Here is a 61926-nt window from a genome sequence, read left to right as displayed (position 1 = left end):
CTGATTCTTCTTGAGCTGTAGCCAGCGTCTTGGCTCTTCAGCCCTAGTCCTGCAGGATCTAGGAATGGGGACCTCTTCACCACCTCCTTGTCCTACTCCAAGAAATTTAAGAAGGGTCAAGAATTGCTTTCTTAGTCCTGCTATCACAAAAGTCACCCTGTAGCAACTTAGCATAGCACCGAAAGGTCTTTTGATATCAGAGGAGGTAATTTTTTATGTTTCTATGTTTATTTTTGACTTATAGTTGAGGTAGAGAAATGAAGCTGTAAGCTCTCTCAGTATTGGAGAGTATAATTGAGAAAAGCCTTTTGTGATTTGAAATATTTTCCTACCTCTGGAGGGTGAATGAATTAGATTATAGAGTCTAAATTATTATACAGTCAAAATTATTCTAATAATAATAATAATATTATTATTATTATTATATAATTATAATAATTATATTATATAATTAATTTATATAATTAATATATATATATTAATATATATATATTAATATATATAATTATATAATTATACATTATAAGGCTTTATATATTAATTATTAATTATAAGGCTTATTAAATTATAAGGCTTATATAATTATATTATATAATTATATTATTATATAACTAATATAATAATAATTATATAATAATATAATTATATTATAATATAATTATAATAATTATTATTATAATTATAATTATTATAATTATAATATAGTTATAATATACAATAATTATATAATATTAATATTATTATTATAATAATCTATTATAATAGATTATACAGTCTAAATTATTATACAGTCAAAATTAATGGAGCTTTATGTTAATGGATTTATAGAGATTTATAAATGCTTCTCTATATCTAGCAGTTCCAAAGATTTACAGAAAAAAAAAGAAACTGAAACTTCAGATGTGCTAGCCTTTGAAGAGAAAAAAATCTTTTCCTACAGAAATTTTCAGCATCTTTATATAGAAACCCAAGTTCATATATTCAAAGTGAATCTTTTTACAAATTAGACTGGTTTCAGAACAGCTATATGCCTTTTCTCTAATTTTTATGTGTTAAATATAATACAATCAATGAATTTTGTTTTTTACTATATTTAGGTTTGGTTTTTCAGGAAGAGACTAGTAATTCTGAGCTTCATAAACTTTTTATATTGGCTTATTGATCAGATAAGCAAATTTAGTTCTGTACACTGATTAGGATTGTGAAAAATTTAAAACTATGTGTTCATAATTCTGACAAAGCTTTTATGTGAACTGTAAGGTAATTATGTACAAAGTAGTATAGAGGTCTAAATGTGATTTCAAAGATTCTTATGTAGACACATGAGCTTTGCTCATCTGCTACTTGTTTTGCCATGACAGATGTTTTCTTTGTGAAAAAGAAGTTAGTTAAGTTGGTTAAAGGATATAGTTTCTGTGGGTAACTTAGACTCTACTAAATTAACAACAGCAGAAAAGCACAACTGTGTGTACAAGGTAATGGGATGTGTTTTTATTAAAAAATGAGAGTAGTCTGTAAAATAAGGTATTTGTTTCAAAATGTGAAAGAGGTTAATAAAAGACATAACCTGAATAGACATAGAAAGTTACAGAATTTTTGCAGGAAAGAAATTTAGTCTTGGCTTATAATAACTGCAAATAATGGAGCTGAAAAGAAACATTGAAATGTATTAACATTTTGACAAATTTTGCTCAATGTTGATGGGCTTACTCGCAAGATGATTTATAAAGAAGGAGCTCATGAATCTTATTTGGTTTTCTCTTTGTTAAAATGAAAATTGATCTTGAAGTTTTTAGTCTTAACAAGGAGTATTAAAAAGGTTACTCTTTGTGTAATCCGCTCAGAAAGCAGAGATTCAGTATCTCAACCAGAAAAATTTCAGTGCTCTGTGTTGAATTTATTGAGCTCTATAACAGGAGTAAGCAATTTTTTTTTCTGTAAAGGGCCAGATGATAAAGATTTTAATCTTCTCAGATTATAAGGACTGTAAGATCTGTCACAACTACTCTGTCACTGTAGTGGGAAAGTAGCCATAAATATGTTTATAAATTATTAAGTGTGGACATGTCTAATAAAGCTTTATTTATGAGCATTGAAATTTCATATAACTTTCACATGTCACAAAAATGTTATTACTATTTTAATTTTTTTCAACATTTAAAAATGTAAAAACTATTCTTAGCTTATAAACTCTACCCATGAACCATGACTAGACCTATGGATCATGGTTTGCTAATTCTGTGATAGATTTTTAAAAAAAATAACAGAACATTTTTGAAAGAGCTAAAATTTCTTAGAACCATGTAACCTTTTTCTATATTTATTTTAAAATATAATATTGTCACTTTGATTAAATAGATAAGCAAATATTGTTTCTCAGGTGCCTGTCATTTCATCTTAATCAAGTATTTAAATCTCCTTTGATAACTATTTTGATTTTATCTTCTCAAGATCAGACCCTTAATTCAAAAAAATTAAGAATATCTTTATACCTGAAAATATCTTTGAGATTTCCCAGTGTGCCCTAGAAAATCACAAAGATTTCTTCTTTCTCCTTATTAAGAAAAAAAGATACTATAAATACTTAGGTTTATTTGGTCTGCTCCATATTTATTAATTAGCTCAATATTATTATAAGAGATGAATGAGAATAATAATTAAAAAGATAAGAGGAGCTCATCCTTACCTAGGTTAATTTATACATGTAAAATGCTTTTAATATTAAAATTTAAGGGTATTTGTCAATGTGCTCATTATTCATAATATCTGGTTCTTACCCTCAAGGGAAAAGGGATGAAAATCTTATGAAATAGTTATGTGTTGTACACTCCAATGGCTCTTTTCCATTTTTGATATTATTGATTACTGTAATAAATTAACAACAGCCATTTACTCTCATATACAGGTGAACTTTGCTTTTCTCTGATTCTTACTTAAAACATGAGTTAGAACTCATGCTTTCAACAAAGAAGGTCAGTCTCTGTGTCTCAAAGAAAAGGACTCTACCAGATATCTTACTAGTACATTCAAAGAAGACATCAAAGAATAGACTTTTGGCTGAAGATTGTTAATCTGGTATCACTTAGAAACCTTTCCAACTATACAAGAGGACCGAGTCAAGCTTTCCAGGACTATTTTATTTCATAACAAGATGACTTCAGGAAAGCAGACTGCTGATTTGAGATCCAGGGGAACAAGAATTATTTACATTGGACTAAATAAACTGATGGGAAAATTTTAATAGCAGTTATTTGTTTGGAATATTTTTTATGTCGTTTTAATGCTCTATTGACTGATGAATATATAAGAACTCACTCTTTCTTCCTTCCAGATCTCTTACCCTCAATTTAGAATATTATGCTTTTATAAATGGAAATGAAGCATTTAAAAATGGAATCTAATTTCCAATGAAGTCTTATAGTTCGCAAACAAATATTCTTAACGAGTTTTCTTATTTTTTTTTTCTGGTAATAGTTATACAAAAAAAATTAATAAAGAGAAACCTTAATTAAATAGAATTGGGAGACCAGAACGGGGAGCTCTCATGCCCAGCAAGGATAGCCCAGCCCAACAGGAAGAAGAGAGTCCTCTTCTTTCCTGGCAAGGACTCAGCCAATGAAAAAGCCCTGAACTCTTTGTTTACTATAGCCCTCCCAACTTCCTTTTCCTCTCTGTAAAAGTGTTTTTCTTCCTTTACCCTGCAGGGGATGTCTGGGGCTCACCATGGTTGTAGACTCCGAATTGCAATTCTCTGCTGATCCTGAATAGTTTCTATATTTGCTGGAGAAATATGTGGCAATCTATTGATTTCAGGTCAACATTTTTGGTGGCCCATGTGGGGACCATTGAAGAACTCCCATTGGTTCCAGGCCTGGTGAGCACAAGGTGCAGTACCCACAACTGGAGCCCATTGTCACTCACTGCTTTTCTTGCCAACCCTGGAGTTTGAAGGTATGTCTTCTCCCTGGATCAGAGCTCATGTTCTCTTTGTGTTTGATGCTCTCCAGGCTTTATTTGGGATCTATTTAAAGGTTTCTGGTTAAGGCCTTGTTCTTTATGCAGTACTTAAGTTTGATACTTCCCTCTTATCTTGAGATCAGACTGTTTCCATCAAAGCTGGCTGAAAATACCTTTGACCTAGTTCCTTTGGGAAGGGGCTGCTTTGAATAAAACTATGCCAGTTTTTCAGACTTTGGCCTATTCCTTTGGAAGGGCTGTCCTCTGGGGACTGGCTAAAAAAGGCCAGATCCTCCAGGACAGGGCTGTTTCCTTAAAACTGGCTGGGATTGGCTTGAAAGCTGTGTGAATTGAGCCGTTTGAGCTGTTTGAAGATTGATCTTTACTCTAGAGGAAAAACCTCTGAAAAGGCGCTCCTAATTATCTAAATATCTTGAAACCCTCCCCCCAAACTCTAGCTGATTTCATGTTTAAAAACCATGGCCCTTCCTCATGTGCATTTCTAACTAAATGGACTCACCTGACCAAAGGCAATTAAAGTATCAATGTCCATAATTGGGTGTGGTTTGTCCTGGAACCCCAAGCAATAAACACTGTTATCACTCCACATTATATTGTTTCTAACCCTGTTGTTACTAACTCTGTTGTTACTATCATCCATTACCACCAGAAGTAAATTCTTTACTGTAATGGACTTATGCAATGCATTCTTTTAGTATCCCAGTAGATGAAGCTAGCCAATACATTTTTGCCTTCACCTTAGAAGAAAAACAATTCACCTGGAGAGTAATGCCTCAGGGTTTTACTGAGAGTCCTTTTTTCCAGCAAATCCTGAAGGCTGATCTGGATGACATTAACTTCCCTAGAGGCTCTACTTTGTTGCAATATATGGATGATTTGCTTCCTTGCTCTCCTTCTTAAGCCTCTTCACAGGAAGACAGCATCCGCTTGCTAAGGCTTTTAGCCTTAAAGGGGACATAAGGTCATCAAAGAAAAAATGCAGTTTGCCCAAACTCTGCTTTGATATTTAGGGCATCTAATATCAAAACAAGGGTTACACCAAGATCCAAATAGACTTCATGATGTCCTAAGTTTCCCAAAACCTGAAACTAAGTGCCAACTGTAAGGTTTATTCAGACTAGTTGGTTATTGCCAAAACTGGATTCCAAATTTCTCTCTTATGGCCAAACCCCTATATGCTTTACTCAACAGTAACAACTCAAACCCAATTTTATGGGACGAACCAGATGACATAGCCTTTAAAGCCTTAAAGGAGAGTTTGATGAACCTGCCCTTGGGCATCTCAATTATCAGATTCCCTTTTCCTTGGGGTTCTCACCAAAAAGCACAGGGACCCATAGGGTATTATAGCCAGCCACTGGATCCTGTGGATATGCCCCTTCCTTAGAGCCATTACTGCCACTTTCCTTTTTATTAAGGCAACTGAGAAAATTGTTGTGGGATCTCCTTTAACCCATTTTTGTATCTCATGCTGTAGAAATTCTCCTGAATTCTCATCACATTCAACATTTCTCGGGCAGCCACTTCACCTCCTATGAAGTCCTTTTGTTAACTGCCCCTCCATAACTCTTTTACATTGCAATAACCTTACATCACCAATGAAATCCCTCACGACTGCTTAATGCTGACTGACCACCTCCTGATTCCTTGTAATGACCTACAGAAAATTCACAGGGTAACATTTACTTCTCATGGTTCACTGATGGTCTTATTTAAAAGGTAACAATGGCAAATACTGTGCTGGGGGTAGGCTATTGCAATTCCTTTTGAGGTTGTTGAGGCAGCATCTTTACCTATGGCCACTTTGGCCCAACAGGCTGAATTATATGCTCTTACAGGGTCTTGTACTTTAGCTAAGGATGAAACTGACAATAGTTATACTCATAGTAGATATGCTTTCAGAGTAGTTCATGATTTTGGAATATTGTGGAAATAACATGGCTTCCATACTTACAGTGGAAATAAAATTAAAAATGACCCCTATGTTCAGGACTGGACTGAAGCCTTCCCTTGCAGATAGGCTACTGCCTTTTCTATGGCTAAAGTCCTTTTGGGAAGGATTAACCCTACCTGGAAGAACTCTTCTTGAAATTCAAAGTAATCGAGGAACCCATTTTACTGGCCAGATGCTTCAACAAGTCTGTGCTGTTTGGCCAGTTTTACAAAACTTTCACTGTGCTTACCACCCTCAATCCTCTGGTGTAATAGAACACACTAATAGCATTATTAAGACTCACTTGGCAAAATTTGTAGAGGCCCTCCAAATACCTTGGCCAAAAGCATTGCCATTAGTCTTTCTAAATCTCAGATCCACCCCTTTTGGAAATCATAAACTCTTTGAGAGAGTCACAGGATACCCAATGCACTTGGCTCCTGCTTTTTTTTTTTTTTTTTTTTTCCTGCACTGCGCGGGCATGCGGGATCTTAGTTCCCCAACCAGGGATCAAACCCATGCCCCCTGCAGTGGAAGTGCAGATTCTTAACCACTGGACTGCCAGGGAAGTCCCACTTGGCTCCTGCTTTTGACCCACAACGGATAAGAGGAGAGATACTACAATATTTCAATGACTTAATTGCTTCTACTAAAAATAACCATGTTTTGGTAGAGTAATCTTTTCACAGTGAGCCCTCAGGAGATGAACACCTTAAGTACTGTACTGTGAAACCTGGAGGTTTTGTCTATTGGAAAAGATACTTCCAAAAGAACTCCCTTTAACCTCAATGGATAGGCCCCTATCAGGTACTGCTGACCAACCCTTGTGCCGCAAAACTCCAAGGAACAGACTCTTGGATTCGTGTGGCACACTTAAAGAAAGTTCCGGACCCTGACTGGACCTGCATATCATCTGGTGACCTGAAAGTAAAGATTTCCCAGAATTGGAGCAGATGACATCTGATGAAACAGCTTTCTCAAGATATCCAGGCCAGGCCTGTCGGAAGTTTGTTACCAAACCTTTGATGATGACATAACACTCAGATGATCTCCAGTGTTTATGATCTTGGTAACATATGGACTTTACATAAAAAGTGCCTGAGAGTTCTCCCTCCCACTCCTCATTACTCAAACGTGACCTTAATAGGTTTCCAATCCGTACACTTTCCCTACAATGTGAGACACTACAGCCAGGAAAGATTTTTCCTGGAATTGCGGGGCAAAAAGCCACTGAAACTAGAAAACCTGACTCTTGATCAGGAATGCTTTCAGAGAAAGATCTTGATCAAAACGGGGGAAATGTAAAAAATTTAAAAACAGAAACCTCAATTAATAGAGTTGGGAGACCAGAAGGAGGAGTTCTCACACCCTGCAAGGATAGCAGAGCCCAACAGGAGGAAGAAAGTCCTGTTCTTCCCTGGCAAGTACTCAGCCACTGAAAAGCCTTGGACTCTTTGTTTACTATAGTCCTCCCAACTTCCTTTTCCACTCTATAAAAGCATTCTGCTTCCCTTGCCATGCAGGGGAACTTGGTTGTAGATCCCAAAATGCAATTCCCTGCTGGTCCTGAATAAACCCATCTTTACTGGAGAAGTATTTGGCTATCTATTGATTTCAGGCCAATAGTTATTTTCATTATTTCAATAAGAATCAGCCTCCATTTTACCTCAAGTTAGAAAAAAGTTGATCGTTCAACCAAAAACATACTACAGTGTTATATTTGGGAATGAATCACTTTTAGTTGGATATAGCAAGCCCACTGTTAAAGAACAAAGATACCAGTGCCTACAAAACCATCACAGGAAACTGGTCGGGTACTTGGCTTATTGGGCTCCAGCCTCACAAGTGACAAATAAAGTCACTTTCTGGCAGGCCAGGAACCTTAGCATATTTGGGGGACCTTGAAAAGAGAAGAATTTACTAATTCTATGGGTACTACAATAAAATCTAGGGGAGAGATTTTTTTAGCCTTAACTTCCTAGCCTAGACTTTATAGAGTCTTTTAAATGGTCCAATCATGGATTCTTTAATAAAATTTACAAACAAAAGCTAATAGTTTTAAGCAGACTCACAGCTATAGAGAACAAGCTAGTGGTTACCAGTGGGGAGGGGGTGGGGGAGGGGCAATATAGAGGTAGGGGATTAAGAGGTACAAACTACAAGGTATAAAATAAGCTATAAGGATATATTGTATTGTATATCATGGAGAATATAGCCAACATTTTATAGTAACTATAAATGGAGTATAACCTTTAAAAACGGAATCACTCTATTGTACACCTGTAACTTACATAATATTGTACAGCAACTATACTTCAATTTTAAAAAAAGCTAATAGTTTTGCCTCAGTATATGTTAAATACTATATGATCTAAGAAGCTTATATAGTTATTTAACACCACTTATTGCATCTGTGAAAATAATCAGTCTAAACTATAATGAGGCCAACCTTTTTTTCTGATCAGTATTTGGAAATTATTTATGACCAAAACAGGGAATGCTATGGACTAAAAGTTTGTGTCCCTCCAAAATTCAAAAGTTGAAATCCCCATCACCAATGTGATGGTATTTGGGGATGGGGCCTTTGGTCATAATTAGGTCATGAAGGTAGAACCCTCATGAATGGGATTAGTGCCCACTCCCCACTCAGTCCCCCTACATCCTACCGGTTCACTCTGGGGTTTCTCCCGTCTCCTTGGGCATCAGAGTTCCCCACCATAGGCCAGCAGGCACCCTAGTTGTGGAGAGATGCTAATTCTGCATCTTCCCACACCACCATCTTGACTCTGCCTCCACTGATTGATTTAAGGTAAGAGAGAGAGAGAGAGAGAGTGTGTGTGGGGGTGTGTGTGTGTGTGTGTGTGTGTGTTTTGTGTGTATAGGAGGGATATTTTCAGACACATTTTTGAAAGCTCATACTAGTCAAAGGATTGAATAGATTAAAAGGGGATAATTTGGGCAATTTGGTTAGAGGGAAACTATCTATAGCACTATTTTATTTGTGGACCTCCAGAGATAGTGAATAAGAATGGTGGTAATGGAGATGGGAAAAGTGGACATCTTAAATATGTAACAGCCTGAAAACTAGGTCTTTTATGTGTGCAATTTAGTGGACATTAATGCTTTTCATTAAGATAAAATATGTTAAAAGAGGTGGGTCAGCGTTGGGGAGGTTACATGTACAGTATGGGGAATTTTTAAATGTGAGTATCCTTTGAAATATAAATAAAAATCTGAAATTTCAAGAAAGCAGTTAGGTCTGGATCTCTGAGGAGAGTTCTCAGAGATAAAAGTCTGTGAGTCATTGCATGTGTGATTTATTAAAAACTTTTGAACTAGCTAAGACAGAGAAAAGAGCTCACAAATATATAAGCCTGGAAAAGAGGAACTGGTACTAAGCCCCAAAAGAAGTTAAAATTAAATTAAGAATAAATATTTTGTATACATATTTTTAAAAAAGGATTCCTTATGAGAATATAAATAATAAATGGCTTTAATACGATAGAGGTTTCTTTCTTTCTCACCTAAAATAAATTACATGTTTATGCAATACAGGGCTAGTTTGGTAGTTCCTTAGCAAGTGATTTTGATGATCAGGTTCTCTGGTTTCAAGATTGCTGCTGTAGCCCTAACCTCATGTCCTTATTCCAGGAAGGATGGAGAATATCCAGAAGACTTACCTAATTTATGCTTCATCTTGTTGTTCACTCTTGGGCACGAGGGCACTGGGAAATTTAGTTTCGGGATGGGCACATTGCAATCTAGAATGAAATGTGCTCTCTGTTAGCAAAGAAGGAGGGAATAGAAATTGGGGAGACAACCAGTTGTCTTGGCTGTAGACATACATGGGAAAATCATTCTCATACACTACTTTTTATGGTGTATATTAGTACAGACTTTCTGAGTGAAATTTTGGCAAGTTATATTCAAATATTTAAAATTTTTATACACTTTTGATGGAGCTTTTTTACTTTTAGGAAGTTGTTCTAATAAAACAGAGTAATTCTGTCTCACCAAGTAGACTTGGGAAGTTCACAGCTATGGTCATCTTGGTATTTAGGTTGGAAACAATCCAAATGTCAAGAAGACCAGTCAAAGTTGTAGGTTCTGGATATCAACTAATTATTTCTTGAATGGGGTATGGGATATAGATGTGCCCTTTAACGTAATTCAAATTGTAGGTCCTGATCCCTTTATTTTAATAATAAGGCTTAAGTAATACTAAACTTAAGACTTTGCTCTTAAGTTTTGGTATCCTGTATGGGGTCAGCTTTCCCAGAATAATCTGTTCTTTCACTCTCACTTTTCCAATGCTCTATAGCTTGCTATCTATTAAATATTGTATATTGATCTGGTCTGTTATCATTACTGGAGATAAGTAAGCCTTATCATCATCTAGATATATTTAGTGTCCTCATTCAGAGATTTCATGTCTTGGTCAATGAAGAATATGATATTTGGTTCGTTCTTCATCTTGCAAAAACCAGTTGAAATTTCTTTCTTCCTGTGTATGGTGGGAGACTACCAATAATAATCAATTTGTTTCTGTAGGGTCTTAATTTTCCTAAACATAACAAATATTGAGAAAGGTACAACTTTACTCTTCCTAAAAAGTTAACAGAAAAAAGAATATTATATACATTACTCTCCCTTATCATTAAAATTAACCAATAAATTAAATAAAAATTACAATATCACCTTTCACTTACATTATAACTTTGTTTTTAAACTTCATACTAAACATTCCTTTTATGATTATAACTAAAGACTTATGCTTTTATTCACTTACTCAACTTGTTCCAAATAATTACAGTAGTATTTTCTCTGTTACACATATATTGTCAAAATTTAGACAATGAGAATCCTTTTTTAACTGAGCTCATTTGTCCTTGTACTATCCAAGCCATCTTTGAAATCCTCCTCACTTTTGGGCAGCCATATGTTCCAGGTCACAGATCAGCTATTACCCAGGAAGTGCTAGTTCATTTTACAAAGGAAAAGAAAAGGCATTAAAAAAATAAATTCTGGCCGTTGGGGGCTGCATGTCAGATTTTTCCACATGAGTAAGTCTGGTAGATAGGATGAGATTAATGCTGGGTCAAATTCTAGCTAAAACTAGAAAAGAAACTACTTTTAAAAGGGCCATGAGTTCACATTTCCAGTTTGTTATTAATTCTTTATTTTGTGGTGTGAAGTTTATTTTACCAACGACATACATGCTTAGACTATTAATCCTTCCCCAAAGTTTTAAATATGTTTCCCCCTTTTAAAAATAATTCTTATGTCTCATTGACTTCCAGTTTAGTGTCACTTCATTATCTTTCACTATTGGTTACAGTAAGAGAAAGAAATGTTCTCTAATGTGTCTATGGTTTTCAGTCATCTTATTGATAGGTAGTGAAATAAAATATGTAGAAAGAAAAGTTCACTTAATTTTCACGTTCTACAAACCAAGTTCTAGTTAATCCAAGATTGAAGCAATTATTTTTAAAGTAAAATGTCAAAATGTGCACTGTCATAATTATGTTTATGACATATATTAAATTTATGCTTTAAGTTAAAGAAAAACTCTTTCTATGGAGTTATTTTTAGCAAATATAATAATAAACACCAGTTAGTGTGCTGTTATGAAGCACACCATTTGTTATTTTGGAGGTCTTACTAATCCTTGTGCAAATATGAAATGCAAATACATAATTAGCTAATTTATTAATCATTCATTTGAAATATTTATTGATTATGTACTCTGTGTCAAACATTCTTCAAGGTCTAGGGATACGATAATAAATAAAATACTTACAATTCTCTCCTCCTCAAAGTTACAAAACAGTTGAGAAAACATCCAGTTAAATAAATGGTTATAATATAGCTTGATGAATGATAACATTCATCCATAGGGTAGGAGAAACAAGAATTTTATGGGAACCTATGGCAATGGAACAAAACCTGTCTTAGTGATGGTCTTCCTGAGAATGCTGCATTTAGGTTAAGAACTAGAGAATGAATAGGACTTAGCCAGACAGAAGGTGGAGGTTGCATAGTGGAAGTCATAGCCTTGTGGAGTGAACGTCACCGATTTCTAGGAGTCAGACATTATCCAAAAGGCAAAAGTAAGTCATTGAAGGGACTTAGGTAGTGAATAATCAGATTTGCATTTTTCGAAATATTACTTAGACTGGAAATTGGAACTGTAGAAGGACAGGCCTTGAGGCAACAGAGCAATTAGGAGGCTGTTTCAGAACTGTAGTAAGGGAGGATAATGGCCTAGAACAGTGTGGGGCAAGTGATGATAGAAAGATGGAAAATAAGCCATATCCAAACCATCAAAAAAGTCTATTGAATTTAACATTAACATGTTTCCAGAATCTGATCACTGCTCACCATCTGCCTTGCCACCATCCTGGTACAAGCCAACAACACATCTCATTTCAATTATTGCAATAACCTCTTAGCTAGAGTTGCCAGATTTAGCTGATAAAAATTTCATCTGGCAACACTGCTCCTAACTGTTCTCCCACCTTCTGCCTCTTCTCCACATCAGTCTTTTCTCAATATGCCAGGTAAGAGTACTGTTAGGAAAACACAACTCAATCTTGAAAAGTTCTAAATAGCCCAACTGGTCATGATGTAGTATGTTTTTTATACACTGCTGGGTTAAATTTGCTAATATTTTGTCTAGGATCTTTGCATTTATGTTAATAAGTGCTTTTGTCTCCAATTTCTTTTTCTGTCTGCCATGGTCAGGTTTTGCTATTGAGGTTATATTTTCATCATTAAACGAATTGTGGAGTAATCTATTTCCCCCCTCTCTTCTCTGGAAATGTGTTTTTAAGATTATATTGATCTTCTCTTTGCAATTGGTAGAATTTTCCTGAAAACCTTAGGCCTGGTGTTTGTTATTGTTTTACATTTTAAAATACTGATTCAATTTATTTGTTATAAGACAATGTTTTTGAGTCAATTTTTATAACTTAGTTTCTAGGAAACTATTTTGTCTAAATATTCAATCTTATTGTCATAAGATTTTTCATTGTTCTCTCTTTGTAATCTGAGTTTTACCTCTGCTTATGTCCTTTTCCCCTTTTTCTTCCCTCATATTGTTTACATGTACTGCTGTTCTTCCTGATTAATTTTGCCAGTATCTGTGCGTTATCTTTTAAAAATAATCAATTTCTGTCTTGTTGATTCTCTTTATTTTGTATTTGTTCTGAATCTCATAAATTTCCAATCTTACGTTTATTATCTCCTTACTTCTATATTTGGTTTATTCTATTGTTCATATACTATTCTGTCTATACTGTGTTTTTGAAATTCTCATGTTTTTTATTTCCTATTTGTCAAAATTTCATGTAACTGTTAGATCTAGATGTCCAATTGATTTAGTTTATTTTCTTATATTATTGTGGCAAGAATATTTTATAAGTAGGGCTGTGCAATTCCTATTGATTATTTTACCTTATGTATGAATTTCCTGAATAATGAGCTGGTTGCCTAAGTAAGATCTCAATGATGAAGAATGAGTGATTAAGTATAATTAGGATATTAAGTGTAATTATCAGTTTTAATAGATTTTATATCAGTATTCGTTCTTCTTTTTGAAGCTCAAATGGTCCCATCTTTGGCTAATGGGAGTCCCTTCAAGTTGCCTCCTGTGTCCTTTTATAGTCTGTGATAGAGTCTAGGCACAGGATTTCAGAAATGACAAGATGATCAGGCTCACCTTGGATATTGCTGGTCACAGATATATTTTTAAGGAGCCCTGGTAATTCTTGTAAGTGGAAAGTAATATTTGGAGATTATATCTGGGTGGGAGGTTTGCAATTTCTACTGGGTTATCACAGCTTCTTGGGCATTTCAGTAGAGAGCTAAAACACATGTATTTTATTTATTTTACAAGGAGAAAAATAAATTTTACCTTTCCACACTACCTGGAGAGGAGTCCGTACGGTATAGTCTTCGGTTCCTGTCAGAAAGGCAAACTTTCAGAATGTTCGAAGCCCTTGACGTACTGCAAATGAAGGAGGAGGCTGTACTTAAATTCCTTGCTGCAGGAACCTACTTAGGTGGCACCAACCTTGACTTCCAAATGGAACAGTATATCTACAAAAGGAAAAGTGATGGCGTCTACATCATAAGTATGAAAAGAACCTGGGAGAAGTTTCTGCTGTCAGCTCATGCCATTGTTGCCAGTGAAAATCCGGCTGATATTGGCGTCATATCCTTCAGGAGTATTGGCCAGCGGGCTACACTGAAAGTTGTAGCTTTCTGTCACTAGGGCCAGTTCTATTGATGGCCGCTTCACTCCTGGAAGCTTCACTAATCAGATCCAGGCGGCGTTCCGGGAGCCTCGACTTTTGCTGGTTACTGATCCCAGGGCTGACAGCCAGCCTCTCACAGAGGCGTCTTAAGTTAACTTGTCTACTCTCATTCTGTGTAACACAGATTCTCCTCTGTGCTACGTGGACATTGCCACCCCACGCAGCAACAAGGGAGCCCCCTCAGTGGGCCTGATGTGGTGGCTGCTAGGCCCGGAGGTTCTGTGCATGCGTGACACACCTCCCGCGAGAACTCACGGGAGGTCGCGCCTAATCTCTACTTCCACAGAGATCCTGAAGAGATTGAAAAGGAAGAGCAGGGTACTGCTGGAAAGGCTGTGACTGAGGAGGAATTTCAGGGTGAATGGACCTCTCCAGTTCCTGAGTTTACTGCTACTAAACCCAAGGTCGCAGACTAGTCTGAGGGCACGCAGGTGCCCTCTGTGCCTATTCAGCATTTCTCTGGTGAAGATGATAACTGAGTGATGTTAAGCTGTTCCTCCACAGGTTTTTGAACAGAAAACGGCAATACAAAGCTGACGGAAAAAGAATGTTTCTAAAAAAGTAAGTAAATCAGTAAATTCTAATTTCATAATACTGATTTCCCAAATTTAAATGGAGATTATAGGATTCTGTTTCACATGTTTGATTTGTATCTTGATCTTGTCTTTTATACTGAAAATCTTGGTTCCTAGTGATATAAGTATAATTACGTATATGGTTTAATCTACTCTGTGTGATGTGGAGTATGTGTGTATTTTTATAAGGGTTTTAGAATTATCCCCAAATCAAACTTAATAATAGGACCACTAGCTGCGACTTAAGATTTTGTGATCTTTATTTTTGGTCCCACTTAGGTATATAAAGTCAACATTCTATTTTAAAATTCATTGAGATAAGTATCTTTGCCATTATGCCACAAATTTGATATAAAGTAGTATTAGTGAGTTTCAATTTGTTTTTTATTTTAGGGATTGCTTCACTTTTTAAAATTTCATTTAATGTTATCTTTCATATATATAAAAAATGAAGAAGGTGCTAAGGTCAAAACTATAAAACAAGGCACATTAGAAAATATCTAGTTTTTATCTTTGTTCTTCCCACTACCTCTCTTTTGTCTTCTTCCCTAAGTTTACTATTTCTTTTAATTAATTTTTGGTTTACCCTTCCATTGTTTTTGGAAAATATTAGCAAATATGTATGTACATGTGTATGAGTGTGTGTATGAATTCCCACACCTTTGTTACCGAAAAGGTACCCCAAAAGGTGTAACGTATTTCATTCTTTTTCTTTTTTACAGCTGTTTTGCTTTGCAATTAGTAGGAAAATAAGTAGCTTTTTGCATAAGTCATTGCATATTCCTGTGAGTGTATCTTAGGAATAGATTCCTAGAAGTGGGATTTCTGGGTCAGAGAGTAAATGCATGTGTAATTTTGCTAATTAATAATTTGCTAATATCAAATTCTTAGAGCTGGTATGGTTTTGCATTTCCATTAGCAATGTATGAAAGTGATTGTTTCTCATGACCTTAACAACAGAGTATGTTGTCAAAGTGTTCTGTTTTTGCCAAGGTTAGAAATGATACCTCAGTGTAGTTCCAATTTTGTATTTCTCTTATTATACATGTATTATATATCTGATCACTTCGTATGATTAAGGGCCATTGCTGGTTCTTTTTCCGTGAACTGTTTTCCATATCGTTTGCCTATTTTTTTCTTTAAAGTATTGGGACTTTTTCTTTTTCTTTTTTAGAAGTTCTTTATATAATAGCAATATTTGCCCTCTATATGTGATATAAGATGCAAATATTTTATCCAACTTTGTCATTTGTCCTTATCCCTCCTTCCCTTCCTTCCTTCCTTCCTTCTTTCCTTCCTTCCTTCTTCATTTTAATTTAGTTTTATTTTTTGGCCACGCCACGTGGCTTGCGGGATCTTAGTTCCCCCACCAGGGATTGAACCCATACCCTTGGCAGTGGAAGCAGGGAGTCCTAACCACTGGACCACCAGGGAATTCCCCTTTCTTCTTTATTTATACCATGCACATGTTTTTTTTTTTTTGGATTCCAATAAAACTTCATTTACAGAAACAGACCGCAGGACACATGAGTCCGTAGGCCATGCTTCGACAACCCCCACCCTAGACTCTTATTTTTCAAGGCATGATCCTAGGATCATCAACTTCACCTTGGACCCTGCTAGAAAATGGTGATTCTCAGGCCCAGGCCCAGAATTACTGAATCAGAATCTGCAGTTCAACAAGCTGATCAGGTGATTTCTACTATGTTTGAGTTTGAGAGGCAATGCCAAATAGTGTCCATTGGAGCAAGGTGGTAGATCTATATTGCCATGAGCTAGTTAAACTTCTCTCTGTTCCGTGATTATAGAGGAAAGATTGGAACCTTCCTAATCTGCCATGCACATTTTTAATGTAATCAAATTTATCAAGAATTTCCCTTTTTGCTTCTAGATTTTGGATCACAGTAAGACATTTTTTTTTACCCTTTTCTAGATAATAAAGGAATTCACCCGTATTTTGTTTTAATACTAGTACAATTTTATTGTAGCCTTTAGATATCTGATTTTTACAAAAATTTATTTGTTTTATTTATTTATTTTTGGCTGCGTTGGGTCTTCGTTGCTACGCATGGGCTTTTTTTTTTCTCTAGTTGCAGAGAGCATGGGCTACTCGTCGTTGCGGTGCACAGGCCTCTCATTGCGGTGGCTTCTCTTGTTGCAGAGCACGGGCTCTAGGGGCACAGGCTCAGTAGTTGAGGCACATGGGCCTAGTTGCTCTGTGGCATGTGGGATCTTCCTGGACCAGGCTCAAACCCGTGTCCCCCGCATTGGCAGGCGGACTCCTAACCACTGCGCCACCAGGGAAGCCCTAGATATCTGATATTTTAAAAAATTCTCATGGTCTACAATGTATGTCATTTTTTTATATACAGCATTTTATTATTGGTTAGTTCTGAATATTTTTAAAAACAATCTCTATTATTTCTCTTTTGATCAATGAGTTATTCAAAAGTAGTCTGTATGATACTGCTTCTTTGATATTTTTTGAGCCTTGCTTTATGGATCAGGTGTCCATTTTTCTAAATGTATAGTATATACCTAAGTTATTCTCCAGTTTTTGCTGCAGAGTTCTGCCTATGGCCACTAAGTAAAGTGTGTTCACATTTTGTGATTCAAATTTTCTATATCTTACTATTTTCTCTGCTTGACTTGCCAGAAACTGAGATAGTTTTGTTGAAATCTCTTATGTTGTTGGGTTTGTCTATTTCAACTTGTAATTCTGGCCACTTTTACTTCACATATTGTAAGAGTATTTTACCCTGTACAGGAATTAGTGTTTTAATATGTTCTTAGAGAATTGACACTTTTCTATATATAAATATATATATTTAATATATACTAAATTTATCCTGCTTAGGTTTATTTTTTCTGATATTAGTATAAGCGGCTCAACTGTAATTTCATTAGTGTTTGCCTGGTATATATTTATTAATTATTTTAATTTTAATCTTTACTTGGCTTTGGGTTTCAGGTGCATATATTGTAAAGAGCATATAGCTGAAATTTGATATTTTTGTATAACCTGAAAATATATGTCTTAATTAATAAGCTTAGTTCATATATACTTGAGAGGTAAGGGTTAACTTGTCCCAGACTTGTCTCCTGAAGGTTGGTCCCCAGAAACAAAAGTTGAGTTCATATACTCCTGTAAAGCTCTGTGGAGATGAGTTATGGCCTGGTGACTAAGAAAATAATTCCTGGTACATAATAAGGTTTGGACCTCAGCCTCTGACCATATGAAGGGAACGTGTCAGATCTTGCTGCTGTATTGATATATTGTATGGCTATAATCACATGGCTTGAAGCAGAAGGGACAGATAATGCTACCCACCTATCATGAATGCTGAGATTGCAGGGAAGGGCTGGAATCCAGGTTCTGCCTTATCAAATTGCTATTGTAGCCTGGTTCCTGATCTAAACATGGGAAGGACTAATGCTTCCCATGGATTAATGATGCTTAAAGGCTGCACAGTTCATGTGTGAGGAACTTCTTCCAGAGTCTAAGGTATACCCTGAAATATTTCTTCATTGTCCTAGAATTCAATGGGCAACAGAGGACTTACACATGTGTTATTGCTCCTATTTCCATGGGTTTTCCCCAATAAACACTACTCCAGGCACGTGTGGTGTGTGGGCTTCTAGCCATATAGAGTTTATATGTGACAGCAGGGATAATTAATACTGATAATGCCTGGATTAGTTTCTATAAATTTACTTTTCCTTTTATATTTGTTTTATTTTCTCTGAGCTGCTGCTTCTCTCCTTTCTTGGTTTTTTGGTTTGTTTATGTGGGGATTGATTGAGCTATGTTTGTTTTCTTTCACATATCATTTTTCCTTCTCTTGGTTTTGAAAGAAAATTACAGCAATTTTATTTTACAAGGTATAGTTGATATTTTATCCTGAATATTTATTTAACACAGTTTAAAGTTAATAACTCCAACACCTACTGACCAATGCAAAAACCTTAGAACTCATTAACTTTTATCATCCCAGTTTTGACATGTGTTTTATTGTGTTAAGTATCTGCCCTTTTTTGAGCTCCACATATTAGACTTTTTGTTGCTATTGTTGTTATTATTCTTATTTTATATGGAAAACACTTGTTAGATATGCCTACATTTTAATCTTTTATTTTCCTCACTGTTAAGCATTTTCATCAGATCCTTTAGAAGTTCCCTCAGTGCAGGCTTATTTATGGTAAAATCTCTCCGTTTTCATGTATCTTAAAATGTTTTTGTTTTCATTTCCTTATTTAAAGACAGCTTTGCTAGGCATACACTATTAGGTTGATAATTTTTTTTCATCACCAGTTTGAAAATAATATTCCTCTATCTGGCTTTCGTTATTGCTGTTGAGTTTTTAATTTGTTTTTCATTTGTTTTGTTTTGTTTTTGTGAGTTTAACTCTCATTTCTCTCTAGTAATCTGTCTTTTCTAAGTGCATTTAAAATTTTTCTATTCATCTTTGCAGTTCTTCAGTGTTAACTCTAAATGTATCTAGGAATTGATTTGTATTTCTTCTTTACTATGCTATATTTAGTGTCTATGCTTTTCAACCACCCATTCAATCTTCATTTCCTTGCAGTTTCATCACTCTTGCAATACTCTCTTCAACCTCATCATTCTGCCAGATTAGCTCACTCAAAAGTCGCCATGCTCCACCAGATTAACAATAGTGTCTTTTTCTTAGTACTTGACCTTCTTTAGCCTGACATAGCTACTCATACTTTGTTTATCCGTTTGTTCTTTTTTTCCTTTTTTAAAATTGAAGTATAGTTGATGTACAATACTATATAAGTTACAGGTGTACAATATAGTGATTCACAATTTTTAAAGGTTGTACTCCATCTATAGTTTTTATAAAATATTGGCTATATTCCCCATGTTGTAGAATATATCCTTGTAGCTTATTTTATACCTAATATAATAGTCTGTATCTCTTAATCCCCTACTCCCATCTGTTCTTTTTTAAAAATTTATTTATTTAATTTATTTATTTTTGGCTGCGTTGGGTCTTTGTTGCTGTGTGTGGGCTTTCTCTAGTTGCAGCAAGTGGGGGCTGCTCGTCGTTGCAGTGCGTGGGCTTCTCATTACATGGCTTCTCTTGTTGTGGAGCACGGGCTCTAGGCGCACAAGCTTCAGTAGTTGTGGCACATGGGTTCAGTAGTTGTGGCTCGTGGGCTCTTCCCGGACCTGGGCTTGACTACCAAGTGCAGGCTTGGTAGTTGTGGCACATGGGCTTAGTTGCTCTGTAGCATGTGGGATCTTCCCGGACCTGGGCTTGAACCTGTGTCCCCTGCATTGGCAGGCGGATTCTTAACCACTGCGCCACCAGGGAAGCCTCCATCTGTTCTTAAAATCTTTTTTCTTTGGTTATTGGATGTGGTCGGCAAAATTCTAAAGATGCCTCTACCCCTAGATCCCTCCCACTTGACTATTCAATCAAACAACAACCTAGGGATTGTTGTGAAGGGATCTCACAGATGTAATCAAAGTCTCAAGTCAGTTGACCTTAAAATATAGAGGTTATCTAGGTGGGCCTAACTCAATCAAATGAGCCCTTTAAAATAGAGTTTTCTCCAGATAGTTGAAGAAGGGGATGTCAGAGAGATTCAAAGTGTGAGAAGGAATCACCTCACCAAAGCTTGTTTAAGATGGAGTGGAGAGTAGGGGAGCTTGTGTGAAAGGAATGTGGGCAACCTTAAGTTGATGAGAGAGGCCTCTGGCCAACAGTGAGCAAGGAAATATGGGCTTCAGTCCTACAGCTATAGAGAACTGAATTCTGCCAACAACTTGAATAGGCCTGTACACAGATTCTTCCCCAGAGTCTCCACATAATAGACCAACATGGCTGATACTTTGATTTTAGGCTGTGAGATCGTGTGCCTGACTGGACTTCTGACCAACATAACTGTGATGGAATAAATGGGTGTTGTTTTAAGCTGCTAAATTTGTGGTAGTTTGTCACGTAGCATTTGAATGCTTAAAGTTTTGCCAAAAGAGTAGATCTTCTGTTAAGTGCTCTTACAACAAAAAAAAATATTAAAAAAAAAATATATATATATTTTCAAGAAAGCAGTAGAAAATTAGAAAATTAATATCCTGGGCCTCCATACTCCTGTCTCTCTCCTCTGACCATTATGATCACTCTGTCTCTGGCTTATGTTCTGGATTCTCTTCCTCTTTCTGATCCTTAAATTTGGGGATTTTCCAGAGATCATCAATAAATCACTGCCTTTATAATTTTGTGACCCAGTGCATTAATCTATGCAAAAGTCCTTTTTTTTCCTCTTTCCTTCTTTATTATTTTATGAGGGAATTGACTTTGTTTTGTTTTGGGGGTTTAAATAGCATTTGCAAATCTTGAGTATTATCTCATAATTCTTCAGTTTAAAGAAAAAATTAAGGATAAATATAAAGAAAACAACCCTATATAAACAGTGTTTTAAATTTGACACTAAAACTCCACGTACAATTTAATTGAATCCATAATTTTTAAGCTATTCATGTCTTGTCCGATTTTTTTTCCAGCCCCATTCTGCCCCTATTGTCTATTTCATAACATGTAGAATTTAATATTTTATTAGGACTGTTTGCTGGTTGTTTTAAGTACATGTGTCTCCTCTCCCTAAAGATGAAGAATTCTTAGGTTTTTGAAGAGGAATTGTACTCTATTTTGAACCTCACCCTGAAAGAGAGCACAATTCTGGGACATTATGTGTGTTTAATGCAAGTTTTCTGACTTGCAGAGAAAATGAGAACTAAAAAGGGGCTTCTGAATAAAAGGTGAGATGGGGATGTGTTTGCCATAGTTTCTACCACTGTATTACTGTGAATTTCTCTCTACTGTCAACATTTTAACTCAGCAATACCAATGCCATGGTATTACAACAGAGGAAGAGGAGCATCATATTCTATTTGTTTACTTTCCTTATAATAAGTTACACATGTCTATGTCCAGTATCTCCTGTATGTATCTACTCTGGCTATTTTCTTTTTGGCCTTATTAAGACACAAGCTCTTTCAAAGTAGAGCCCTTGGTTTGTTTTGACAGAGACAGCAAAGGAGACATTTGATAAATGCTACCTAATCAACACCTAAAGATGCCTGTCAGCTAGCAGTTCATGCCCATTTAACTTGCTCTCTCTAATGCCCATCCTAGCCTGTACACAGCTGAGATGTAATAAGCCCTTTCTCATGATAGATAAGAATAACCTGAGGGCCATGGGCTGTAGAGAACTAAGGTCAAATCTGACCACTGTGCTTCTCCTTTGTCCCAAATCTGAATTTATTTATGATTAGTTCTGCTTGCTACTACAATCAGAAAAGCTAAGGAGGTCATATGGAAAGCAGAGGAAAAAGATGTGATGGATGTAGAAACAGTAGGAAATGATGAATGATCCTGCAGTCTCTCTGGGCAAGAGGTTTCAAAAGAATGCATATGAAAGAATAGATTTTCCTGTGCTCTGAATGTATTGTCAAGAAATAAACTACTTAAAATGTACCTTTTTAATGTTCTCATTTGTCTTTTCTACATATCTCAACACACCCTTTCAAAAAAAGCAAAATACCACAGCCTGATTAAGTATTAAAAATTCCCTCACATAGAGTCTGTGATAAAAGTGTTATAAGTGAGTGTCATCAAAGGCATCTCAGAATATTATAAGTTAAATGAAAATAAAGGTAAGGAACTATAGGAATACAGTGATTATTGATAATAAGATGATAGTACTACTAGCTACTATTTATTAAACATTTTCTGCATACTAGGCACACTGCTAAGCAGTTTATATAAATTAACTCATTTAATATTTTTTAAAGTACAGTTATGTAGACAAATGATGAAATGTAGAAAAGACTTGTCAAAGGTCATATAGCAAATATAGCATAGAGTCAAGTTATTTTACCCATTTTTGTCTGACTCACATTCTTAAAATCATTGATCTAATGCCTCTCAAAAAGAGTTACCATTGATTTTGAGTGTATTCTTAGAAATTGGTGGGGGGAGAGAAGGGGGGCTTTTGTTGAAGATTTATATTTTATTTGATGCTATTTTCCTCGTGTCATCCTAAAAATTACTGTTTCAGAAATGGAAATGTGCTTCTGAACCACATTATTATGCATTTACCTCCCATGTATTATATCAAATGATGTTAACGGATAAATTTTGAGAGGATAATGTGAGGTATATTTAGGGAAATAACACGTCTTCATCAGGTTAGATTATAAGTGAAGCTGACATAGATTAAGGGAATTAGGTTGAAAAAAAGCCTTCATTATTCTAGATAAAATATTTTCAAGCACAAGTTGAATACATGAATCAAGTTCAACTTAAATCCATTTTAAAAAAAATCTGTTGATGTTAAAAGAAGCAAGCACAAGGTCATAATTTTTCTTCTCTGCATTTCTGATGGTTTTTCTTTGTCTCTGTAGTTCATCTACTAATTTGAATGTCATGTTAATGGAGGCACTCGTTTTCTTTTGTGGTGTTTAATTGATATCTTCTACATGACAAGCTTGTAATGACTCATTTAAATAGGTGGCATGTTTTAATAGATTAAACAGAAATGTTACTATACCTTTTCTGATAGATATATTTTATATGTGGTAAGATGAGGAGATATTTTTAAAGAACATGCATATTTTGTCTAAATCTTTATAGCTCTATGTCTAGTGAATTTTGGAGATAGGAATCTTGTAATTTTCTGAGCAAATAAAAGATTTGTGGAAAGTTCTGAACAAATATCTGGTATATAATATTAAATATTGTGATAACCATCTTCAAAGAGATCTTGGAACAGATAGTGTTAGCTAGCATGGAAGATTTCAGTTTTCTCTGTTGAATGGCTCACCACAGAAGTTTTGGTTGCAAGACATGGGGCCAGTACTACAGAGTTTGGACTTGGAACTAGATGTACTCACTAGAGGAAAATTTGCTGGTCAGGTGAAGAAGTCCAGCCTGACAGGATATTCATTTATCTTGAGAGAAACTGACAGGTGACTGGTCAGTCTGAGGAGCTAGCTAGTATACAGGGCAGAAAAAGGAGGAGCCTACAGCGAAGCGATATATTGAGGTGTGGTAAGCAGACATGTCAAGAGGCATGAGGAAACAGGAAGCCAGACATAAAGCATGGCGTTTGAAGTTCAGAATCACATCTCAAGAGGCAACGGTGGAGGCATGAGAAAATCAGAATTCCAATCCTGAAGTCATTGATGTGCTGGATGTTTATCAAGATCAGGACTAATATCAGCATCCAGATAGGAAACTGAGTCATAAGGTGAAACTTGATCTCAAGAAGAAATCAAGTTACTAGAACTGGGAGATAAAGTAGAACTATAGGAGCAGCCAGATCAACTTGAGTATAGATAGCAGTCATGACTTCCCTCTTCAAAAACGCTTGAAATCTTTCTAAAACTGAGACAGGGCCTACATGTTGGTATTAGTCACTATAGGCAGACATTTAAAAAAAATCTTCTGGCCATAATAAACCTGAGAGATTAGAGTAAGTTTTCACTTTAGGACTGGTATTTAAGGCAACAAGAATATAATTCACTTCGGTTTTAGTTGAGTTTGAGCAATCATTTTCACTATAAGCAACACATACATGATAGAGTAAAACATGGGTAGAAAGAGTTACACCTCAACAAACCAAATTGGTGGAACTATAAAGAGGAAGAGTATGAGAAGATTCAAAATGTCACACTGAAACACCTTTAAAAGACTATGCTCTGACTCATAAAAGCAGTAGTGATTTGATCAGCCTGATAGTTTGCTGCTTTAAGGAAAACATTTGTCAACTTTATATTCAAGAACCTGGCTGGAGGAAAGGAGATTTTACTTTTGATTTATTCACTATCTAGATATGAGAATTCCTTGGGTCTTTTAGTCATTCCTTCCTAAACAATAAATAAATGAGATCTTTTAGAAATATCTAATTAATTCTCTAGTTAAGGAAAACTATTGTAATAATACACACTTGCTAATAGAACTTTGAAAATAGTATGTTAGTAAAAAAGTTAAATGATCATCTTAAAATCCTGATCACGTATTGGGCTGGTCAAAAAAGTTTGTTCGGGTTTTCCGAGGTTCTTATGGAAAAACCCAAACGAACTTTTTGGCCAGCCCAATATTTGCTTCTCAGTCACACTCACAAAGATTATAATCACCATCAGAAGAGACATCTTTGAACATGAAGTCCAGTGTTAAATAACTATAATTTCACAAATATCACCCCATTCTTCAAACTCTAATAATTTCAGTTCCCACTGTGGACTTTAGATTCTAATTTATATTTTATATTAAATATATTAGTCGCTTCCAACAAAAATGAGATAAGCAAGTATATTATTATAAAGTAGGAGCAATAATATAAATTCACACATTTTGTAACTTTAATGCACAAACCAGCCCTTTTGGTTTGATAAGCAACAGTGGATTTTTAAAATTTCAACCAATACAGAATTTTATGTCCCTTTAAAAAAGAAAAATAAATAAATCAGTAGTACTAGGGTATTTTGTACAGCCAGGGAAAGACATGCTGACACAGCTAGCATTGAGGATGTGGTGCTGGGATCCTATTGGCACACATACCTGTCACTTCCTTTTCACCTTTCAGAGCTACTGAATTGCTGTTGCTTGGCCATGGAAACTCAATTATTTCCCATGCTGGCATCTGGCCTATAGCTTAATGACCTTAACCACCCAAGACAAACATATATATTTGTTCTCCAAATGACTTCATGGCAGCCATTTGAAGGCAAGTGAGGCCCAATCCCTGAACTCCTTGCTTTCTTTAAATAACCCATATATATTTTGTATGCTCCCTTTGTTCTTTCTGGCTGCCCTTAGGCCCCAAATCAGTTAAATCATGTGTGTTTTTAACAAACACACTTCAAACTGGCTTTACTTAAATCTAAGAGACATGATCATAGTCAAATTTTCCAATTCTAAAATATCTTAACACCTTAACACCTAACACCTTTACCTCTTCATCTTTCATGGTCTTAAGATGTTTTGGCATAGGAGGGAAAATGTCTGAATGAATTTTGTAGTTATAATAAGAAGGGCTCTATATGAAGTGAAAATAAGAAAAACTTACTGCTGTGATATCACATTATAAAGTGCCATGGAAATGTAAATTATTATATTTTATATTATTTTAAGGTCTTGGTGTCCTGCACATGTGGAATCCATAACACAAAGTAAATCACCTAGGTATACAGAGAAGAGTCCATGTTGATGCTAATGATACTTCTGATAATCTCCTCACTCAGTTCCTAGACCTTATTACTCCAGTGAGTTCTACTTTCTCCTTCTGTTCATGATCCAGTTCACTCTTCTTTGACAATAGAGTGCCGTCTCCAAAGTCTCAGTCTTTCCACCTCTCCATCTTTCCTTCTTTATCATTTTCTTCACTCTCTTTATTGTCTATAGTCTCTTAATCTTTAAGCACAATCCTAGAAACACATTCTTTCTGCCCTGTCTGGATGCCAAAATGGACAGTTTCAATGATCTCCTTACTGACATCCTATATTCGTTCACGCCCTTCACCTGGCTTGCCAATTTCCTTCTTTTAAGTAAGTGCAAACTTCTGCTTTCTCTGACAGAAAACAAAAGGTTTAGGTGAATTCTTAGAGAAAGCACTTAAACATGTGAATATATTCTATCATAAATTCATCCTTTTCTAATTCATTGGCTAACAATTACTCCTGGGGCCTGCCATTCCCACTCTTTCTATGTTTAGAACCAGAAAATCAAACTTTGGGAGAGTATAGCAAAAAGAGGTTCTATTTCCTAGTACTTTATTAGAGACCTCTAGAGGAGTGAAAGGGATTGAATAGCTTTTCTTAAAATATGAGATTCAGATTGGTAGCAACAGAGAAATCATACTTTGTTACTAATCACAGAATACTGGATTGGAAAATCAATGTTCATTCATGTAATTTTTATTTGTTACTAAACATCATATTGATTGGTTAAATATGCTCACTTGACTAGCCATTTAATATCCTTCCTATTTACATTTCATCTTTCTATTTTTATCTCATATCTCTAATGAATTTCTTCATAAGATCCCAGCAGCTGATGTCTGCCCAGTCAAGCCATGGTTCACTTTTTGGACCTGTGCAGTCACATTAATACAAAGCAGAATGCTCTTTGTTCATATTTACTGTCATTCTTAGTATAATTACAGAAATCTCTTTGACTTTTCAGACCATGGGCCATGTCAGTTTGTATTACTGGTACTTAACTGACTGATCCTGTTATAGGTGTGTCCAAATGAAATGTGATTTCTGGTAAAGCAGGCTTGTAGGATCTCTCCCTTCCTAACTTCTCACAGCAGACTTTGTCACATTATCATAACTCAGAGGGCTTGTAAACTTCTCATTTACTCATTACCGTATAGACTAATGGTAAATGCACAGGTCCTCAAGTTAGACTCCTTGTGTTTACATTAAAGTTCAGCCACTTATGAAGCTGTGGGACATTAGGGAATTAATGTATGTCTCTGGGTTCACTGTGATTATCTGTAAAATGCGGGTAATAATAGCACTATGTCATGTTATTGTGAGACAGAAATGAAGTAATTCATGTAAATATCTTAACCTGATGCCTAATACATGGTGAGCTCTCAATAAGTGTAGGCTGTTTTTATTAGTGGATGCAAGCTAGTGATGCTGTAAAAGCTTTCAGCAAGTATGTATTTCTTTCTTACATAAAGAACTGCCATTAAGGCTGCCCTACTTTTTTTTAGATTACATTTACCTATAGATTACTTACAGGTTCAAATCTACAGTGGAAATAACTTTTTTTTTTTTTTTACCAGTTTTGGAAAGATGTTTTTAAACCAGTTCCTTAGAAGACTCCTATGTGACCCACACTAGTAAAATATACCTTCAGGTGCCTCCTCTGTCTGTAGGCAACAGCAGTGTAAAATATGTAAACAAGTGAGTGTCCTTGTTTGCTAAAATTTAATCTGTTAATCATGTTGTATTATTGCTCTTCCCCAAATTCTCTCTCCCCGTCAGGTAACATTCCTTATTATTAGGAAGAGGAAGTTCCTTAACATATTATTTCGACAGCATAATTTACCCAGATGATGGTCATTATGATGATGCTTTTTTTTTTTTGATTTATTTATTTTTTTTTGATGATGCTTTAGATTCATTTAGAGTCCACCATTCAGAGAGGAAGAATAGCTGGCCTACATTATTCCTCATACTTATTAAAAATTGCTGCATTCCCATTTGTGAGTTTGTTGAACGACTGGGTAGCATACCTCTTTATAAAGATAAAATGGAGGGTAATAAATGAAAACACTCCCTAGCTATACTATTGATTTAATTGTTTATTAAAATAACCTCATATTGGACTGTACTTTACTCTTAGAAAATTGACAAAATGTTAATATATTTAGTTTAACTGGACCAAGTACATGTCTTATTTAACTTTGATTCCCCAGCACAAACTCATTTATTAAGAATAAATGCTTGGGACTTCCCTGGTGGTGCAGTGGTTAAGAATCCACCTGCCAATTCAGGGACACGGGTTCGAGCCCTGGTCTGGGAAGATCACACATGCCGCGGAGCAACTAAGCCTGGGCGCCACACTACTGAGCCTGCACTCTAGAGCCCGTGTGTCACAATTACTGAAGCTCACACACCTTAGAGCCCGTGCACCGCAACTACTGAGCCCACATGCCGCAACTACTGAAGCCCATGCTCTCTAGGGCCCACGTGCTGCAACTACTGAAGCCCGTATGCATAGAGCCCCTGCTCTGCAATGAGAAGCCACCGCAATGAGAAGCCTGCACACCGCAATGAAGAGTAGCCCCCGCTCGCCGCCACTAGAGAAAGCCCATGCGCAATAATGAAGACCCAATGCAGCCAATAAATAAATAAAATAAAATAAAATAAAATAGAATAGAATAAACAGTCGAGAATATTGGACTTTATTTAAAAAAAAAAAAGAATAAATGCTTGTTGAATCGAATTAATCCGCCAAACAGTAGACAAATGAAAGTTGTGGTTAATAAGATGGGCCAGACTGAAATACTACTCTTGTTGAGAAGCTTACTTTAATCACCTTCTTATTTTCCAGCGTTATATAATCATGTATTAAAGTGATAGAATATTTCTCATATTGAGAAAATAATAGTTTTGTATTATGCTGAATCTGCCTGGGAATAAAATAGACACCATATCAAATTCAGTGGAGGTGTCATGAGAATTGATACCTAAGAGTTGTTGTGGGAACACATTTAAATTTTAAAAATATGCAAGATATTTGATATTGTCTCATGCCCACTATTGTTTGGGAATAATGCAGTTTCAATTTATAGAATTGCATCATGTATTTTAGGGCTGGAGAGAAACTTGATAAGTCCTCCATTGAACCTAAAGAGGAATGCATTGCAATAAGGTGCTCATTGAAAAATCAAATAATGATGTGAATAATGTTGATCATCTCTACTGGAGGAAAAAATGCTACACATTAAACACATTACTTATTATATATTTATTTAACAATCTTGGACTTTATTAATACAATGTTTTGTAGTATGTATGCCTTATTTTTTTTCTTATAGTTAAATGTCTGAATTCTGAGAAATTTCAGCATGCTTTGGTGAGAGGAACAGTCATCTTATTTTCAAAAAGATACAGGCACAGACTGTTTTTGACCAAAAGGTGTATTACTGACCAAAATTCAGCAATCTAGTCTGGAAAATAAATGAAGAATTCTGCTGCTGGTGAGATGAATACATAGGTAGAGGGAGGTGAAGAATATAAACTACTTAGCAGCCTTAAACTTTCTCTTGACTTTGATATAAGTGCTGGAGAAATATCAATGTTATCATTCCCAGAAGCCATTCATTTAGAAATGGAAATTAGAATAGACGGAATAATACAGTGTTGGGAGTTACCTATCAGGAAACAAAATGGATGTGTGTGATATCTACCCACTCTCATGGTGAAGGCCCTGCATTACACTTACTGTCTAAAGCTTACTGTGCTGAAACCTTCACAGCAAAGGTTCCAGTTTCTCATAATGACCTCTAAGTGAAAGTGAATGAGGTTTAGCTACCAGGTGTGTGCTTCTGGAACAACACACGATGGGACCTTTTTTTTTTTTTTTTTACTTTATTTTTATTTTATTTTATTTTTTGGCTGCGTTGGGTCTTTGTTGCTGCATGCGGGCTTTCTCTAGTTGCGGCAAGTGGGGGCTATTCTTCATTGTGGTGCATGGGCTTTTCATTTCGGTGGCTTCTATTGTTGCGGAGCACGGGCTCTAGGTGCACAGGCTTCAGTAGTTGTGGCTTGCGGGCTCTAGAGCGCAGGCTCAGTAGTGTGGCACATGGGCTTAGTTGCTCCGCGGCATGTGGGATCTTCCCAGACCAAGGATCGAACCGGTGTCCCCTGCATTGGCAGACGGATTCTTAACCGCTGTGCCACCAGAGAAGTCCACAGCGGGACTTTTTAACGTTGTTTCCAAAGCTATTTTTTTTGGAATACTGTTCTGTGAGGTTTGGTAGAAAAAGGATCCCATGATCAGAATATTTGGGAAACACTGAATATTTTATCCCCATGTTATATATTCAAAATGTATGTTTTTTACATCAGACATAAAATACCTAGAGTAAACAAAAACTGAAAGAACAAAACAAAAAATCCTGCTAATTCGATTAATACAAATTTTTCACTGAACACTTGTGAAAGTTTTTGAGGCACTGGCTGATACTGAACACAGTCTTGGGAAGGCTGATCTAAGGAATTAAAATTCTGTAAATTATGAGGAAAACACTTTTAGGTGAGAGGAGATGCATATGGTAGCAGGCTTCAGTATTCTGTATTTCCATTCGGGAAATTGTTCTTATTTGATCCCTTCCACCCTTGATCTTTTTTCCTTTCAGTGGACTCTGTAGTAGGGATAAAGAGAAAAATGTAATTTACTACCCTAGAAGAGCTATTTACTCTACTGTAAATACAGTGGAGGCTGGTAAAAGTGTGTTGATAATAAGACATATTAGCTTAGGTTCTCTTGGTAGCAAATAACAAAAACTAAATCAAAGTTGGATATATGAAACCCAAGGGCAGAAATACAGCCAGGCTCGGGAAAGGTCTAGGCAGCAGCTATATCATTTCCAGTAATGTGATCACCGAACTGCTTTTCAACAAAGGGCGTCTTCCTAAGCAAACATTCAGAATCTAGTCTAGAGATTCAAAATGAACTCTGCTGCTGGTTGAAATTAAAAAAATATATATATAGGGGCTTCCCAGGTGGCACAGTGGTTGAGAATCTGCCTGCCAGTGCAGGGCACACGGGTTCGAGCCCTGGTCTGGGAAGATCCCACATGCCGTGGAGCAACTAGGCCCGTGAGCCACAGCTGCTGAGCCTGCGTGTCTGGAGCCCGTGCTCCGCAACAAGAGAGGCCGCGATAGTGAAAGGCCCGCGCACCGCGATGAAGAGTGGCCCCCGCTCGCCGCAACTAGAGAAAGCCCTCGCACAGAGGCGAAGACCCAACACTGCCAAAAATAAATAAATTAATTAATTAAATTAAAAAAAATATATACACACACACATATATATACACACACACACATGCATGCATATATACATATGATACAAAGGAAAGAAAACATATATAAGTGGATGTTTTGTTATTACAACATGCATGCCAGGCATTGGTGACCATGGAAAGTCACCCCCGTGTTTCTGAGCAAGACAGCCTAACACTCATTTTTCCATTATCACTGTTGCCCAGAGTGAACTTGTCAAAGAGATACTCCACCATTCAGACTTCCAAACCCCTCCACCCCCCATCTTGCTACTCATACTTAACCATTAGTATTTGCATAATTAATGAACATAAACGTTTCAGGTGAAACTGAAGACTCCCTTTATTTTAATCCCTGCCCAATCCCATTCCCTTCACTTCTTCCCCAGAGGCAACTGCAATCATGATTTTCAGGCTATGGTTCTATACTTTTACTATGCACATGCACCCACATTCACCAGGGACCCCTACCTCACCCCACCCCGCCCCAGTCTACCCCCATATACCCACATTATTTATAAGAGGAAGATTGATTTTGTGTTTTCCAGGGCCCCATGGAACACCTTCTCCCTCCCACTGTGGAGATCCTGAGCTGCATATGGTTGGGGTATGGCTGTGTTCAGAGACTCCTGGATACCTGTTTTAAAACTTAAAAAATGAGAGATTTGCCCACATGAATCAACCAGAGACCTTTATTTATTTATGAACCAATAACTTTATTGGAAGAAACAGAAAAACTGGAAGAAAAAAACTTAAGTGATAAAATAAAGTCCAGGAAAAGAGAGTCCTGCACTTGTTGCAAAAAAAACAAACAAAAAAACTTAAGTGAACTTTTTCTGCAAGGGCACTATTGCCGTCTGCATGGCAGGCACGGTGACCAGGGCTCTGGTCACCCCGTGGCTCTGGGGAAGTCCAGGCTCAGTTCTTCTTGTCGCTGTCGCCCAGGGTGAGCTTGTCAAAGAGGTACCCTGCCAGGTCGGCGTCCGGGGCCCCCATCATGCTCAGGGTGGTGACATGACCCTCCAGCTCTCTGATGAACGCCACCTGCTGGCCGAGGTAGTGAGTTGCCAGGAAGAGACGCAGGTGGGGGTCGCTCTTGTCGGTGGCCAGCTGGTGCAGGTCGAGCAGGCTCCGGTTCACGAGCTTCTCCAGGCACAAGGTGTACCACATGGCCTTGAGGCCGCTCTTCCACTCGTCACTGACTGGCTTCCTGATGTCTTGGAAGTGGAGGCGGCCCCCGCGCTGGTTCTGCAGGCGCATCAGGCCCTGGGCCCGCTCGCTGTGCTCGTGGGAGCGGCGCAGGAAGAACCCGGTGAAGTGCTTCAAGGCGACGTCGTCGCGGTCGAGGTAAAAGGCCACGGCCAGGCACACGAAGGAGGCGTGGAGCTCCAGGGTGAAATGGCTGTTGACGGCGGCCTCGCAGTCGGGCTGGTAGTTCTGGCGCACCTGCGAGGGCGGCGCGGGCAGCATGGCGGGCGGCGCGGGCAGCCTGGCGGGCGGCGCGGGCAGCGTGGCGGGCAGCATGGCGGGCGGCGCGGGCAGCATCGTGGGCCTGAAGGACAAGGTGAAGGCGAAGCCGTGGGGCCCGCGGTAGCTGCCTCGGAGCGCTCCCGTGTGGTCGAAGAGGGCGGCCGCTCTGGGATGGACCGGAAGGCGGGTCCATTACCCGGGTTTGGGAGTGGGGAGAGGAGGTTCCGGTTCTGTTACGGGGGGGATGGGAGGGTGGATGTGCACGGGGGGCGGGGCACGGACGCTGTGTCCCAGGTTCCATCGAGGCCTGGGTGAGGCAGGGAGACTGCGCTGAGCTTCTGGCCTAATCTTTTTAAATGTTATTCACGAATATAAGCGCAACCGTTTTGAGTTAATCACTTGCGTGATTTCTTATTTGAATAGTGCCCTAATGTGATTCTTTCATTAAACAGTTCTTTTGTGGTATCATTGATTATATTTACTATCACAGAGCTCTACTTGATGTTAGCTCTCCTCAGTGACTTTAACACCCGTACTAATGACACTTCTGATAGCCTCTTCGCTGGGTTCCTGGACCTTATTAACTCCAGTGAGCTCCACTTTTCTCTTTCTGTTTCTGGTCACGTTCACACTTGTCTGACAGCAGAGCACCACCTCCAAAGTCTCAGTGAATCTTTCCACCTCTCCAGCTTTCACTCGTTTTGAACCTTGTCTTCGCTCCCTTTGTTGTCTCTCATCTCTTAATCTTTCAGCACAGTCCTAGAAACAGCCCCTTTCACCTGATTTTCCAATTTCCTTCCTCTTGGGTAAGTGCAGACTTCTCTTTTCTTTGTCAGAAAACAAAAGGCTTAGATGCATTCTTGGAGAAAGAACTTAACTGTGTGGATGTATTTATCCCCTCCAACCTCATTTGTCCTTTCACTGCCACTCAGCAAGCATTTTTTTTAACCCCTCAATTATGTTGTATGGAATGAGCCACAGTGATAGGAAATACCATTGATCTCAAATTATCTTTCATTCATTCATTCAATAAATATTTATTGATTACTTAATATGGCCCAGGCACTGGTATGGGATTTGGGCATATATTAGTAACAAAGAGAGACAAAGTCTGTTCCCATGAGGTTTGTATTCTAGTGGAGAAGCAGACCAAAACAATACAAAACAAAAAACTGCTGTTTTTCTCCCTTTATTGTCTCAAGTAAATACGTATAAGATATTACACATGTATATGAAATTAAAAAGTCAATATTTTCTTAGAAGTTAAGGATATTATAGTGGAAGACATAAGACCAATCTAGGTATTTATAATTAATTAATTCAACATTAATTCAACAGCCATTTACATACAGTACTCCAAATATGTGTCACTGTTTGACTCTGGAGATACACAGAAGAATCAAACATGGTCTCTGTTCTCAAGGTACAAGAAAGAGTGATGGACTGTTTTAAGTGCTCTCAATGGTTTTAAAGTTTTTGGATAAAATAGCTGTTTTCACTTAAAGTTTTATTACCATGGCTTTGACTAATGTACTTTTTTGGGGGGTCTCTTTATTTCTCTTTGAAAGCTCATGCTATGCTATAATCATTGTTTATGAAGGAAGCAAAGGATCAAATATCAACTGTCACATTGTAAACTTATCTAAGCAATTTTAGAGGCATTTAATTGTTGAGTCTGTAAAGAAATAGAATAATACAATGTCTATTTGATAAGTTGATTTTAATGATAGAATCATACATTAGAGATGGAAAAGAACTACATGATCAGTTTCTCAGTGAGATAAAATTGTATTCTATGTTTGCTTAACACCAGTGTTTAGTCTTAATATAATTGCAATCTTTCAAAAATTTCCTTGGAAGAGTCCATTGTAGACTTCACTGGAAGAATCTATTTAAATAGAAGAAATCGTGATTTTGTAGAACATTTTCTCATTATGTCCCAAGATTATTTAATAATTAATTTATCTGGACAACTTTACTCTTCAAATATTAAAATAATACTATTGAATGGTTATATGTGTACTAAGGGGTGATAGTGGTGTTTCTCAGATGTTTTATCCCTCATCATTACTTCCTAGGTTAGAAGATAATGTTAAAGTACATGTTATAACTAAGAGAAACCTAAGGTTTAAAATCTAACTTTTTTAAGGGAAATCAATAAATTAGCATGAACTGGAACCTCAAATTTCCATGAAGGAAATATACATATGTATAAACAAAAACATTGCGTCCAGTTTTTCTTTAATGAGGAATGTAAAGCTAAATACAAACACAGAATGAAAAAACTTCAGAGCAGATCATGTTTTTAGAAAAATTTAAAATTTTATTTTTTAAATTTATTTATTTTATTTTTTAATTTTTGGCTGCATTGGGTCTTTGTTGGACGCGGGCTTTCTCTAGTTGCAGCGAGTGGGGGCTACTCTTTGTTGCAGTGCGTGGGCTTCTCATTGCGGTGGCCTCTCTTGTTACGGAGCACGGGCTCTAGGTGCGTGGGCTTCAGTAGTTGTGGCGTGCAGGCTCAGTAGTTGTGGCACATGGGCTTAGTTGCTCCGCGGCATGTGGGATCTTCCCGGACCAGGGCTCGAACTCATGTTCCCTGCATTGGCAGGCGGTTTCTTAACGACTGTGCCACCAGGGAAGCCCCCAAATTAAAAAAAATTTGATAATCAAATTTTATAGTTTATAACTTGGTCTGTGCTAAGATAATGTCTTTTAAAATATCAATATAGGACTATAAGATGAAGGTTTCTTTGAGATGTTTGTGGTCAGTGTTGGTATTATATTAGGATTCTCCAGATAAACAGAACCAATAGAAGATATATTTGTATATTATATAAAATAAGGAATTGGCTCACGTGAATATGGAGGCTGACAAGTCTCAAAATCTGCAGTTGCCATACTTGAGACCCAGGAGAGTCCATGGTGTAGGTCCAGTCCAAAGGCCAGGAGGCTCAAGACCCAGGAAATTCAAGTTGAAGGCAGGAAAAAACAATGTCCCTGCTCCAAGGCAGTCAGGCAAGAGGAGTTCCCTCTTACTCAGAGGAAGGTCAGCATTTTTATTTTATTCAGGCCTTCAAATGATTGTATGAGGCTCATCGACTTTAAGGAAAGCAATCTGCTTTACTTAGTCTACTATTTCAAATGTTAATCTCATGGAAAAACACCCTTTCAGGCACAAACAATAATATTTGACTAAATATCTGGGTACCCCCTGGCCCTTTCAAGTTGACATATAAAAATTAGCTGTCACAGTATTATTCATGATAAATGCAGAGTCAACAAATAAAAATTCTCATGCTATAATCTGCAAAAACTGTTTTGACTTTCAGTTCCCTTCATTAATTTAAAAATGGTACAGAACTAATAGTTACACAACTGATATTAGACAATAAGTTCTGACTCCATGTCAATGATTAGCTCTCATTCATTCATTCAGTATATTTCTATTGAGCACCTATTATATGACAGGTATTTTATAGGTACTAACATAAAAACTTGTTCTGTAAGCTCCTCATATTTGTATTTCTTTTGTAGCTAAGTGCTAGTAAATGTTTCATATAATTCCTTCTTTGAAAATTAATACATGAAGTAGGATCAATGGTATAATCTTAAGGAAGTAGACCATAAGTAGCAACAGTTGGTGGCTTATCTCACTCTCTGTGTTGTGTGTGTGTGTGTGTGTGTGTGTGTGTGTGTGTGTATGTGTGTGTATACATATGTATAAATAAATCATTTAATGAGAGGTAGTGAAAAGTGATACATCAATATTATATATCTCTGGGCTGTTCACTCTGCATTACCTCATTATTACAGATACTGAATTAAATTTGATTATTATTACCCATATTTTACAGATAAAGAAATTGTGAATTAAAGTATGTAACATGATCAAACACAGAGCTTGTAAATAGCAGAGAGTGACACTCTGAACTGGATTCCTCTCTAGGTAGTTTGGGAAGTTTGGCTGGACCATGAGCTCCTTTAGAACAAAGACTGGTCAACTTGTGATGCTAAATTTCACATAGTAGGGGCTCAAAAATATAAATTAAAATATTGAGTGGCCTATTAAAAGCTTTAGTCTCATTATTTCTCCAAATGAAAAAAATGAGTGGGAGTGGATGTTGAATATATATTTAAACTCTGTTTCCTTTAGAAGGAAAAAAAAATCAAAGACACCCAATGGTGATAAATTACTATTATAATTTTACTTTAATATGCATAAACATAAAACCAGGCATAGAAATTGGTATGCTTTTATAACTGTAAACCTAACAATTTGTAAATATATGCAAATACAACTATAAAACTATTAAAATTAAAATTAAGAAATTCCAGTTATGCATCAGATTATGCGTTTTGTCTTAAACACAGTCCCTTCTCACTGAGAACATACTAGTTGACGAGATGCAAGTTTCCTTTTGAGTGTGCCATGCCTGTGCCCTGATATCCATGAAACATCTCAGTTCTCTACCACCCTTCTTTACTGAAGACATGGCACACTTTAGCTCATATGATGATTCATAATATACTTTTGCTTTCAGGTAGTGGAAGTCATCATTCAAATATTGTCTGTCCTTGTTCTTTTTTATTAGTTTGTGAATAGTAATTCTGATGCAGTTTGTTGATTTCATGAAATACCATTAAAAGTCTCAGGAACTTCAGTAACTGAAGAGGCTGTTCAAACTGGGAATTGAGGGGGAAGAGAACTACTGACAGAATTTTAAGGGATAACACTCTTCCCTTTGAGTTTCATTCTATTAAACTATTTTTCGCTTCCCAGTCATCACTTTAAAAGGAAATTTTAGTGTTTGCAGCTGGTAAAATGTGACTATAAGGGTGGACATGCGACAGTTGGCCTTTTTACACTAGAACATGCCAGCCTAGCAGCAGTCACACTCAGTGTGATTCAAAACACACATGCAGGCATGGACGGTGAGTTTGTGCTGCTGCGTTGAGCTATAGACAGATCAAGATAGTTCTGAAAATGCTTCCAGTAATTTTTCATTTGGATGTAAACACAAGAACAGATCCATGGAATTCACAAATACAGGTAGAGAACACTGAGTTAGAATGGCATGGACACACCATATATCTAGTCAATAACTATTTAGGACCTAATATATTCCAGCTTTGTGCTAAATGCTGAATGATTGCAACAGGCGTTGACTTTAATCTCATGGGCCCTAGAGTCTGTTTCAGTTCACTATGTTCACTGACAGAATGTATATGTGATGAATGTAAAATTAGATGCTAATGAGTTGATAATAGAATATGTATATATATTGAAATATTCATATATATTCAATAATATTTTGTTGGAAATCTTTACCACTATTGTCACAGATACAGAAATTGCTACAGACGTTCTCATACCTTTTCCTACATAGCAATTAGGTTTAGGGAAAATATTTTTGGTGGAATGGTGTTAGTCAACCTACAAATCCAGAATGTCTTGGTTGAAGGTGTAGATACTTTGTTTCACTAAAATCAAGTGTAAGTTTTTCCAAACAAGTTAGGAAAAAAATGCAAAATCCTTATAAAATGTTCCTTATGATTCCATACCTTACTATACTATTAACCCAATGTGTTAATAAGCTTATATTTAATGTAATCATTATTCTTCATAATTTGACATGAGTAATGTGCTCTCACATTTTAATTTTCTAAACTTTTATACCATATTCTCAATGACTTATTTGCCGATTTCCTTTTTTATAAAAATATGATAATGACCTCAACCAACCACTGTTAAACTCAGCAAAAAGCACAATTTCCAAATTAAATGTTTTGTAAAGTGTTTCCTATGTATTATTCACATTTATTACTTTTCCTCTGAGCTTTTGATATTTCAGTACATACATCAAAAATAAATAATGTCCTTTTGACTTATTTTCTTGAAGTCTTTTGCCATTTTCCAAATATATCTGAATAGTTAAGGTCAGTTAAACCTATTCAGAGTTTCAAATTTCTAGGAAATATCTGATATTTAGTAACTTTCTGCCCAAATGATTTTAAATCTCATTTATTATAAAGTGAATTAAAAGATTGGCATATATTCTTTAAATAGAAAGATTATCAACCTGCTTTTGCTAATGTATGGTGCTCTTAAGTTCTGATTTCATACATGACAAACAACCCATGATTAAAGACTCATTAATAATCTGCCAAATACTGTCAGCTGTATGACTCAGTTCTCCATTAGTAATGTAATCCCTTGATTTTCTTCTGCCAGAAAAGTGCTGATTCTTTGAAACCATTGGCAGTAATATGAATTTATACATTATATGTATATGTGTGTGTGTGTGTGTGTGTGTGTGTGTGTGTGTGTGTGTGTGTGTGTATATCTCTTGGAAGAGAGACTGAACGCCAAGACAAAACCTCGCATTCCTTTACAGGACGTGCAATGCAGATGTGTTGTGGAGTAACTGCTGGATCTGGGAAGGAAGGTGAGGCCAAAGGCAGCCTATTAGAAAGCGAAGAGGCTGTTGGAACTGGGAATTGAGGGGAAGAGAACTACTGACAATTTTAAGGGATAACACTCTTGCTTTTGAGTGTCTGTGTGGTAGAGTCCGTGGCCTGGAGTAGAAGGGGAAAGCTGTACTAGAGCAGCTTCTGGTGGCAGGAATATTATTTTCTTATACATGCAGCTATTGAAACATTGCTTAACATTCCTCAGATCTTAACTGTCAAGGACAAAAAACAGCAATGATAACTGGAAATGTCAGTTCCACGTCCACAATAATCTATTTCCAATTGCTTCCCTCTTTCAGGAGTTCTCTATCAATTACCCATGCTTTTATTCCCCCCAAATCATCACTTTTTGCCTTAATCATGTGTATTCCTCAGTTATGCTGTAGAGAACAGCAATTTTCCCTATGTGGCCCTTCCCCCTTAATTCTTTTTTTTATTTTCCACATTAGCAATCCCTAATTTTTAGAAAAAAGACAATAGCATATAAATGAATCAAGGTGCAGAATTCCTCAAATTATAAAAATCAATTCCTGGAGCGTTACTGATTGATAACTATATTGATCACATCAGTGTAAGTATTTTAATCAGTCTGTCTACAGAGATTGCAGCTACAAGATAAAAAAACATAATCAGTTTATTCAGTTGTTACAAATGTAGGAGGGGGAAATGGAAATAGGATTAACAAGATTTTATGCAGAACCAAGAGTCCACTTCCTTTTCTTTCCAGAGACACTATTCTATAAACCATGGTATTGCTTCTCCTAGCCAGACTATTAGGCATGTTTGGTTAGATTACATGTTGAATTATACCAGTTCGTTGGAGTAAATGTCTCTATGGGACACTTGGGTTTATAAAGCTCTGTTTCATAGCTGGATGATGTAGAGCATCCCTCAGACTATCTTCTTGCAAAAGAACGCTGTTGGGTCAAATGAACAAGAGAAAACAGGTAATAATATAATATTAGAACTCTCTACAAAATAACATCTCAATTCACATTTTGTGATACGTTCAGTGACATCTTAGAAAGCCATGTTGTGTGTACGTATGTATGGAGTGCACACATTTGTACGTACATATTGGGCTTTGATCACTAATGTTAATGTTCGCTAAAATTTGTACCTTAATGTGGATTGTAGTATGAATATATATGTAGTAAATTATTATAAAGAGATATGATTATTAATATAGAATAGTATTCTGTATTTTATAATTAGGGTTAGAGTGGTATAATTTAAAAATAATAATAATATTGAATATTTTTGCCTACCCTTCCAATATTGGACGTTAGTTAGGTAAAGTAGACATTAGTGGAAACATGCATCTTAGCTGATTGTGTATGTATATACTCTGTCAATTTTTAATTCTTTAAAAAATACAAATATTGTATTAGAAGCCATGGGGTATTAGAAGTCAGCGGTAGTGGAAAACTGAGGTTATTGATTATTTTGTGTTTTCATATCCACAATATGAAGTGATTTTGGAAGTGTTTTGCTAGCTACTAGCTAAGATTTATGCTAGCTCTTTGAAGGTATCTACCGAAGCACCATCACTAGGAAAGTGAGGTCACCCTTCTTTGATTAAATCATCAGACATAACATAGTACCATTTACATGTCCTCAAAGTTTTATTACAACACAATTAATAGCCAAGATTTTAGCTATTTACAAGGTCTTCTAACTATATACCAGATAATTTCATGTGTACATGGCATGAACTACCTTATAAAATAGAGCTGCCTCTTTTTATTTCCTAAATATTATAATCTATCTATATTAGTGAACTGGAGCTGTGGATCAGGTGATAAGATATGCATAACTGTGTGCACTGAGTGATAGGAATGCCACTTGTTATCTTTATTCTGGAAATGTCTATATAAGAAAATAAAAGGTACTTTCTAGAAATATGAAAAAAATAGCAGCCTGATACTGTTCATTCTTACCCTTTTTGGGAATTTGAATAAGTAACTTATTCTCCCTTAACCTCAAGTTCTCTATTTAAAAAAGTGACCTTGGACTAGATCCTGTTGCAGATACTGTGGTCAAATGATTTTATGCCCAGGAATTTCAGCCGTTGGCTGTGAATCAAAATCAGTTGAGGAAATTCTGATTCAGCAAGTTCGGGGTTGAACTCTGGCATATGTACAGTTGACCCTTGAACAACTTTAGGGTTAGGGGTGTGGACCCTCACACAGTCGAAAATTCAGGTATGTCTTTATAATCGGCCTTCCGTATCTATGGTTGCACATCTTCATATTCAGTCAACCCCAGATTGAGTAGTACTGTAGATTAAGTGAACCCACCCAGTTCAAGTCCGTGTTGTTCAAGGATCAACTGTACTTTTAAGAAGTGCCACAAGTGATTCTGATACTCAGCCAGGATATGGAATATTGATTCTATGCTATTTGGTGCGAAGAACAAAATGGGAATCTCTAATTCTATATATTGATTATAACTTGTCTAAATTTCATACCTTACTAAGAAAAAATATCATTGGGTGTAGCAATGGTAAAATAGCTGCAGTGTATTTCATTGTAAGAGAAGATGGTTACAGTGTTACTGGTAGAAAAATGATCAGAATAGTGTATTAGTTAGGGTTCTCCAGAGAAACAGACCTAATAGGATATTTATATTATATTGGATTGGATTGGATATATAATAGGTTATTGTATTTTATATAATAGGGTAAAATATCCTATTGCGGTTGACCCTTGAACAATATGGGTTTGAACTGTGTGGGTCCACTTATACACGGATATTTTTCAGTAAATACTGCAGTGCTACACGATTCGTGGTTGGTTGAATCTGCACTCCATAGCAATATCACTTTTCTTCAGCCCAGGAAGGGTTGTTTGAATAAGCAGGTTGCTTCCACTTTTAGTCTTTCAGCTGCCACTTGGATACTTACCAAACTTTGAATCCACTTGCCAAACTATCATGACCCTGTTATCCTGTGTGCCCACCAGTTATATACATATTATCTTTCCTTACCTATCTTGCATATGCTGAATTTTGACTTTCTTCAAATTTGGTTACCTTGGATAATACCATTACTACTTTGGTTTTTAAAGCCTTTAAAAGTCTTTTGGGACTATAAAAGGCGCAGGGCTCTAGAAATGGAATCCTCAGATTTTGGTGTGCATAAGATTCACCTATAGCTATATGAAATGCAGATTCTTGGCTCCATTTCTAGAAAATTCTGATACAATTTATATGGAGAGAGGGGGGTCTGCAAATCTGCATTTTACAGGAGCTACAGTTTCTACTATGCTTAATAGCTATTCTGTGTTGATTGATCATAATGCAATGCAACTATGCACTTAAAAAAAAACTAAACCTTTTTTTGAGAATATTAGATTTATCAAACAGTTGCAGAAATAGTACAGAGAGTTCTCATGAACTCTTCACCCATCTTACTCTAATGTTACTATTTTACATAGTACATATGTTAAAACTAAAAAGACAGCAGTGCATTACTTTTAGCTAAACTCCAGACTTTATCGATTTTTTTTTTTTTACAATTCTGTCTTTTTTCTGTTCTAGGATCTAATCAAGTATATCACATTGAATTTAGTTATAATCTCTCTTCTATGGTCTCTGACAGGTTCCCAGCCTTTCCTTGTTTCCCATGGACCTTTATAGTTTTGAGAAGTACTGGCCAGGCTTTTGTAGAATGGCTCTGAATTTGGGTTTGTTTGGTGTTTTTCTCATGATTAGACAGACCAGGGTTTTTTGGGTTTTGGGGAAGATTACCACAGAGGTGAAATGTCTTTCTCATCACCTTGTGTCAGTAATGACTTTTTACTGGTGATGTTAACCTTGATCACTTGGTTAAGGTGAGGTCTGCCAGATTTCTTCACTGTGAAGTTACTATTGTTCCCTTTCCATACTCTATCTTTTGGAATCCAGCCAGTACTCCTAAGAGGGAGTTTAAGCCCCATCTCCTGGAGGGAAGAGTATTTACTTGTTATTTGAAATTCTTTGTAAGAAAGATTTGTACCTTCTTCCGCATTTACCTATGTATTCAGTTATTTATATCAGTATGGACTCACGAATATTTATTTTATATTTCTCTATAACTTTAAAGTTTAATTAATTTTATTACTCAAATTGTTTCAGCTTAGGCCATCAGGTGCTCCTTCAGTTGGGTTCTTGTGTCCCTTTGATCTGCCTCTATCCTTTTGATTTTTGAGTGCTGCCTTATTTCCTGGCACTACATAATGCTCCAGGCCCATCTTGTGTTTTCATTGCCCCAGGCCTAGAGTTAGTCATTTCTCCAAGGATGTCTGGTTTTTGTTATTTTGGAGAACCATGTTTAGAAACTAAGGCCTGGATGCTAGATGTGTTTGTTGCTACTTGGTGTCATTGTTTCTAGTCTCTCCGCAGAGTTATGAAATATATGCATGTATATTAACCAATATGTACACACATATCTGTAATCATTTCTATAGGTGTCTGTCTCTATACCTATTAAACTAAACATGAGTTCATACTAATGTCTAAGACTCTAATCCAGTATCACATGGTTCATTCCAGCTTTTGCCCCTTGCTAATTTGTAACTTCTTTTACTGACAGTGAGAAACCTGACTCAAATTATTTACCATTTATTTACTTATTTGTTCTACACTAGTGTAAATGTTTTCAGATTTCTTAACTGTATTCCTGTGAGAAACAAACTTACCAACTAAAATTGTGTTTATGTACAGTTATTTTTGAGCCTAGTCTTATATTTACCAATCAAAACATCATTTTCCAAAGTCACTTATGTCAGTTCCTTTTTCTCCACCCCCTTCAGTGCCATTTTATCATATGTTGGGAATACAGTTAAATTCATTTGTCACAGTATGCATTACATCCAGGATACTCTGATTAATAATTGCATACATTAAAGTTCACCCTGTGATGTACTATTCTATGTGTTTTGACAAATGCGTAGTCATGTATCTTATGCCTAGTACCATACAGTACAGTTTCATCAGCCTAAAATATTCTATGTGAGTGGCCTTTGTAGTCAATCACTCCCAACCTCTGACGAATGCTGATTTGTCTTCCATCCCTATAATTTGTCTTTTCCAGAATGTTGAATAAACAGCATCATACAATATGTAGACTTTTGAATTTGGCGTTTTTGACTTAGCAGCATGCATTTAGGATTCATCCATGTTGTTGTGTGAATCTATAGTTTCTTCCCTTTTATCACCTGAAGTATCCATCATCTCGAATACCAAGTTTGTTTATCCATTCACCTGTTGAAGGATAATATGATATGATTATTTCTAGTTTGGGACAATTATAAAAAAAGCTGCTGTAAACATTTGGGTATAGGCCTTTGTGTGAACATAGGTTTTCAGTTAACTGGGGAGTATGATTGCTGGATCCTATTGTAAAACTATGCTTAGCTCTGTAGGAAACTGTCAAACTGTCTTCCCAAATAACTGTATCATTTTATATTCTCACAAGCAATGAATGTATGTTCCTGTTGCACTTTGTCAGCATTTGGTATTGTCAGTTATCGGATTTTAGCTATTCTAATAGGTGTGTTGTGATATCTCATTGTGGTTTTATTTGTATATCCCTAATGACATATGATGTTGAGCATCTTTTCATATGCTTATTTGCCATCTGTATATCTTCTTTGGTAAAAATAGGTATATATGTATTTTTCTTTCTTTTGTTCTTATAGATTGTGTGTGTGTGTGTGTGTGTGTGTGTGTATGTATATACACACATATATAAAGTTAGGTTGCTTGTTTTCTCATTGTTGAGTTTTAAGAGTTCTTTATATATCCTAGATATGAGTCCTTTATACAATATATTCTTTTGGAAAGTAAAAAAAATGAAATGGATACAAGGTACAAATAAAAGTTTTAATCAACAGTCATATGAAAAATTTTGAAGCTGCCCAGTTGAACTTTAGGATATTCTAGATAAGTGAATACTCATTAGCTTGCTAGTTACAGTATTATTAAAGGGAATGGTTGAAACATTGGCTCTTATAAAAGTTCCTCAGAATTTTTCTAAATAAGGAAGCTAAAATTATACCCTTATGAAAATTCTCTTACTATATAAATAAACATCATGAAATCTACTAAATATCTTGAGACTTTAAAGCATATTCCTATAAATAAATGAAAATATTTGTGAGATATAAGGAGATCTCTATGACTTTTGCTCTCCTGTTGCGGAGCACAGGCTCCAGATGCGCAGGCTCAGTACTTGTGGCTCACGGGCTTAGTCGCTCCGCGGCACGTGGGATCTTCCCAGACCAGGGCTCGAACCCGTGTCCCCTGCATTGGCAGGCAGATTCTCAACCACTGCGCCACCAGGGAAGCCTTACAGAAACTTTTATTTGCAAAAATAGGTCGTCTACAGGATTCACGTCAGAATCATATTTAGAAAATTCCTCAGTCTACAATTTCCTGTAGTCGAGCAGTTTTCTGGAAAGGCATCTAACAAAGCAATTTTTACCTAATATACTGATGCTAGTTAATTGTTTCTTTTGTTTTTAATGTTCTTTAAGATAGATTTCTAATTATGGTACATATTATTTTCACATTTACTAATTTTGAGGTACTCTGTAGCACATAACAGAGTTTATTATAGTGGTTCACTTCTTGGAAGAAAATTGTGCTCTTTTGTGAGGAGTTTATGTTTATGATCATGGCTTTAGTTTGCAAAGCTCATTCATGTGAATTATTCATGTCAACAAATGTTTAATGTGTACTTACTATGTTCCATATATAAGGTTATGTACTAGAGATACAAGGAAAAGGAGGAAGAGAGAAGGACTGGCCCAAGGAGGAGGAGAAAGCATGATCTAAGACTCAAGGACTTAGTAAAGGACATTGATCCATTACAGTTTTTTTAACTTTTACTGTTTACAACTATTTAAACTTAATAAAACAGCACAGAATCACTAGTGTATCCAAAACTCAGATTCTAGATGTGATTTTTCCCTATTTGATTGCTTTCTTGTTTTAGAGTAAAATATTAGTGATACACATGAGCGCTCTCAAAGTCCATGGCATTTTCCTTACTGCGTAGTTACACACTGTCTAAAGTTTGACTCTACTCTAGCATCCATATTTTTATAAATCAGGACATTTGTTTATAGTTAGAAATAATATTCTACTCTTTTATATTTTGAACTTGCATAAATAATATATTTCCTTTTGTAACTTGCATTTTTCATTCAATGTTATGTTTTTCCCCTCAACAGATTTGGAGTTTATCTATTCTAGTTCTAGATTTTTAGTAATTAAAGGTCTAACATTCCTACTTGAGTGATCACAGTCTTATATTTAATAGCTCTAACCCTTACAGAAAACAACATTGATAAGTTTCAAAGCATTGGTTCTGATTGCATTTTATATCATCTCCATGTAATTATCATCTGTATTTTAATTGCACTTTATTTTTGACTTGGCCCCCAAATTAGTCGCACAGTTACACAGTGTTTAACAGTTAATCCTTCTTGGATTTATCTACATGTATATCACTTTCTTTGCTCAGTATTGTTCTTTAATCCCACTTCTTCACGGAGAGTTTAATTCCCTTCAGTAAGAAACCTATTCCTTGGAAGTTTTACTATTGAGGGTCTATAGGTAGAAATTTCTGTCTTTGTCTGAAAATGTCATCTCTTTCATTTTTTAATATGGTTAGTTAAATGTTATATTCTAGGTTAAGAGTGATTTTTCCATTAGTACTTTAAGGATAGTGCTTTCAGTTATCTTCTGGCATCTATCGTTACTGATGAGAAGATTGCTACTAGTCTAATTGCTCTCTTTATTTGATATTCTTTCTTTCTTCCAAATTGTTTCTTAGACTTTCCTCTTTGCCATTATGTGATGTGGTTTACCAGCTATTTTTTAGCCTTGGTTCCCCAGAAAGCAGAGCCTCAGGCCAAGAGTTTATGTGCTATTATTTAATTAGAGAGTACAATCCAAGTGAACAGGATTGCAGGGCAAAAGCAGTGAAGCAGGGAAGGATGGCGATTCAATATGAGAATGCATGATCAAGCTGGGATTTGACCCCTGGAAGTTCTGTAAACTGGATCTCAAAATTATGGGGAGGGAATGTGAAGGAAGGAGAAAGAATTCATCCATGGGTTTAGCCTGTGGAGGAACTGAACGGGTTGCTTTAGGAATATTCTCACCTGCTGGAGTAAGGAGAGAGGTGGGGGATAGATTTGTTGGAATCATGAACACAGTGAGACACTGTCAGATCGTATATGTAAGTAGTCTGCCAGTGTTGCACATTCTTTTAATGTGGAACAAAGGAAGGATGAGGCTGAGGTGAGGTATACGATACAGGGATATAGTCATATATTTGTTTTCATTTCTTTTACTGGTGACTCCATGCACTTCTTTTATCTGAGGATTTATTTCTAACTTGATCTCTGAGAAGTACTATTTCTTCAAATGCTTGTTAAATTCACTCTAATCTCACCTTCTAAAAATATTATTAGATGAATGTGGGTCTTCCGTTTTATCCTTTATTCCGTCATCATTCACATTTTCATTGAATCTCATAATTTTTTCTGGCTTATTTTCAACTTATAAAATTCAAATTCAGTTTTATCAAATATGTTATTTAAACTTTCTATGGCGTTTTGAACGCCAATGAACATACTTTTTATGCCTTTTTCTGCGTCAATTGAGATGATCATGTGGTTTTTCTGTCCTTCATTCTGTTACTGTGGTGTATCACATTGATTGATTTGCATGTGTTGAACCATCCTTGCATTTTACAAATAAATCCCGCTTGGCCATGGTGTATAATCCTTTTAATATGGTGTTCAGTTCATTTTTCTAGTTGGATTATAGCTTATCTTTGAAGATTCCAGCTTATCCTTGATCTCCTAACTTCAAATCATGTCTCATTCCTGACTGCCAGCCCTACTGACTTCAGGACTGGCACCAAGAGGCAGGGGCAGTGGATTTACATAGACTGCTTAACCAAGTCCCACTATCATGTAAGGTTTAATCCCTATAATAAAGTCCTTCTAGTGGTTCTACTTCTCCAATCAAACCTTAGCATAGAGTTTATCTAATGTCATTTGATATTCTGATCAAGGAAAAAGGGAGAAAGCCAAGGTGTAAAGTATAGGACCAGAAAGAAAAAAGATATAAAGGGAAATATATTAAATTTAGGATGATGCACTGAACGTAAATATGCTGTAAAAATCTAAAAACTGGATGAAATTGATTATTTCCTAGTAAAATATATATCACCAGAATTGATTCAAGAAGAGTGTGAAAAACAAAAGAGAACCCTTAGAAGCCCTTCATTGCTACTTTTGGTGAATTTGTCCACATTTCCATCTGGCTTGGCTTGGAGATCCCACCTCCATATTCTAGTGCTGGGCATGTGACCAAGACCTGGCCAGTTAGAATCCCCTGAACTTGAGGTTTTAACAGAAATCCCAAGCTGAGTCAGTCTTTTGTATAAAGGCTTTCTCTTTGCCTGGGTTCAGTAAATTGGTAATATATAAAAATAGAGTTGCTATTGGTCATTTTTCTTGCCACGCCTTGGAGAAAGCTTTCCCCAAAATAATACGAAACAAAACAAACTGCAGAGGGAAGAATATCCAAGTCAGAGAAACATTTTCTATTTATATCCTTTGGGCCCCTACACTTACCTGTGTCTGAAAGTATCAGCACTTTCAAACTTTGGTGTATTGTGAGTCAATAAATTCCTGTTTAGCCTTTCAACTAATTTGTAAGGGTTCTCTAAAATTACAACTTATAATTAATACAATGACCGTGGCAGCAATTGCATAAGATTTCAAGAAGCTAATTTTCTTGCAAAAATGAAGTTATGGGTATATACTCTTTCAAGTTCAAATACTCTGAAACTCTTTCCCTGTTGCTGAAGTTGTAAAGTCCTTTATATTGGATTTCAAAATACAAAAGAAAATAGACTCTGGTTCAAGATGTTTGTGAATGTAAGCATACGTAGCCGTTACCTTTGCCTCTCAAGAACCTATCATAATAATGGTGAAATCTGAAAGAAAGGGAAGCCCACTACTATAATATGCAAGGAGGGGGCTTCAGCTTCTGAGGTATATATGTGCCCAGCAGAACTCCTGAGGAACTCAGGATGGCAAGAGGGAGAAGTAGACTGAAAGTCTATGTGGGGCAGAGTTACTTCACCTACACCTTTTTCTCCCAAGCAAAAAGCCTGACAGAAAGGCATTTAACCACCCTCTTACCAATTCTTTCTTTTAAAAGAGAGCCTTTTAAAAAAGATATGTAAAGACTGTTTCCAGGTGATCTATAATGGCCGGTATGTTTGTTACAGTTCCTGCCAAAGACTTACTCTTTCAACATTTGTAGGTGTTTAGAATAGTGGCAGGTCTCCATCTGTTCATGGTAAAACTAAGACTTTTCAGGTTCTTTCCTAGTCCATGAATTATTCCTATTTCTCCCAGGATTTATTTTTCTATTCTTAATATTTATCTTATTCTCTCTCTGTCATGCCTATCTCAAATATCTCAACAAATATTTATGGAACATCTACTTTGGGCAAGGCAGTATTTTGGGTGCTATGACTATTGTAGTGAAAATTACAAAACCCTTGCTTTCCTAGGAGTTTACATTCTTCTTAACATCTAGAGATATTTTGTTTTCTCTTCATATTTACGAATGAAGACCGTGAGCTCTGTGTTTATGATTATCTTTATACCTCTCGTTTTTCTGTCTTGATTATCTTTGCTATCTTCTTTATGTCTGTCTACTTTATAATTGCTCCTGTTCCAAAGGATTCCATCCATCTCCCTCCACTACTACCATGGAACATCCTTTCCCAGGCAATACCTCGTACTTCTTTGACTTCAATCTGGCATCTTTATCCTAATTTTAGAAGCATACTTGATATTCCGTGATAGCTAGATGAACATTGCCACTAAAATATCACTCTGACATCTCAAATCTCAGAGATTCCAGCTGAATTGTCATCTGTTCCTCTACTATGACAAACAAGTTATATTGCATTTCTTATATCAGTGGAACTTCTCACCATCTACTCAGTCACCTAAACCAGAAACTTAAGGTCATCTTTAGATTATCCAAGCAGCCACCAAATTTTATTGTGCTTCTTTAATACTACTTGAATCTATATGCATCCATATCTCAACTGTCTCACCATTATTTCAGGACTTTATACTTTTTTCTTCCAGTTAATGCCATAACTCCGTAAGTGGGACAATCTAACTTTTTGACAATCTGTTCATATCCCTGCTAGTTTGACCATTCTAAACATTGAAAACTGTTATTCCTTTTAGAAAAATCATGTTGACTGTGCATTGCTTAGAAGATCTAGTTCAACTCTTCAGCCTGATACACAATACCACTTGTTACCTCTTTGGCCTCATCTCTTCATGTTTTGCTAATGTACTTACATCGCTTCCTCTTCTGCCCCAGAGTATGATGATTCATACTTACTGTTTACTGAGCCCTAACTTTTCAGTGCATCTTTACTGTTGCATGCAGTGTTTATTTTGCTTAGAATGAAATTAATGACTTCATTTCATTGGCTAACTGCTACTAGTCCTGTAAGATACAACTCAGATATAACCCAACTTTAAGGAGTTTTGAATTATTAGTGTAGCTTTCTCCTCCTAGATCATTCCATTATATCCTGTGTCTGAATCTGTGTCAGGTCATCCCTCACGTAGAGTGTTACTGTCTGTTTATTCATCTGCCTTCTTTAAAATTTAATACATTTCTTAATGATAAGTGCTGTACTTCTTAACTATAACCCTAGCAGCACCCAGCATTGGGCATGGCACGTTCTTGGTCAGTGTTGAATGCCTGAAATAGTGATTTAGAAAAGGGTTGGCAGATATTATAACTTCATAGGCAAGAAACCCTATACAAATATGTTAAGTAAGTGAGAGAGGTCTAGGTTGAAATAGATCAAATCCGGGATGCTAGGTAACAGTATTAAAATAGGTTTTTTTTGAAGAATAAAGGGTGAAAAATAAGTCTGGGATGCTCACAGTGGCCAAAAATTCTGAAGCAGTGTGTGTGTGTGTGTGTGTGTGTGTGTGTGTGTGTGTGTGTGTGTGTGTATGCTAGTAACTGTTCTAGTTCTTAGAAATGTAGTAGTAATTAAAAAAAAAAAAGAAAGATCTTTTGGAGCTTCTATTTTGGGATAGGAATGGGGAAGAAAACAAGCACAAGATAAATAAAAAATGTTTTAGACAGTCACAAGTGCTACTAAAGAAAAAAAAAATACACCGCCAGAATAGAAGATGACAAGGCCAGGGGTGGTAGGTAACTGTGTTGTGACTGGTGACGTCAGAATGGATAACCCAGAACCCGGAGTTGCCTTATAATTAGTGTCTGTCCTCTACGAATGGTGGATGAGAGAAAAAGGAATTTCCCCAAAGTGCTTTTCCAAATCCCCACATTTTTGCAGTGATGTTAAAGATGCTGGCTTGATGATTAAAAATGGAGAGTTTTGAATATCACACAAAGGGGAGCCTCTTATTTCATAGTGAAAAAGCCTGAGTTAGGATGGTAAAGAATTTTCAAATCTTAAATGAAGTCACAGAAAAGAAATACAGTTCAGATTTCCATTCGAAATTCTCATACCAGGAAACTTCTCATGGAAGGGAGTATACATTCACCTCTCAAATAATGAAAAGACGTGAAATGTTTGGTTAATTGTAGTAAAGAAGATACTGAAGATCTCAAAGTATTGTGTATTGATAACAAGTGATATTACTTAACAGAAACGTCACATTTCTTTGTGAACTTTCCAGTACATGCAGTGTTTTGATGTTCATGTTGTTAAGTGCTCAGGCTTGTTTGCACTTACAAAAGAATCTTTATACTTAATTCTTCATGGAATATTGAGAGCACAACTTATTTTCATGGTTAGCCAAAAAAGATAGACGTTATATTGCTATCAAAAACCTATCCACAGGCTATAACTACTTTCAGAAAGAATTTGTTATTCAGATAAGGGTTTTGTTTTGGAATTAGGGCAAAATAAACAAATATTTAAAAAACTACAAAGAAAATACAGAGAAAATTCTTAAGATGGAAACGTTTATGCTCACAATCACGGTGAGTGATGCTGTGTATTTAAACTGATATACTGTAATGTAAAAAACGTATCAGGTTGAGCTCAGAAGATTCAGGTACAAATCTTCTCAATTTCTGATTTGTCAGGGCAGATAGAGAGGAATATGATTTGGAAGAGCAATATAATACTCAGCAATCGCTTTGAGACAAAAATAAGTGGCTCTATAGTTTCCAAGTCAGAGTGTTAAATTGGGTTTATGATATAAGCAGCATACACTGGTGGAATGAGATAGGGTGATGTGAAGTAAAGTTAGAGCGATAAGAGATTGGTGGTTGTTCAAACAGGAAGGATACTGTCTTCTAGGAGCTTCCGTAGCAGGAATTAGGGATTCCATTCTTGGGGAAAATGGTAGAATATAATGTCATAGTGGGCCTAGAACCAAGACATTGAGCCATTTACTTGTCTAGGACTCATTATAATCATTTTCTCAGTACAGGATGGATCCCAGCTGAGAAGTTGTATTAGTTTTCTGTTGCTGCATAAGAGATTAGTGCAAATGTAATGGCTTAAAACAGCATCCCTTTATTAGCTCACAGTTCTATAGGTTGGGATACTGGCATGGAGTGACTAGGTTCTGTGTTCAAGGTCTTAAAGGTCTGAAATCAGCATTTTGAAACCCTTGTCAGATAATTCTAGCATCTAATTCATCTTGGGTCGGCATCATCTGTCACATCTTATTCAAGCTGTCATGTATCTGGTTCTTGGTATAAGTAGTGATATTTTATTGTCTTTTGGACATTTTGGCTATTATGTTAGGATACTTTGGTCCCTATGTAAAGTGTTTTGTTTTGTTTTGTTTTTTCAACTTTTAGCAGGCATTCACTCTTTATAGGTTTGGCACACATCTCCTGTACTTTGACGGACTGTGGTTCCATGATAACCTAATTTTCAGAACCTTTGTGGTACTCTTTTGGTCTGTTTATCTTGTGCAGGTGGGGTTACCTCTGGTCCCTTCTCATGCTGCTCATGGGGTCTGAAGCAGCTTCCCCGGGATACGGCCCTTGGTGCTTCTGGTGAGGGAAGGGAATCTCTGGAACACTTGATGAGGAGTCCTTCCTGGGCCAGGCACTTGTGCCAGGGTCTCCCTGGACTGTAAGGATGGAGGGCGCTCACCAGGTTGAGAGCTTTCTGTGGAGGGATCTCCGTTGCTGGTACCAGCAAGTTGCCTGATGTTTCTGGGTGGGGAGAGGAGTCTCAGGCCCATCTGAGGAGAGCATTTTCCAGGTGGGAGCTTTTTGTGGTAGGATCCCTGTTGCTGGTACCCTTAGCCACGGATGTGTCTGGGTGGTGAAGGGGGATCTCAGGCCCAGTGGGGAAGGAAAGCACTTTCCCTGGTCGTGTAGTGTCATCAGGGCTTCCAGGTGTTCCTCCTTGCAGGTTCTGCACGGCTCACCTGGTGTTTGGGGGCTCCCCATTTGATGTGCTGGAGGAAGAGCCTATTTGAGCCACTTCCTGTTACTAAGTTGGGAGTTAGGAAATGCTGGGCCTGGATCACATTTTTTTGTTGGTAGAGGGTCATAAGGTGCCCTGCCATGAGGTTGTTCATCCATTCTGAGGGTCCCTAGGCAAATTCACCTTCTTTAGACCTTTCAGAGCTGTCCTTCGGTTGTCTCATATTATTTCCAGGATATATAGTTGTGCCTATAAAGGGGGAGCCGGGAGAGAGAAGTACAAACCATCTTATCTGGATCAGAAGTCCTCTCTGTGCCTTTTAAGTGCTCACCTGATTAGGTCAGGCTCACTCTGGATAATCTCCCAATCAACTGTGCTACATATATCATAATCTAATAATGGGAATGATATTCCATCACATTCACAGGTCTCATACTCAAGGGGAGGGGCTACTACAAGGATCGTTGGGCATCATCTTAGAATTCTGTCGACCACAGAAGGTGCATGTGAATGTACTGAAGCATTAATTAAGCAATTATCATCCCTTGGAAGGTTTTAATCTGTTAGGATAGTATGAAAGCCAAGTACTGTTACAATTATTCTACTCACTTTAAATGAAGTGTATCTGATACCAAAAATACTTCATAAAAATCAGAATATTCAAACAACTTTCAGAAGTTAATGTCAATTTCAGAGGTTTGATCCAAGCCTTCATTTCTGGCCACGCAGGTATCTTCTGTGTGAAAAATATGCTACCTCAAAGATGTTTTAAAAAACTTCACCACCACTCCCCATTTACATTTTGTAGTTATGTGCAAATACTGTGGCTGCCAGCAATTCACATAGAAAATAAAGGTCAGTGATGTTTCTGACTTTAACTTTTTAGAGAAGGTTTATACTTAACACTGCCTACATTTGTATAGGTTGCACATTGCACAAAATTTCTGACTATTGCTTTAGGTTATAATACAATGTACTCTCACCTATACCAGGATTGAAAATTTTAAGCACAGTTTTCTGGACTGGCCAATACACCCCCCATAAAATAGTTTTCAGGCTGAATTAGGAGAAAAAGCCTTCACTATGTTTAGGTTGGAAGGAAGCATGACCTAAATTTTGATTTCAAATACTCACGGTTTTGGGTGATGGTTTTACTGGGGACAATTAGAATTGAACTATGTAGACATGTTTTTTGAAGCCAAGTTTTACCTTTAAGGCTTTCGTGTTGCAGCTTGAGAGGCTCCAAGCAGCAGTTGGGTACTTTGGGTCATTCCCACAAGGATTAAGAGTCATATATAAACCAAAAAACCCTTTATAAGAAATCAGAATCTGTTTTAAAAATGAATTATATGAACTAAACATATATAGAAAGAAATTGAAGCTTGAATATATTTAAGAAGCAAAAATTAAAGACATACCTATAACTGCCCTTTTTCCTTAGTTGTTTACAATCACAGCACATCAAAGTGTGACATGTTGAAGAGAAAGGTAATTCAGTTCTAAGGCTTTGTCATCTTATCACTTTTAAAAATACAAGATCCGAGTAGATGAAAGGAAAATAGAGAGGGTCGTTAAAGAGCTGAGTCATAGAGTGGAATAGAGGACAAGCGGAAGAGGCGAGAAGGCGCACGCAGACTGGGTGTGAAGAGAGTTGGGAATACTGGTTGTGGGAGATGGTCTCTGATTTGCTTATCGGATCTACTCGCCATCCTTCTTAACCCTGCTCCGTGATTCCAGGAGGCTGACCTTTGTCAGCTTCATCGACCAGTCTCTCTGTGTCTTCAGGTTGGGTTTGGCTAATGTGAAGTACTGACAAGAGATGAGAAGTCAGGAGGAAAGAAGGTAAGGGTATTTATTTCCATGACCTGCCCCCTTCCAAACTTTAGGTTGGCAGTGGATGCCATTCTCTAAGGTTACGTCTCGTCGGGGGGGACTCCTGCTACAACTCTAAGACCTTCTGGGTTGCAGGAACTACCATCTCTCTGTGCCCCTTCAAACCTAGTGGTTGTAATACTGGCTTCTCACAGTTGCTAGCCTCAGGGTACTTCATCATCTCCTGGTTTCCCTTCATTCTTTACACACTTTAGTCTCTTCATTAAATGCTATCCCATCACTCTTTTAAAGTGTGCCATCAGTTTTTAGCTAGAACTGACTGATACATTGGTCGTGGGGAATAGGAGAAACTTTAAGGTAGTGTTAGGGAGGTGGGATAAACTGCTGTGGAGAGAGATAGGAAGAGAAGGGTTTCAAAGCTTTTTATGGCATTCTATGAATGTAACATGACTTCCTTATGTGAATGACTCTAATATAGTCTTAAATTGCCTCTTAATTATTGACATTTGGTTGGGTTTCTGTTTCTTTGCATGCACAACCAGGATTGAACAGGGCTGAGAGATGTCTGGGATTTACGTGACTAGATAATACTACTAGGATCTATCTAGATTCATTACATCATGTGAAGACATTTCTCCCATGGAATCAGGAACATCCCAACCCAGTGCACATGCTAAGTTTTTATTGAAATTCAGTGAACTGCTGTGGTGTGAAGTTAATTTTTATTGTCAAATTGGACAATATTGTTTGACTTTTTAATATTTCCTTTTATGATGGAACAGAAATTGGGGAAAGCCCAATGATTCCTTCAGGAACTAGTGATTCAGTTCAGATTGTTATATATAGATTCAGGTTGTTATATTTAAGCATGAATAACTCTAAAAGTGGACATGAGGCAGGTGACTGTTGTTTGTCCGTCACTGTAACACTTTACATAGCTGAGAATTCAGATCTCAATTAGGATTTTCAGTCTCATTGGAATCCACTACTTGCCCACGACAAATAGGACAGGTAGAGTTCTCAGAGAGCCAGCGATCAATGCCGTAAATGTGATATTCATGGGAGCAAGGTAGGATGCGAAGCTTGCTGTTTTTGATGTACTCTGTCATGCAAATGCTGCAAGCTTTTAATGCATCATTTTCATCAAAAGATCTTACAGCCAAGTTGTCAATCTGTGCTTTGCTGAGTCCTGTAGGTTGGTCTAGATCATCTTCATCTAAGTGGAAAATCTGTTCCAGATTAAGGAAGAGCAAAGGGTCACTTTCATCAGATATTACTGGGGTCATTTGTCTACCCCCTTGCCTGGTCTCTGATGGTAAGTCTGATGATGAGTTAGTTTCTTCAGTGCCTTCAAACATCAGTGAGCTAATTTCTGAATTTTCATCGCTTGAGCTGGCATTGGAAATAGTACGAGAACTGGAACTAGACATACAATTGGGGCTTGAATGACAAATCAGTGTGGAACTTGAGTGGGGATTATAGCTAGGATTTGAATCGGAACCAGATCCACTACTACTACTACCATTAGGACCATCGCTGTCATCTGGTGACTCTGGCCATTCCATGCTTTGACTTGGAGGTGAGACACTATGCTCTAAATTACTGTCACTGTCCATAAGGTTACTTGAGTTACTAAATTCTGTCATTGTCTGCCTTAACGTGCTCTGAATTGGAACAGATGTTGTGTCATCTAAGCTAGTATTTAAAATTCTACAAACGGGATTTCTGATGGTAATGACATAAGCTCTCACATCTGCCTGCTCAGAATGTGAATACATATGCCTCAGTCCTCGTTCACTTTCAGAACTGACGGTGTTGTTTGGTGTCTCAGATGTTAACTGAGTTCTACTAGCTGTGCTGTCTCTCTGAGAATATGCTCCAGAATGAACTTGTCCTACTTCAAGACTGAAGTGTATGGTCAGATATACTTCCCTCATTCCCCAAGATTCATCACTGCTGGTTGTATCTGGAGAATCTTCTCCATGAACGGCATTCCTTGTTCTAGAAGTTTCAATAAGACCACTATTTTGCACCTCAAATCCAGTCATTTGCTGTCTCAATATTTCTTGGTGCTCAGTTGTAGAAAATCTCACATCCTCACTTACCAGAGGCTGCTCAGAAGTCTGAGATGGTATACTATGATTAAGTCTTTGTACACTTTCCCTAAGTGAACGTGGAGGCGACCAACTTTCAGTTCTTGCTCTGGTTCTCGGATACTCTGGGCTCCTACTTCTTGCTCTTCTCTGACTTCTGGTAGGTGAGAATTCCACTAACGTTTCAGTTGTATCTTGTTCAGACATAGATGGTCTTGTAAATATTGATTCAGATTGTGGATTTTCCACTTGCCTTTGGCTGTCTTCCATATTTTCTCTTCTGGGAAGTCTTGCAGATGCTACATATTCATTCTCTGGATTTGGACTCCCATTATCAAGGCGAAAATTTCTTTCTAAAGTGAATCTGAACTGGTCACTTGTAGGATTAATTTGGCCCTCTTCTCTCCCAGATTGGTTTTCTGTCTGTCCACTTGTCATATTTTCAGTTTGTCCAAAACAGTTAAGCCCGTCTATTATAGAGTCGCCACTAGACACATCATCTGGAGCGTCTCCTCCATCTGTTAACAAAAAAAATGGGGAGGGGACATGAAAGAACTACCAAAATTAGAACCATCATAAAATAGCACTCTGAAACTTTGTTTCAAAAACAAACAAAAAATGAGAACTTAAAAATACTCAGATGTTTTAAACTGATTTCACATTTATAGGGTTAATATTTTATAAACTACACTGTCTAGATTTACAAGTAAAGGTAGAAAAGTTTCAATTCCATCTGAAAAAGAGTGAGCTAATCCTAGAAAAACTTAGAGAATTTTTTAAAAAGGGAATCTGGAGGAAGTCTATTTTGCAATATTTCATCATATACACAGCCCTGTGTACCAGCCCTGTGTAGGAGGAATACCAGCCCTGTGTAGGAGGAATGTCAAGAGACTTTTTTTTCAGTCCACTGTCAAAACACTAATGCAATTAAACAAGGTAAACACCAGTTAAGGTACAATGCTAGTATTTTAGTTCAATTTACATTATTGTCTAATTTTCATTAGTCTCCAACATTACTATTTCTGGGCTCTTCACTTATGTGCTTTTGATAATATATCAGCTGTTTTAAAATATAAGATTATTGCGCAAACATAAACAAGTTTTATAAGTTTAAAAGTATTTGAATTTTGAATACTTGTTAATGTTACCAAGATTTTTAATTGACATTAAATTGAAGGTCAGATCAAATGAATAGACTGAACCTAGCATGGTACATATAAGACCATATTCAAGAACCAAAGTATTACAGTCTCCTCTTCATTAGACAGTAAAATCCTCTACTTCACACTGGGAGAGAAGGCACCAGACCTGAGGTTTGAGCACGGCTTCTCAGCCTTAGCACTGTTGACATTTCGGTGCTGGACAGTTCTTTGTTTGGGGAGCTGTCCTGTGCATTGTGGGATATTTGGCAGCACCCCTGGCCTGTGCCCACTAGATGCTAGTGACACCCATGCCTCCCCTGCGACAACCAAAAATATCTCTAGCCATTGTCAAATGTCCCCAGGTGTTGGAGAGAGCAAAATTGTCCCCAGTTGAGAACCACTTGATTAGAATATGAAATATTTCTGTTTGCTTTTTTTACATGTCTATGTAGAAAAAATAATTCAGGAAGTAGGAGGGACTTTCAATTGAGGTAGAAAACCAAGAAAAGTACAAATAGGCTACTTCACACTGTTTCCCAATTAAAACAACCCAAATGTGAATCAGGAAAACAAACAAACATACCTTGACATTCTCACCAAAAATCAAGTAAATGCCGGTTCTTTTTATGAGAAGTTACTCACCAGATTAATTTATGTCACTTCTGTAGAATTAGCTACTATGTACTATTATGAAGTTACTATTTACTATGATGAAGTTCCTTATTCATCCCATCCTATTCCCTCCAAAAGCAAAGTATACCTGTATTTTCATCTGAGTCTTGTGGTGGGTTTTCTTTAATTAGCTGAAGTCTTCTCAGCAACTCTTCTTCTGTACTTTCACCTGGAATGCCTAGAAGATTGTTGTCTCTCATAAGTTTGTAATCTTCTTCACTCAGACTGTTGACAAGCCTGAAGAAATCTTCTTCCCGAACCAGTCGGTCCGTTTGACTTATGCGTTGGGCCGGAACTCCATCTCCTTCATCGTCGGAATCCGAGTTTTCCATCTTAGTAAACAAGTAGAAAAGGATCTGAAATTCACGACATAGTGTTGAAATTCACCAACGGCCGTTTAGCGTTCTTCGCTTTCTACCTCCTGCCAGAGTGTCCGGTTTCGGTTCCGGTTCCGACTCGGTCGGATGACCCTCCGCACAGGTTCCTCCCTTCTCCCGTCCCCGACTCAGTTCTGTAGCCGCCTGGTGACCCCACAGGTGGGAGCCGCCTCTGTCGCAGAACTTGCTAGACGTTGCCTAGGCATCCATTATCTTCCCCGCTGTTACCGGGTAGGGACTGGATTCAGGTTAGGTTTCATTTCATTGAAAACCAGCCAGTATTACTGAGGGTTTATAGTGTACCAAGCACCGTCCTTCACCTCGTTTCACCCACATGAGCCTATTCTCAGGTTTTCAGGAGGCGTTTTCAGGCTCTGATACGCTCTATTTATTCGTTACCTTACCTATGACTGCCTTCTTCAAAATGCCATGCCAAAGTCAGCCTAGTTAAGTGCAGCAGTTCTCATTTTCAGGTGCCCAGGGACCCCTCCGCCTTTTCTCCTCATGGATTTCTCAAATCATAGACTCTCACTAAGAAAGCCCACAGTTTGCGATAACTTACCAGGGCCCTAGCTGAGTCTCTTTAGAGTATCCTCTCCCTTTTAACTGTTAGTGGCTTCACCTTGCATTATACGGCCCTTCAGTCTTGTCTCAAACAAACAAACGAGAAACACCAAAACTCTGGCAGGCTTTTCTGCTCAGCCAGGGAATTCCTTCTCCACAAAAGCATCAGGTTCACTTTTGTCCTCCTTTCTCATAAATATTATAAATCTTACTTAAAGAAAACTAGCCAGAACATCACAGGAACTTTTAAGACAGATACAGAATAGTTACTTTGTCTGCCACAGTGAGTACTGACTTTGCTGATTTTGTGGCATGTATATAACCTGAAAGGCTTGGTGAAAATAAAATAATGCTCATTTGCAGTGCCATCTGAAGGAGACCTCTAAGAGCTTCTGGACTCATTAACATTACCAGCCCCACTTAACACTTGTTTAGGAGCTCTTTGTTCAACTTATTCACGTAAAGACAAGATTTGGCTGCTGAATTTGAGACTTTATTCAATTTGACTTATTTAATAATTAATGCATCCAACATAAACTGGGTCAGTTATTGCCTCAGCGGCTAGAGATATGTCAATTGTTGAAGCAGTTTGTACTCCCAAGTAATTCACACACCAGGTGAGGGAAACACCACATGGAAACTATCAAAGTACAGTATATTTTATCATAGATTTATAGATGCAGTATTGTGTAAGTACAGAGAACTGTGTAGCAGTTATTTAATGGGAGTTGGGAAATGCTTCACAGAGGTATTATATTTAAATCTGAATCTTTAAATATAATTATACTTTCTATAGATGGAAAGTGGCAGTTATGTGTTGCTAGAGAAAGACTATGTCAGATGGAAGAAGTAGACTCGAAAGACCTTGGCTTGTTTGGGCAACTGTGGCCACAATTTTGGGGTTGGGTGGAAATGTGGAGTTAATCTCAGAAAGAATACTTGACAAAAACTATAAGTTGAGTTTTGATTTTTTTTCATGTAAGAAATAGGACACTGATTAAGATGTTTTGGTATTTTTTTGAGAACAGGCAGTAGATTTTATTTGTGTCTGCTTAGCGTCCCCTTAACATACTTATGCTAATAGCATCCTGATTTTCATGGGGGAAAAACCCATTCTACAGTCTTAGTCCACTTTGTTTAGGTTTAGCTGGATTCACTGCCATGGCTAGAGGAAAGGACACATGACGCAGCCACGTCCAATCAGTAAACCTCAGATCGGTTACGGTAAGTCCCCTACAAAGGAACGAATTCCATTCCGAGAGCGCGTTCATAAGTCCAATTTGTTCGTTAAGTCCAACAAAGTTAGCCTAGGTACCCAATGAACACAATCGGCTATATAGTACTGTACTGTAATAGGTTTATAATACTTTTCACACAAATAATACATGAAAAACAAACAAAAAAGTAAAACATTTTTAATCTTACAGTGCAGTACCTTGAAAAGTACAGTAGTACAGT

General features: G+C 36.9%; 3 pseudogenes across 3 annotated transcripts; 1 reads left to right on the top strand and 2 right to left on the bottom strand.

Annotated features, from left to right (window-relative positions):
- Nucleotides 1-9223: 9223 nt before the first annotated feature.
- Nucleotides 9224-18797, top strand: LOC309652378 (small ribosomal subunit protein uS2 pseudogene; annotated as a pseudogene). Its single transcript has one exon. The product of its transcript is annotated as a small ribosomal subunit protein uS2 pseudogene (transcript).
- A 12562-nt stretch (nucleotides 18798-31359) lies between these two features.
- Nucleotides 31360-32831, bottom strand: LOC309652288 (ferritin heavy chain pseudogene; annotated as a pseudogene). Its single transcript has one exon. The product of its transcript is annotated as a ferritin heavy chain pseudogene (transcript).
- A 21708-nt stretch (nucleotides 32832-54539) lies between these two features.
- LOC309652718 (E3 ubiquitin-protein ligase RLIM pseudogene) lies at nucleotides 54540-59859 on the bottom strand (annotated as a pseudogene). Its single transcript has 2 exons — nucleotides 59616-59859; nucleotides 54540-58231 (listed from the first exon to the last, which is right to left on the bottom strand). The product of its transcript is annotated as an E3 ubiquitin-protein ligase RLIM pseudogene (transcript).
- Nucleotides 59860-61926: the final 2067 nt, after the last annotated feature.

The sequence above is a fragment of the Balaenoptera physalus genome (assembly GCF_965194825.1).
Source record: "Balaenoptera physalus genome assembly, chromosome: X".
Taxonomy (NCBI): domain Eukaryota; kingdom Metazoa; phylum Chordata; class Mammalia; order Artiodactyla; family Balaenopteridae; genus Balaenoptera; species Balaenoptera physalus.
Note: the sequence above shows the minus strand (reverse complement) of the source record. Positions and strands in the feature narration are given on the sequence as shown.